Source organism: Lolium perenne, chromosome 3, assembly GCF_019359855.2.
Source record: "Lolium perenne isolate Kyuss_39 chromosome 3, Kyuss_2.0, whole genome shotgun sequence".
Taxonomy (NCBI): domain Eukaryota; kingdom Viridiplantae; phylum Streptophyta; class Magnoliopsida; order Poales; family Poaceae; genus Lolium; species Lolium perenne.
In genome coordinates, this window is record NC_067246.2 from 305,382,253 (window position 1) to 305,454,341 (window position 72,089).

General features: G+C 43.4%; 2 protein-coding genes across 2 annotated transcripts; both read left to right on the forward strand.

The window, feature by feature from the left end:
• The first annotated feature begins 13,479 nt into the window (after positions 1-13,479).
• LOC127345327 (F-box/FBD/LRR-repeat protein At1g13570-like) lies at positions 13,480-18,144 on the forward strand. Its single transcript, XM_051371790.2, has 3 exons — positions 13,480-14,558; positions 14,663-14,954; positions 17,795-18,144. Exons 1-3 carry the CDS (start codon positions 13,557-13,559, stop codon positions 17,854-17,856), a joined length of 1,356 nt encoding a protein of 451 aa, XP_051227750.1. The 5' UTR covers positions 13,480-13,556; the 3' UTR covers positions 17,857-18,144.
• Positions 18,145-26,894: 8,750 nt separating this feature from the next.
• Positions 26,895-28,018, forward strand: LOC127340232 (FBD-associated F-box protein At5g56370-like). Its single transcript, XM_051366005.2, has 2 exons — positions 26,895-27,722; positions 27,812-28,018. Exons 1-2 carry the CDS (start codon positions 26,895-26,897, stop codon positions 28,016-28,018), a joined length of 1,035 nt encoding a protein of 344 aa, XP_051221965.2.
• Positions 28,019-72,089: the final 44,071 nt, after the last annotated feature.

The window sequence follows — 72,089 nt, forward strand, 5'->3', positions numbered from 1 at the left end:
TCTTGTTTGTCTACATATCACACATGTACTAATGTTTCGGTTAATACAATTCTAGCATGATATATAAACATTTATCATAAACATAAGATATAAATAATAACCACTTTATTATTGCCTCTAGGGCTTATCTCCTTGATCTCCCACTTGCACTAGAGTCAATAATCTAGATTACATTGTAATATACCTAACACCCATGGCATTCTGGTGTTGGTCATGCTTTGCCCTAGGGAGAGCTTTAGTCAACGGATCTGCTACATTCAGATCAGTGTGTACTTTGCAAATCTTTACTTCTCCATCTTCGATGTACTCGCGAATCGAGTGGTAACGCAGCTTGATATGCTTCAGCCTCTTGTGTGACCTTGGCTCTTGTGCATTGGCGATGGCACCCATGTTATCACAGTAAATGATTAATGGGTCCAATGCACTAGGAACCACACCGAGCTCTACAATGAACCTCTTCATCCATACCGCTTCGATGAAGCCTCCGAAGCCGCTATGTACTCTGATTCTCGTTGAAGACTTCGCCGCCGTGCTTTGCTTCGAGTTTGCCCAGCTTATCGCAGCACCATTCAATATAAACACGTACCCGCATTGTGACTTAGAGTCATCGGGATCGGTGTTCCAACTTGCATCGGTGTAACTTGTTACAACGAGCTCTTGGTCACCTCCATAACAAAGAAACATATCCTTAGTTCTTTTCAAGTACTTCAGGGATATTCTTGACCGCTGTCCCGATGTTCCATTCCTGGATCACTTTGATATCTGCTAGTCAAACTAACAGCATGTGCTATATCCGGTCTTGTACATAGCATGGCATACATAATAGAGCCTCTTGCCGAAGCATAGGGGATGTTACACATCCTTTCTCTTTCTTCTGTAGTAGCCGGTCCTTGAGTTTTACTCAATACCTTGCACTGTAACATAGGTAAGAACCCTTTCTTACTTTCGTCCATTCTAAACTTCTTTAGAATCTTGTCCAGATATGTACTCTGTGATAGCCCTATTAGGCGTCTTGATCTATCTCTATAAATCTTGATGCCTAATATATACGATGCTTCACCAAGGTCTTTCATTGAAAAACTATTATTTAAATAACCCTTAACACTGCTTAATAGTTCTATATCATTTCCGATCAATAATATGTCATCTACATATAATATCAGGAATGCTACAGAGCTCCCACTCACTTTCTTGTAAATACAGGCCTCTCCATGACACTGTATAAACCCGAAGTCTTTGATCACCTTATCAAAGCGTCGGTTCCAACTTCTTGATGCTTGCTTCAGTCCATAGATTGAACGCTGAAGTTTGCATACTTTGTCAGCATTTTTAGGATCGACAAAACCTTTGGGTTGTACCATATACAACTCTTCCTCAATGTCTCCATTAAGGAACGCCGTTTTGACATCCATCTGCCAAATCTCATAATCGAAAAATGCAGCTATTGCTAACAAAATCCTCACAGATTTTAGCTTCGCTACAGGTGAGAAAGTCTCATCGTAGTCAACTCCTTGAATTTGTCGGAAACCCTTTGCGACAAGTCGAGCTTTATAGACAGTAATATTACCATCAGCATCTGTTTTTCTCTTGAAGATCCATTTATTCTCAACAGCCTTTCGGCTATCAGGTAAGTCTACCAAAGTCCATACTTTGTTATCATACATGGATCCCATTTCGGATTTCATGGCTTCTTGCCATTTGTTGGAATCTGGGCTCATCATCGCTTCTTCATACGTCGCAGGGTCCTCATCATTGTTATCTACAATCATGACATTTAGACAAGGATCATACCAATCAGGAGTGGCACGTTCCCTTGTCGATCTGCGAGGTTCAGTAGTTTCCTCGTTCGAAGTTTCATGATCATTATCATTAGCTTCCTCTGTTGCCGGTGTAGGCGGTACAGGTACAACTTCAGATCGCGCTACTCGATCAACGAGTATAGATTCATCAATCTCATCGAGTTCTACTTTTCTTCCAGTCACTTCTTTAGTGAGAAATTCTTTCTCAAGAAAGGTTCCGTTCTTAGCAACAAAGATTTTGCCTTCGGATCTGTGATAGAAAGTGTACCCTATAGTTTCCTTAGGGTATCCTATGAAGACGCATTTCTCCGCTTTGGGTTCTAGCTTGTCCGGTTGTAACTTCTTTACATAGGCTTCGCAACCCCAAACTTTCAGAACGACAGCTTAGGTTTCTTATTAAACCATAATTCATACGGTGTCGTTTCTACGGATTTTGATGGTGCTCTATTTAAAGTGAATGCGGCTGTCTCTAATGCATAACTCCAAAATGATAACGGCAAATCAGTAAGAGACATCATACTACGAACCATATCTAAGAGAGTTCGATTACGACGTTCGGACACACCGGTTCATTGAGGTGTTCCGGCGGTGTCAATTGTGAAAGTATTCCGCATTTCTTTAAATGCATGCCAAACTCATAACTCAGATATTCACCTCCACGATCAGATCGTAGAAATTTGATCTTCTTGTTACGTTGATTTTCTACTTCACTTTGAAATTCCTTAAACTTCTCGAAAGTTTCGGATTTATGTTTCATGAAATAGATATACCCATATCTACTCAGATCATCTCGTGAAGGTTAGAACATAACGATAACCACCGCGCGATGCTACGCTCATTGGTCCACATACATCTGTATGTATGATTTCCAATAAGTCAAGAGCTCGCTCCATCATACTGAGAAAATGGAGTCTTTGTCATTTTACCCATTAGACATGCTTCGCATCTATCAAGTGACTCAAAATCAAGTGATTCAAGTAATCCATCGGTATGGAGTTTCTTCATGCGTTTCACTAAGATGACCAAGACGACAGTGCCACATATAAGTAGAATTATCATTAAGTTTAATTCGCTTAGCATCAATGTTATGTATATGCGTATCACTACTATCGAGATCTAATAGAAATAAGCCATTCTTTTGTGGTGCTCGACCATAAAAGATATTATTCATAAAAATAGAACAACCATTATTCTCAGACTTGAATGAATAACCGTCTTGCATTAAACAAGATCCAGATATAATGTTCATGCTCAACGCAGGTACATAATAGCAATTATTTAGGCTTAAAACTAATCCCGAAGGTAGATGTAGAGGAAGTGTGCCGATTGCGATCACATTGACCTTGGATCCGTTTCCAACGCAGCATCGTTACTTCATCTTTCAGCGGTTGTTGTTTATTCTTTAGTTCCTGTTTCGAGTTACAAATATGAGCAACCGAACCGGTATCAAATACCCAGTACTAGAACGAGAACCAGTGAAATGAACATCTATAACATGTATATCAAATATACCTTCTTTCTTCTTCTTGACAAGGCCGCTCTTCAGATCAGCCGGATACTTGGAGCAATTACGCTTCCAGTGTCCCTTCTCCTTGCGATAATAGCACTCGGCATCAGGCTTAGGGCCGTTCGTAGGTCTCATAGGAGGCGTGGCAGCTTTCTTGCCACCCTTCTTGAATTTTCCCTTAGACTTGCCCTGTTTCTTGAAACTTGTGGTCTTGTTGACCATCAACACTTGGTGCTCTTTCTTGATCTCAATCTCAGCAGCTTTTAGCATGCCAAAAAGTTCAGGTAACTCCTTGTTCATGTTCTGCATATTGTAGTTCATCACAAAGTTCTTGTAACTTGGTGGCAGTGATTGAAGGACACGATTAATCCCCAGTCTGTTAGGAATCACTATTCCCAAGTCACTGAGTTTCTTCGCATGCCCGGTCATGGCGAGCATGTGCTCACTAACGGAGTTGCCTTCTTCCATCATACAGCTGAAGAAATGTTTCGATGCTTCATAGCATTCCACGGCCGCATGAGTCTCGAATATAGCTTTCAGCTCATTCATCAACTCATGAGGATCATGGTGCTCAAAACGTTTTTGAAGATCGGATTCGATCGCACAGGATGGCACACTGAACTTGAGAGTACCGAGTTTTCCGAGTAGCGTAAACAGCTTTTACTTCATCGGATTCATCTTCTGCAGGAGGGTCACCTAGCGGTGCATCAAGCACAAATTGCAGATTTCCGCCAGAGAGGAAGATCCTCACATGACGGAACCAGTCGGTGAAGTTGCTACCGTTGCTCTTAAGTTTCTCTTTCTCTAGGAACTGATTAAAATTGATTGGGGACGCCATCTCTACAACATATATTTGCAATAGTTTAGACTAAGTTTATGACAAATTGAGTTCAAATTTTAATTCAACATAATTAAAAACCTAAGTGAACTCCCACTCAAAACAATATCCCTCGCATTGTCTTAGTGATCACACGAACCAAATCCACCGCACCTAAACCCGATCATCACGAGAAAAGGTGTGATTTCAATGGCGAACACTCAAAGTGTTCATCATATCAACCATATGATTCATGCTCTACCTTTCGGTATCACGTGTTCCGAGACCATGTCTGTACATGCTAGGCTCGTCAAGGCCACCTTAGTATCCGCATGTGCAAAACTGTCTTGCACCCGTCATATGTACTTATTGAATCTATCACACCCGATCATCACGAGGTGCTTCGAAACGACAAGACTTGGCAACGGTGCTACTAAGGATGAACACTTTATTATCTTGAGATTTTAGTGAGGGATCATCTTATAATGCTACCGTCGCGATCTAAGCAAAATAAGATGCATAAAAAGGATTAACATCACATGCAGTTCATATGTGATATGATATGGCCCTTTTGTTCTTGCGCCTTTGATCTTCATCTCCAAAGCACGGATATGATCTCCATCATCTTCCGGCATGATCTCCATCATCGTCGGCGTAGCGTCAAGGTCAATGGCGCCGTCTTCATGATTGTCCTCCATGTAGCAACTATTACAACTACTTTGAAATACTACTCAACATGAAATTTAAAGACAACCATAAGGCTCCTGCCGGTTGCCACAATACAATAATGATCATCTCATACATATTCATCATCACATTATGGCCATATCACATCACCAAACCCTGCAAAAACAAGTTAGACGTCTCTAATTTGGTTTGCATATTTTACGTGGTTTAGGGTTTTCGAGAGAGATCTAATCTACCTACGAACATGAACCACAACGTTGATACTAATGTTTTCAATAGAAGAGTAAATTGAATCTTTACTATAGTAGGAGAGACAGACACCCGCAAAGCCTCTTATGCAATACAAGTTGCATGTCGAACGAGGAACAAGTCTCATGAACGCGGTCATGTAAAGTTAGTCCGAGCCGCTTCATCCCACTATGCCATAAAGATGCAAAGTACTCAAACTAAAGATAACAAGAGCATCAACGCCCACAAACCATTGTGTTCTACTCGTGCAACCATCTATGCATAGACACGGCTCGATACCACCGTAGGATAACGTTGCATAGAAAACAAAAATTTTCCTACCGCGAACACGCAATCCAAGCCAAGATGCAATCTAGAAGACGGTAGCAACGAGGGGGTATCGAGTCTCACCCTTGAAGAGATTCCAAAGCCTACAAGAGGAGGCTCTTGTTGCTGCGGTAGACGATCACTTGCCGCTTGCAAAAGCGCGTAGAAGATCTTGATCACGATCGGTTCCGGCGCCACGAACGGGCAGCACCTCCGTACTCGGTCACACGTTCGGTTGTTGATGAAGACGACGTCCACCTCCCCGTTCCAGCGGGCAGCGGAAGTAGTAGCTCCTCTTGAATCCGACAGCACGACGGCGTGGTGTCGGTGGCGGTGTAGAAGTCCGGCGGAGCTTCGCTAAGCTATGCGGGCAATATGTAGTGGAGGAGCAAAGCTAGGGTTTGGGAGGGGGTGGCCGGCCACTCAAGGGGGGCGGCCAGCTTATGGTCTTGGGGTGGCCGGCCCCCTCCCTTGGCCCCTCATTATATAGGTGGATCCCAAGTGTTGGTGTCCAAGTCTTCGAATAAGACCCGAAACCAAAACCTTCCATAGGAGGGGGAAACCTAGCCCAACTAGGACTCCCACCCAAAGGTGGGATTCCCACCTCCCATGTGGGGGGTGGCCGGCCCCCTATGGTGGAGTCCACTTGGGACTCCTCCTCCCTTAGGTTGGCCGGCCAAGGTGGGTGGAGTCCCTTTGGGACTCCACCTTCCTTGGTGGTTTCTTCCGGACTTTTCTAGAACCTTCTAGAACCTTCCATAGAACCTTCCGCGACATTTTATTTCACATAAAATGACATCCTATATATGAATCTTATTCTCCGGACCATTCCGGAACTCCTCGTGATGTCCGGGATCTCATCCGGGACTCCGAACAAATATTCGAACTCCATTCCATAATTCAAGTACTACCATTTCAACATCCAACTTTAAGTGTGTCACCCTACGGTTCGAGAACTATGTGGACATGGTTGAGTACTCACTCCGACCAATAACCAATAGCGGGATCTGGAGATCCATAATGGCTCCCACATATTCAACGATGACTTTAGTGATCGAATGAACCATACACATATATTACCAATTCCCTTTGTCTCGCGATATTTTACTTGTCCGAGGTTTGATCTTCGGTATCACTCTATACCTTGTTCAACCTCGTCTCCTGACAAGTACTCTTTACTCGTACCGTGGTATGTGGTCTCTTATGAACTCATTCATATGCTTGCAAGACATTAGACGACATTCCACCGAGAGGGCCCAGAGTATATCTATCCGTCATCGGGATGGACAAATCCCACTGTTGATCCATATGCCTCAACTCATACTTTCTGGATACTTAATCCCACCTTTATAGCCACCCATTTACGCAGTGGTGTTTGGTGTAATCAAAGTACCTTTCCGGTATAAGTGATTTACATGATCTCATGGTCATAAGGACTAGGTAACTATGTATCGAAAGCTTATAGCAAATAACTTAATGACGAGATCTTATGCTACGCTTAATTGGGTGTGTCCATTACATCATTCACACAATGACATAACCTTGTTATTAATAACATCCAATGTTCATGATTATGAAACTAATCATCTATTAATCAACAAGCTAGTTTAAGAGGCATACTAGGGACTTCTTGTTTGTCTACATATCACACATGTACTAATGTTTCGGTTAATACAATTCTAGCATGATATATAAACATTTATCATAAACATAAAGATATAAATAATAACCACTTTATTATTGCCTCTAGGGCATATCTCCTTCAGGATGAAGTCCAGCCCAGGAACGAGGAGCCGGATCCTAACCGACCTACGAAGGAGGCCGGATCCGTGAAGGCCCATGAAGTATCCGGATCCAGCGTGACCTAGAAGGAAGGCGGATCCTTGACGTACACGGCAAGGCTTTGTACCGTAGTTAGGCAACTTGTATTCCGGCTAGGACTCTCCGTGTAAACCCTAGATCCGTGCGCCTTTATAAGCCGGATCCCGGGAGCCCTAGAGGGAGGACCACAACTCATTGTAACAACGCGAAAGCGCCCAGATAATTCCAGACAAGCAGCAGTAGGCCCTGTCATCGTGCAGGTGTTCCGAAGCTGGGTAACTCGCGTACCACCGTCCCGAGAGCACTCCGCCCTATGGCCCCTACTTCTTCTCCCCCTCGTGAGGATCCCTCCTCCGGGGTACCGTCGATTAGGCAACGACACATGTGAACCGTAGTATTGAGGTGATCTTCTATTTTTACAATTAGATATTGCGCTTACTGTATCTGCTTCACAAATAACCGTTTCAGCTCTCGGAAAATAAAAAAATGTTTTTTCATTTGTAGAAAAGAAAAATTAATAAAGTCAACATTGTTTTCATTCCAAGGCCCACACATGTACATAATATGAACTCGTTACGATAAACAATGCCATGCTTAAGGTCATGATCTAGCTCACCCCTACGGGCATTCACTATGTTGTCCATAACAACGTTCACAAGAAAAAGTGTACCTTAAGGTGTTCTACATACATAGTGAAGGCTATGCACAAGCTATTCACAAGCTCAAAACCTTGTGGATAACCCACAAGATTGTGGATAACTATAAAGTATATAAATACTACTTTTAGAGCTACACTACTCACTATTGGTCATAAGCACTACAAGAGATTTGATATACTGTGATGAAAATCCTCATTACGGTGATCAGTAACATCACGGAATATCATAACGTGTGACATTTTGTGTCTGGCATCATAAATTCCCAAAATATGTGACGGCGGCACAATCAACGTCACACTTTAGCACATTTTGTAACGATCTTGGTAGCTTCCATGACGACCGTGGATAGGTCACAAAGAAATTACAATCGGCGATGCTCGTACTAGGTCACATAATAGTTTATGGGAGAACCGTGTATATATGAAACGCACATGATGGAAGAAATAAAGAAAATTTGATATTAAACTAGCAGGGACGTGGGATGGAACCAATTTACATCTGCTTCGTAGGCTGTCCACAACTCCTCATGTACTACACGCCGAAGAGGACATACAATTCATTTCCGATTGAAGGATTCTAAAAGAAAAAATAATTGCTTTCCTCCGGGGATCCACGCTTCGCAGCCTTCTGATCCGCCGCCGTTTGATGCGACGCATCCCATGGACGGGAAATAAATCCTATACGACCTGGGTCGTATGGCCCCTATGGCTGGACCAGCTCCACCGTGCGAGAGGTGGGTTCTGAATCTCAAAGCAGTCATTCCTGTTTATCTCTGTGCTTCTCCGCCATGACGGGGACGTTTGGTTCTCCTTACTGTTTGTCCCTGCTGCAGCTCTTCCCCGGCATCCACGGACATGTCCTCCATCTCCTGGTGAGGCAACTTCTTTGTTCGCTGCGTCGCTCCTGCAGGCCACCCACCTTGGCGCCGTTGCTCGCGGCACCACCGGTGCTCCAACCATAGCCACCTCCTGAACGTCGTCATTGTGTCGCCTTGCTACTCGATGGTCATCTCGCCGCAACATCACCGGGATATGGCCGCGCCGTCGCCGGAGCTCCGCCGCTACAAAGCCTCAATCTTCCGCGATTTGGAATCTGGATTTGGTGACCGCAAGAGACACGATTAGCGATTGGATAAATGCAATTTGCAAGTCGCCAGACCGCTTTAAGATTCAGAACTCCAGGTGTCGCGCGGTGGAGCTGGTCCAGCCATCGGGGCCATGCGACCCAGGTCATATAGGATTTATTTCCGCGTGGACGCACGGGTGTGGCCCCATGTATTTTTCTTCTTCTTCTTTCTTCTTCCTTCCAACCTTACCCTCTTGGACTTCACTTTTCCCCACGAGACTTCGTCCACACAGCTCCCGCGCGCTCCCTGCAGCAGGATCCTGATACGTCTCAAACGTATCTATAATTTCTGATGTTCCATGCTAGTTTTATGACAATACCTACATGTTTTGCTCACACTTTATAATGATTTTATGCATTTTTCGGAACTAACCTATTAACAAGATGCCGAAGTGTCAGTTCCTGTTTTCTGCTGTTTTTGGTTCCAGAAAGGCTGTTCGGGCAAAATATTCTCGGAATTCGACGAAACAAAAGCCAAACATCTTATTTCACCGAGACGGACCAGAACACCGAAGGGGAGACGGAGAGGAGGCCCAGGGCCCCCACACCACAGGGCGGCGCGGGTGGCCCCCTGGCCGCGCCAGCCTATGGGGTGGGCCTCCCAGGCACCTCCTCGCGCCGCCTCTTCGCCTATATTATCCCTCGTGACCTAAAAACACGATACCAATTGACGAAACTCCAGAAAGACTCCAGGGACGCCGCCGCCATCGCGAAACTCCGTTTCGGGGGACAGAAGTCTCTGTTCCGGCACGCCGCCGGGACGGGGAATTGCCCCCGGAGTCATCTCCATCGACACCACCACCATCTTCATCGCCGTTGCTGTCTCCCATGATGAGGAGGGAGTAGTTCTCCCCCGAGGCTGAGGGCTCTACCGGTAGCTATGTGGTTCATCTCTCTCTCCAATGGTGTGATCTTTATGTGATCATGAGCTTTGTATCACTATTAATCTATGTGTTACTCTAGTGATGTTATTAAAGTAGTCTATTCCTCCTCCATGATGTAATGTTGACAGTGTGTGCATCATGTAGTACTTGGCGTAGGTTATGATTGTAATCTCTTGTAGATTATGAAGTTAATTATTACTATGATAGTATTGATGCGATCTATTCCTCCTTTCATAGCTATTGTTGACAGTGTGTATGCTATGTTAGTACTCGGTCTAAATTGCAACGGTCTATTTTGCACTCTAGAGGTTACTTTAATATGAATTCCGGATGTTGTGGAGCTTGTTTACTCCGGCTTGAGGTGTGCTTTTATAGCCCTACGCAATGAATGGTGTTTGTTATCCAACAAGAGAGTGTAGAAAGTGGCATTTATTTATTCAGTTATGTGATCAATGTTGAGAGTGTCCACTAGTGAAAGTATGATCCCTAGGCCTTGTTTCTAAGCATTGAAACACCGTTTCCAACAAGTTCTGCTACATGTTTGCTTGCTACCATCTTTATTTCAGATTGCAATTACTACTTACAATCATCCATATTACTTGTATTTCACTATCTCTTCGGCGAACTAGTGCACCTATACATCTGACAAGTGTATTAGGTGTGTTGGGGACACACGAGACTTCTTGTATCGTAATTGCAAGGTTGCTTGAGAGGGATATCTTTGACCTCTACCTCCCTGAGTTCGATAAACCTTGGGTGATTCACTTAAGGGAAACTTGTTGCTGTTCTACAAACCTCTGCTTTTGGAGGCCCAAGACTGTCTACAGGAATAGAAGCGTGCGTAGACATCAGACCCCCCCGACCTCGTCGGCCGCCGGCGCTACCTTGACTCTACCGCCGGCGCTACCTCGACTCTACCCGCGAATCCCATGCTCCCGTCTTGGCGCCAAGGCTCCTCACCGCCATCTCGGCCGCCAGCCAGCGCGCCAGGGATCTCCGGGCATGCCCACTCGTCGCCACCGAGCGACGCCGCTGCTCCTCTGACCCACTTGCGCCGCCGTTGATCCTATTACCCACCGAGCCCCGCCGCCGGTCCTCTCCGCCGCCAAGCGCAGCCGCCACGACGCTGCCCGCATCCCGCATATCTCTACGAGCACATGCGAGCTCCCTTACTGCCTCCGTCCACGCCATCCACACCGCCATCCCTAGATCCCGTCAAGACATGCGTCTACCTCTGCAGCCTCCATCCCCAGCCTCACCTCGAGTTCCATCCTGCATCTCCTCACCTCTCCCCCTCACCTCTCCCAGTCAGCTGAGGTTGTGGCCGCGAGTGGCGCTGGCCGTTGAGGAGCGCAGGGGCACCAAGGCGGGGCTCCGCCAGCAAGCTACTGCTGCAAAGGGGTGCTATGTGGATGGGGATTCAGTGACTGGCTACCCGTAACTGGCCATCGCGTGCCATAGCATCCGCCGGACATTCTCCATCCAACGGTTTCAATCAAGTGATTCGAAAAATTTATTAAATTTATTTTTTTTGCTCCGTCCAAAATATAAAGTATTTTTGATTGAAATTTTTTCATACTTACAACATGATTCGTTGGCAATATGTATATTTTTTATTTTGAATTTTTTGATGATTTTCGAAAATTAAAAATCATCAAAAAATTAAAAATAAAAATATACATATTACCAACGAATCAAGTTGTAAGTATGAAAAAATTTCAATCAAAAATACTTTATATTTTGAACTTATCGAAAAAGACAAATTTGCAAAATTTTCAAATTACTTGATTGGAGGCCGTTGGATGTAGAATGTCCGACGGATGCCATGGCCAGTTACAGCGTGACTGGCCTAGATCCCCATCCGTGCTATCTTGGGCGGCATCTTGCGATGCTACCAACCGCAGTCAAGAGTGCTACCTCATAATATCATTGTTATCAGTGTTACACATTTTTTTTGTACAATATCATTTTTTTGCTATGCTTGTTTTACGAATTTACTACTAGCTTCCTCATAATTTTTTTGATATAACTTTTCTATGTTTTTGCTACAATTGTACCATATGTTTTCTTAGGGGCCTTCGGCGAGTTCTCCGTCGATGTCTCCGATGATATCTGTTTTTGCTACATTAGCATTTTTTTTGCTACGCGGTATCCCGCGAGGTCTCCGGGGAGACTCCGGCGAGCACATACTTTTTTTCTTTTATTTCATGGGAGAACCGTATTTTGCTACCTGCAGTTGCTGTCGTGGTGTTTATTTGCTGCCGAAGGTGTTCTTTTGCTACATGCAAATCTGACTATACATGATATCGATCCGACGACTGGAGACCCGGAAGATGTGGAATCAGATCCCGGGGGACGCCCATCACTGTCTTTCTAAAAGTGGAATTTTTGCCAAAAGAGACCACTTGCCCCAATTCATTGACAAAAATGACCACCTGCGACTGAAATTGGCAAAAAGGACCACCTGCTGGGTGGCGGCAAGGCCCCCAACCGACACGTGGCGCTTGCCGCCAGGGGCTGTGGCGGTAGGGCCCCGCCGCCGCACCAGGTGACGGCACGTTAGCCGCCCTAAGTCGCCGTCCGGCCGCCGTTTGTGCTGGCGGGCCATGCCGCCCCTGCGCCCGGCGGCAGCACGACGTGGAGGATGCCTCCACTCCATCCGGCGGCAGGGCTGCATGCATGGTTCAATGTAGCAATACATGCATATCGTCTAGTACTACTAGCTTCTGGTTGCACCATATTTTATTAACTAAGCATGTAAGACTTGCATATAATAAACAGCTAGATTAGCTACTACACATTTTATCTATCTTGATCGATGCGTTCTACTACTTGTATGCACAAACAAAACAGGTTTCAACTCCACTATTATTAACTACTTAATTTTCGTTGCATGCAAACATTAACATCTTATTTGAATACTAAAGATCTGCCAAAAATAAAATCATTAGCCAAATTATCTTTTAACTTATTTTAATTAATAACCAGAAAAATTCGGGCATGCAGCAGCGACAACTTTGGAGGCAGGCCTCGAGCGGGAATCCGGCCTGCCGACCAACCATGGTGCACTGATTTCGAAAACCTGCTGCACTGATTTTGAAGCGACGACGAGACGTAAAGATGTCGGAGATTCCCGCTCAATACAGGAAATTGATCACCGAAAGCGGCCTATATGTGTAGGAATTCTGTGCTGATACAACAATCCGAGCACCGACAGCCGATACCAATAACTGCGCCACATCTCCGATGCAGCAGGCATGATAGGCCAATCAGAGCAAGCGGCACTGACTGCAGGCCATAGCACCGGCCCATCGGAGCAGATGGTCGCCCAGTTTGCTGCCGAGCCAGGATACTGGTCCGCTTTCGTTGACATTAGCGAGCAAGGTGTGGAGGGACTTCCAGATTCCTGCAAGAAACATAACAAGAGCACTGTGATATATACATAAACCGAAAGAGAGAAAAATTAGAAGGAGAAAAAAATCGTGTACGGGTAAGACTTTTTGGAGGCCTTTCTAAACTATCAAGTGGACCATCGTATCAAAAATGACATTTGCCCTTGATATTTAATTTAATGGGCCGGAGCAAATATTAGAACGACTAGTTGTGGGCCGTATTTGTACTGCGATCGATTCATGCAGCCCTAAGCGGCGATCCTCAAAAAGCCAAACCCTGGAACCGCGTCACCGTCCTCGCAACAGAGAAATGCCGCCGCGGCGCCGTCGGAAGACCGAGCCCGCCGCCGCGGCGACGGACGCCCTGCTTTCCCTACCCACGGAAGTCCTCGACGACATCCTCGCCCGCGTCGGTCTCCGCGACGCCGTCCGCACGTCGGTGCTCTCCCGCGCCTGGACACGCCGATGGGAATTCATCCCTTCCATCGACATCTCCGCGGAGGACGGGGGCATGTGGAAGGCGCCGAGCGCGGTCGACGGCATCCTTCTGCGTTTCCCCGGCCGGGTCCGCCGTTTCCACGTCAGCCTCGAAAAGGCAACCTCCTGCCGCGTCAACGACTGGCTCCCCACGCTCTCCCGCCGCGGCGTCGAGTCCCTCTCCGTCAAACTGCGGTCGCACATACAGCGTGACTTTAGGCCGCCCAGGCTTCACGAATCCGTCTTCTACTGCAGCAGCCTCACCGTCCTCAGCCTCTCCACCTGCACAATGCCATCTTTCCCCATGGACTGGGGATTTCCGAACCTGAGGAGCCTAATCCTCTCTAACGTGCGGTTTCTAGAGGAGTATGGGCACGATCAGCTGCAGGAGATCATCGAGACATGCCCGTTGCTCGAGGACCTAAGACTTGTTAAGGTCGACTTATACGGAGACATAGAATTTGTGATGCAGGCTCCCAAACTCCGGTTCCTAACGCTTGGTTTCATCGAGGAATTCGGATGTATCCTTCAAGAACTTCCACGCCTGCATTCCGCTGCCCTGGATATGTGGAACTATGTTCCCAGCAATTTCGCCGAGTTACTGGCGGCGCTTGTTCAAGCTAGAAACCTACAGCTCCGCCTCTGCACAGAAGGTGGATGGGAAGATGGATGGGTACATGATCATTGGCGTCCGACGATACCTAGGAAACTTCCGTGCACATTTCACAACCTGAAGAGCCTCAAGTTGCATATGGACTTCTCTGAGCCAACACCGATTGAGTTAACCTTTCTCTTGCTCAAGAGTGCGCCGAACCTTCAAATTCTCAAATTAGTGGTAATGGTGAACGATCGCGTTGACTGGTTTTCATATTTTACAATGCCCTGAAGAAGGTCATCTTGGTTCTTCCTACTAATTATGTGTATTTTTTGTATGTGAAGCTCAGAAACATCATTAACATCATTATGAGTAATGGAGAGCGGGAATATGACGAAAATGATACAGTGTTCCTAAATGAACAATGGGAAGATGGCATGTGCGCTAACCTTCAGGTTGTGCACATGGATGGAGTTTATTGGCTGCCAGATGAAATGTCCTTTATGGAGCTGATTCTCTCTAAAGCAAGCCTTCTTCGCACATTATCTGTTAGTTATCTTGTTGAAAACGCAACATTAATGCGTGCATTACAAAGATCCAATAAAGCGTCACCTCAAGCTCAGGTCCTCTTTAAAGGTAAAGAAACAGAGTTTAAGTTTTATATTTTCGTTTTATGAATTCACTTGGATTTTCCTTTTCGTTCGTTTCCAAAAGTCACGTGTGCATTTTGCATATGGCATTACATTTTACTTTTATTTATTTTATTTACGAGTTAAATTTTTCTGTGGCATTTGTTGAAGAGCCGGATTTGCTACATATATAGCAAACTAAGCGGATACATACCCAGTCATATATTGATCGATATCTATTTAACTTGTATCATAGTCAACATGGAGCCCTACACTTGATTATTTTAGAAAACCTGAACCTTTTCTTTTCTCTGTATATCTCTCAATTTCTCTGTTTCATATTAATTATAGAATGACTACCAGGCTTGAGAATTGTGGTTACGTCTCCGGTTTACTAGTCCCCTAGTCAGTTAGTTTGCTCTCCTTGGTGGGTATTCAGGTGAATGGCCCTATTTTTCATATGGTTGACTAATAGAAAAATAATTATTAAGCGTTCACTTTATCAGTAAAGAAAATATAACTGTAGAATATGAAAACCAATCTAAGAGGGCGAGACTCCTACATAACCGAAAGGGTGAAACACTGCAAGCCCCTAAAACTATCAGATTCTGGATTTTCCTTTGCTAGAGAAAAAGCTAGTTTATTGATTTAAATGCTATTTGGAACTTCACTTAATTTATCTGGTAATTTTCCTATGACAAGTTGACAACTCATTATATTTTAATTTTATTTATTCAGTGAAAGATTTAGCTAATCGTAGGCATGTCCGCGCTCAGGTATCAGATATTCATGCAGTTTGTATCATACCCAAGACTAGGTGTATCATATCCTCTGACTGGAAGATTTCTAAAAACCTGAATCTTTTCTCTGTATATCCATCTCTCTGTTTCAACTAGGTGTAATTTTGTTTTTACTTTTCATATGAAATTAAAAATAACGCTCATTTTTATTAATAGAGAGAAAATAATAGTACCTGAGCGCGAACTTGTAGCAAACCTGTATATCCATCTACTCTGCTACTCTCCTTTTCACCCTGAGAGTTGGAAGCTTTTGTGTCTTCTTACTTTTGTTCCTTGTTGCTTGTAAAGAGCGAAACTTATAGCAAACCTGTAGTTTTTTTAACTCTCGGTGCCTGAGAGCGTTTTATGTTAGCTTTCGTTGATGATGTGAAAACTCTGGTTTCATTGATGAAATGGAAATGGGGCTCCCCTGTTGGGGCCCTTTTGCTCTAAATAAAATAAAATAACAGTACAATTATGAAGACCAATCTAAACCGAATAACAGGTACCTTAAACCACTATGTCCTGGACTTTTGTTTACTGAAACAAAACATGGGTATTTGAAATGCTAGCTTCCCACTTCACATAATGCATCTATCAATCTCCCTAGGATCTTGCAAACTTCTAGTTCTTAAAGATACTAGGAAATTTACGGCGTGGCGCACGCCGCGTCCGTGTTATCTATGGTGTGGCATTCTTTTTTGAAAACATCTTTTAGGTTTAAGAGTGCGGGATTCCTTTTCAAAAACAGCTGAAGAAACATTTAAAACTCAACCGTACCTTTGGTAGGCGGCGGATGGTGGAGTGTTTTTGTTTCTAGATCGTTGGTTAAAGTATTGTAGAAATAAAACAATATGTGGGTTGATGAGGTACCACGGAAGTGTCGCTGAAATAGGCGGCGGATGGGGGAGTGCTTTTGTTTTCAGTGTTGCTAGAAAAGGGAATGGTAGTATTTCTCCGACCGAAAGAAGCAACGGGTGATGGAGTAGAAGAAGGTCATCCAAGGTGAAAATGTAACAAATGATGGATTAAGTACATTTTTCGATGTTACAGTAGAAGAACACAACATTTTTCCCCGAGTAAAAGAGGGGGCGGATGTTGCATTTTGTTTTGAATCACCGTTGAAGAATTATGCACTACTAAAGAAATATCAGCGTGTCCAGAACCACGGTTGACATTGAAGGTTCGTGTAAAATTTATACCCTTGTGCGTCGTTGCAAAATGATCAACGGAAAAATATGCGGACTTAAATAATTAATAGTAGGTAGTTAACGATGTGTTTCATAGTTGACATCAGCAATATTCAAGATATCTACTAAGAAATTGCTTTCTATAAAAATATTGGTAGTTGCTACCTCAGAAAAAATTACTGCGGAAACTAAACTTGAGGTTGAAATTACCACGTTGTTGCACCGTTGAGAAATTATCTATCGTCGCTGGAATATGTGCCCTCGAATAATTACTGTTAGCTAGTTAACGACACATTTCATAGTTGACATCAGGTCACGCTTGTGCACTATTGAGAAATTACCATCGTAAGAATATGCCCCCTTGAATAAGTTGACATCGTCAAACTAGTTTTTGCCTCTAAGCTTTTTTACCGAGAAAATATAATTAAAAGAAAATAACTACTAAATAGTTATCGCGGTACGATAGTGTTAAAATATTTGTACCGATGAATTTCTGCGAATTTTTTTCCAGCTTTTATATATATTAAATTCATGGCCAAAAATTAAAGCATTTCATTAACAAAGTAGTGTTAATTTTTTTACCAAAGCTAGGAATTCAACATAAAAAATTGTCAACAAAATCCCTCAAAAAATTATGAGAAAAGAGAAAAAAGTGGACCCAAGTCACTGTTCATACACTGTCCACCTGTGCATGAACAGTAACTTGGATTGATGTGGTGCAAGCAAATGGGTTTAGCTTTTATATATAGTAAGTATTATAAGCTAGAGGGTGACCAGTTTAAATAGGTGCAGTAGTTTGCAATATATTTTTGTTGCATATAACTTTTCTGTCTATTGTGATGAGCTGCATAACCAGAATGCTTTTTGTCCTGATACAGTTACTGAAGTAGGAGAAGATTATAATAGGCAGCATCTTCCATGCATTGCCGAGGGAATGTGAAGTTACTTCACCTGGATCGTGACGGTGCTCTCTGTTATCTGATGCTGTCTCTTGGATTAGATATGCAGCATGCAAATAATGTAGCTTCTCAAGTGAACCGGTGACATATTTGTAATGTTCCTGTTCTGCGAGAAATCGACATGCAATGGGTGGCTTGGTGCAAATCTGTTGACAAACTAACTTCATTGCATTGCCTTGTTGCTTCTATCACTGCAGAGAAAGGGTGCCCTATGATACTTGTATTCTTGTAGCATCATTGTTTATTGGTATCCTATAACTGATGTTCACGTTTGCTAGTTATCTGGTTGCTTTTACGCCAGAATGCTATCATGTTGATATTGTAACATTGATTCTGAGATTAATCTATCTGAGCTATCCTTTCATCAATAATTACGGAAAAACTTTGTGGTTTGTCTCATCCATATACGTTTACGTCACAGATAGACACACCTTGTACGTATTAAAATTAAGAACATCTCCACCGGTAAGTCCAATAGCTCCCCCGAGGCCCCGATAGTTATTTGGGGATCGGCGGCAAAATTAGGCTCACACTGGCACGTGCAATAAAGTGCCGGCGCCGTTTTGATCCCAATAGAATCGGCAACCTCGTTCTAGCCCCTTTACTCGGGGTGCGAATTGGGGGCGCCGGCACCCTCTTCCACATTGGGAAACGCCCGCGGGTCCTTCTGCCAGCCAAACGTGCGTGTTTCCCCCACCTCTTATCCCTTCCCGGTCCGCCTTCCACCGTTCTGGATCGCTCCAGACATTTTTCGTGATATGCATGACATAATGGCTATGAGGCGTATCGAGAATTTTCTAGCACGACAAGTCCCAAAAAACAGACCTAGCTTTCCATACCTTGTGCAACGGCGTCAGCGCCTGCCACGCGTACAGCACGCGACCGTTGGGAACCCCAAGTGGAAGGTGTGATGCGTACAGCATTAAGTTTCCCTCAGTTAGAAACCAAGGTTTATCGAACCAGTAGGAGTCAAGAAGCACGTTGAAGGTTGATGGCGGCGAAGTGTAGTGCGGCGCAACACCAGAGATTCCGGCGCCAACGTGGAACCTGCACAACACAACCAAATTACTTTGCCCCAACGTGACAGTGAGGTTGTCAATCTCACCGGTCTTGCTGTAACAAATGATTAGATGTATAGTGTGGATGATGATTGTTTGCAGAAAGCAGTAAGAACAAGTATTGCAGTAGATTGTATTCGATGTAAAAGAATGGACCGGGGTCCACAGTTCACTAGAGGCGTCTCTCCGATAAGAATAAGCATGTTGGGTGAACAAATTACAGTTGGGCAATTGACAAATAAAGAGGGCATGACCATGCACATACATGATATGATAAGTATTGTGAGTTTTAATTGGGCATTACGACAAAGTACATAGACCGCTATCCAGCATGCATCTATACCTAAAAAGTCTACCTTCAGGTTATCATCCGAACCCCTTCCAGTATTAAGTTGCAAACAACAGACAATTGCATTAAGTATCGTGCGTAATGTAATCAACAACTACATCCTTAGACATAGCATCGATGTTTTATCCCTAGTGGCAACAGCACATCCACAACCTTAGAAGTTTCTGTCACTATTCCAGATTTAATGGAGGCATGAACCCACTGTCGAGCATAAATACTCCCTCTTGGAGTTACTAACAAAAACTTGGCCAGAGCCTCTACTAACAACGGAGAGCATGCAAGATCATAAACAACACATAGATAATAGATTGATAATCAACATAACATAGTATTCTCTATCCATCGGATCCCAACAAAGACAACATGTAGCATTACAGATAGATGATCTTGATCATGTTAGGCAGCTCACAAGACCCGACAATGATAGCACAATTAGGAGAAGACGACCATCTAGCTACTGCTATGGACCCATAGACAGGGGTGAACTACTCACACATCACTCCGGAGGCGACCATGGCGGTGAAGAGTCCTCCGGGAGATGATTCCCCTCTCCGGCAGGGTGCCGGAGGCGATCTCCTGAATCCCTCGAGATGGGATTGGTGGCGGCGGTGTCTTTGGAAGGTTTTCCGTATCGTGGCTCTCGGTACTGGGGGTTTCGCGACGAAGTTTAAATAGGTGAGAGGCGTCACGGGGGCCCCACACGCTAGGGCCGCGCGGGCCCCTTGTTGGCCGCGCCGCCCTAGTGTGGCGGCACCCCGTGGCCCATTTCGTCTCTCCCTCGGACTTCTGGAAGCTTCGTGTGAAAATAGGCCCCTGGGCGTTGATTTCGTCCAATTCCGAGAATATTTTCTTACTAGGATTTCTGAAACCAAAAACAGCAGAAACAAAGAATCGGCTCTTCGGCATCTCGTTAATAGGTTAGTGCCGGAAAATGCATAAATATGACATAAAGTATGCATAAAACATGTAGGTATCATCAATAAAGTGGCATGGAACATAAGAAATTATCGATACGTCGGAGACGTATCAGCGCCTTTCACTTTTTTCCGGGCACAGGGCACTCTTTCCAATTTTTAATAACATATCGACTTCTACGCCCCTCTTTCGATGGGATACTCCTCAGAGCTCATCTTTACCATTGAACATATGTCCATGCTTTCTCCAAGGGTCATTCTCGATGCCCTATGTACACGGTTTTCGAAGACCCAGGCTCTTTCCCTAACTGTTCATACATCGTCAGATCCATGCACCTGACACATCCACTGTTTCCATGGCACACCTGACCGGCGATATATTTGTAGCCAAGATATTTTTGCACCGTCGTAATTAACGCGACTCTCATAGGAAAATAACCTTCTACGATAGCGTCCCATGTATTTACCCCTTCGTCGGCCCATAACATGGCTAGCTCCTCCTTCAATAAATGCAGGTACAGATTGATATCGTTCACTGGTTGTATCGATCCTTGAATTAGCATACTCATGTGTATGTATTTTCTTTTCATGCACAACCACGACAGAAGGTTGTACATCAATATAGACACGGGACAGGTGTTGTGTGTGCTGCTCTGGTTTCCAAACGGATTGAATCCATCGTTGCTCTCAATCTGCCCCTCCTGTCCGAAAAGAAGCATATCCGAATAATGGTACCAAGGTAACCCTTAGAGTCAAATCATTTTGAGCTATTAAGGACTGACTTCAAAGGCTCAAAAAAAAAAGGAATCAGTTGGAGGAAACTAAGGACTAGGTTCACATTATCAGTGAGCGCGGATAAGAACAAGGTGTGTCAGCACGGTTTGGTTCCGCCCTTTAGCATCTTTAGCAGGTGCCTTCTTCCTTTTCGCGTGCCAACGCACATGAGCTTTGCTTCCTGACGATCCACAAAATACCGCTGCAGACGTGGAGTGAGCGGAAAGTACCACACCACTTTTCGAGAACCTTTCGTATGTTTCTTGTATCGATCGGCATTGCACTGTGCACATACTATTCGTCTGCAAGCTCGTTCCGATAAATGACGAAATCATTGATACATGCGTGGTATCTAACGTGAGGTGGGCAAACGACTTGTTTTGCTTCGTCTAGACTAGCAGGAATCTTGTTCCCTTTGGGAAGAAGGTTCACCAAGAATTTCAAATGTGTGTTGATGCTTGAGTCGCTCTATCCAAATTGTGATTTCTGCTGCAGAATTTGGAGTGTTACTTTCAAACGTGAGTCCTTGGGATAGCAACATGCATACACTGGAGTATTCAGTCTATATCTAGTTGCATACAGCACTGGTGGTACTAGTCTCCTTCTGAAGCAGTTGTTGAACATCATGGTCCTGCACGGCAGAACAAAACGATGTATGCGTGTCAACGTCGTCTTTTCCACTTGATATATCAAACTCTTCTTCTCCATGTTCAGGCAGCTCTTGATCTTCATCATGTTCAGAAGCTTCTTCGTTCCATCGTCCATCTTCTCGCTCGTCGTGATTAATAGTGTCTTTCCCATCCGCATTATCATGGTCGACGTCCTCGTCATCATCATCATCTTGACGAAACCCTAGCATGAATATGAGATGAATCAAAGATGATCTGTGGTTTTAATATATGAATGTGTGTTAGTTTTCTCTCTTGATATTATGTGAAGTTGTAATATTTGCCTTAATTGTGATAGTTAATATATGGTTTGCAGAAAGCTAGCCACGTTGGTTATTTAGAGATGCCATGTCCGATGGTTTTCTGGACGCATCTTGTTATGAAACTCTCTCCACACACAATATGATTAAAAACATAGTTTATCTTAATTAACATGAACACTAATGCTAGAGGTGGATCCAATAATCCCAGGGAAAACTTCGTCTTATTGAGTTTCATTCCATTTCTCACTACGCTTGTTACTTATTGCTTTACTTATTTTTTTGCAGCCAATTACAACAATCTTTAAAACACCTTTATTTGAGATTAAAGAACAATTTACAAGTAGCCCTTAATAGATAGTAGCAAGGGGCATAAATACCTTAACTAGTAGCTCCTCGTGGTTCGATACTCTTATTTTAAAACTAGCTACAACTGAACTGTGCACTTGCACTTATCAGCCCACCACCTTATGGAGCCATGCGAAGACAGACGAGACCCGAGAGAGACGTTGTTTCACGCGGGCATGTATTGGCAGACCAAGGTGTGGTGGCGCACCATTCGGGCTTTACAAGTTACGGCCGCCATCATCAGCTACATGCGGTAGTCTTCGGTGCTGTGAGGCTAGAGCATTACTAGTGCGAAGGAAGGAAGATATAGCTACATACGATGGTCGATGGTGCATCGAAGCGGGACTAAGAGCAGTTATTGCCCGTGCTATGAAGCTAGGGCACCAGTGTTGTGAGCCCTAATCGACGATGATACAACAAGCTTTGTTCTCGACGAGGAATGAGATTGAAGTGGGCATGAGAAAAGAATGCAGGAGACGAAACCATTAGAGGAGATTTTTTGTTTCTTTTTTGCCAATACTTGATGCATCACCAGGCAATTATATTTCACACGTTTTGTCTCTTTTTAAGGATTTTACATCATCTGCTTTTGCTGTCAAATGTCAGATAATGTATAGTACATCACCTTCTCCCAGAAAGTGTTCTAGCAGATGATATATTTTACATCACCTGGGCTATAAAACTTCAAATAAAAATTCAAAATTGAGCATATTTGAAATGAAATTTAAACTTTGACACATAATTGAACATCCATATCTCAACACAGATAATTTATACATCCCATGGATCGATACATGAACACTGCAGACACTAGTTCGACACTCACTCGCTCCCAATACACTGCCTTGTTTTCGAGTATTATTAAAAAAAAGAACGTGTCTAGGGAGCAATCAGAGGCCCATTTGTTCTAACTAGCCTTCACCCAAAAAATGGAAAGTACCTAGCCCACCTATCTGAAAAAGGAAAGAGCCTAATACAACCTGGAATCACCCGTAAAGCCCACACATGCAATTAATTTTTATACATGAACATTTCAAAAAGTCATAACTTTTAGAGTGTTTGCCGAAATTGTGTTCCGTTTTCACCGTTGGCCTTCTCGCGACGATATCTTCAAAAGTAAATCCCATTTGTGTATGTTTCAACAATTTTTTTTTGAAAACAACTTTAGTGTTGTGGCAAAACAACTTTGTATACTAAGTTGCTTACACTATATTTTTTGAATATTTTGTACCCAATTCAGTTTGATATTACTCACTTAGCAACAACTTCATAGTACTAAGAATCACAACTTTCCACTACTACTTTCTACCATAGTTTCTAATATAGTTGGTAAGTTATTTTCCGACGTAAAATCCCCACTCAGGTGAAAATAGATGAAAATAGATCTGATGTAGATTCCATGGAGCAGAAAGCATATTATTTAGAACAAACAGGAGGAAAATTCTCAGGTACAAGTTCAAGTAGAAACTCCGGGTACACAGTTCTAGTAGATAGTGCGAACAAAACTCTATGCAACTAGATCTTTGCTGAAACCACATTTGGTAACAAAGCTGGGGCACTACGAAAGGAACACACTTCTTTACATCCAGGAAGCATCTTAGTAGATTACATAGGTACAACTTAGTAACATACCTGTGGCAACATAAAAAATTGGAAGTGTATACTTACTTGAAAAAATCATGGATGGCAGAGGAGTACAAGTGCAAGAACTTTAACTATCAGGTGCAATATCATGACATAGTAGAACAAAACTTGAGCATGTTGTATCCATATATCAATGTGCACAAAATAGGAAAAATTAAGCAGGTGTGACACAAAATTGAGGCTCCCCGGAATCAAACATGCCAGTAATAGTTATTGGACATGTCTTTTGTGCGACAAAATATTAATATTGTACTGACATAAAAGATGAAGTTCAAGAACATGTTTTCAAGAAGAAGATAGCTTCGACTACTGTAATTTCTGAATACAAAGCATGTGTCTTATCTGACTTTGTACATGTGTTGTAGCATCGATGTAGGAATAACATTTTTCTTCATTGATCATGCAGTCATCAACACGAACTGCTGGTCTGGAAGAATGCAACCATATCAGTACAGTAGTGAGTTTTTTGTGGGTTGTTATACTGAAAAATGCATAAAAGTTACTTATCATTTATTTGTAGCTTGCATGAACAGGGGTTGTTAAAAAACTGAATAACCTAACTTAATTTACTTTCAGAAACCAACTTAGGCATAATTATCGAAACAATTCAGTTACTTTCACAAACCAAAACAACTTAATTGCTTTCATAAGCCAACTTAGGCATAATTATTGAAACAATTCAATTACTTTCACAAGCCAACTTAGACATAATTATCAAAACACAGCTAGAGATGTCGCTCTTAACCACCACAACAAGGAACATGGCACCATCAGAATTTGGAAGAGAAAGCAAAGAAAATATATGTGGTGGTACAATCCTTGGTGAGCTCATCCCGAGCGTGCCAACAGGGCACGTCATTGCAGGCCAACTCTGTACTAAGGGCACATGAGACAAGCAAAAGAGGCCGCCTCTTCCAAGCGAAGACTTTGAGGCAATGTTACGGGAGTTTGACAACAACTCCAGGGTTAACTTACTTGAAAAAATCAGCATGCAACTTATTAATTCTAGTAGACAACTTAATCGCAATATTGAACCAACTTTTATAGAACTTCAAAATAATGGAAAACTTTTGCATAATACATGGCATAAAAATCTCAAAAAAGGCTTACTGGAAAACAACAAAATAAATCTGGAAGACAACTAAATCATGGTGGTGAAACACTTCAAATTTCAGGCTCAAATTTATCTAGAGAGGAAAGTAAGTCATATCAGCATACAACTTAAATGCTATTTGTGTGCAACTTAACATGATGAAAATGACGTAATCGTGGTGCTGAAACACATTAAAAATTCTAACTCCAGTTTAGTTAAAATGGCAATTTAAATCATATTCAACATACAACTTAAGTAATATTTGTGCGCAACTTAACCTAGTTGACGAAACAACTACCTAAAATCTTGGAAACAACATAATCATGGTGCTGAAACACATCAAGAATACTGACTCAGATTTATTTGGAAAGGCAAGTTAATCATATTCAACATACAACTTAAGTTAGTTAATTTGGCTGGACAGAATCTTGTGCAAAACAACACTTAATTCATTTCAGTAGCCAACTTTGGCATGTTGAGAATACAATTTAATTTACCCAAAGTAAACTTATGCATGTTGCTCCAAATAAGAAAAATAAACCCAACTAGACTATAAAACACAACTTAAACATGCTGGTGGAATCAACTTAATTCATTTAAGTACCCAACTTAGACATATTGACAATACAACTTAATTAACCTTAGTAGCCAACTTGTGCATGTTGCTCCAAAAATGAAAAAGAAACTACCTAGACTATAAAACACAACTTAAGCATGTTAAAACCAACTTAATTCATTTTGCTAGCTAGCTTAGGAATGTCGCAATAAAACACCGTTGGTGGAACCAAACTTAATTCATTTAAGTACACAACTTAGGCATATTGACAATACAACTTAATTAACCCAAAGTAGCCAATTTATGCATGTTGCTCTAAAAAAGAAGAACAAATCCAACCGTGAAGCTATTATACATCACACTATGTCAGCAAGGAAGCAAAAAGGACGTGAAGCATGTACTGCCTCCATTCTACGGGCCAGAACAACTCTAAATATAGTCATATTGCCATGACAAGCATCATCCTTCAGTGTCTTTGCAGTAAGCCAAACTGAACAGCTCTAAAAGTGCCCACGGGCCCTTGTGGCCTTGTCAACCATCCCGCAATCACGATGTGTATTAGCCCGGAAGTGGGAAGCAATTGGCAACCGGTTTGATTCATGAACTGACTACGACACAGATCGAAGTGCGGCAGCCTCTGAATTTAGTCCGGGAAGGAGAAAGGGAGGCACGCACCGGAGCTCTTCGATAGAGAAGCGGTTTCTGGTGTGCCAGAACACCACACGGCTGCGAACCCGCAGCGCCCGGCAGCGTCGCCAGCGTGGGCGGCGAACTCGGAGGCGCACGAGGCAACGCCGATGCGCGTGGACCCCTTGCCCCGAGCGGCCGCGGTGGAACTCCGGCCGCATAAGGGGGAGCACATCGCATCCGCGGCGGCGGCGATCGCCGGTGGAACTCTGGCCGCATAAGGGGAGCACATCGCATCCGCGGCGGCGGCGATCACCGGCGGTAGTCAGGGGATCAGGGGCTTCTTACTTTCTTAGTTGCTCGTCACAAGGGAAGGGGAATGGAGAAAGTGGTTGTTGACCACTCGCTGTCGGAACGACGCTACCTTGATGGCCTTGATGGCACGCATCGGACGGTCAGAAACCGGAGGCTCAAACGTGTCTCGTGGCCTCCGTGCACTTTTTAGCGTTTGGGTAAAAAAATTGTTATTCTGGGTCGCTCTAAAGCGACCAATACGTGCTCCCGCTCTTGGAGGATGGCCCTTGAGATTCAATTTAATGGGCCGGAGCAAATATTGCCACGACTAGTTACATGGGCTGTCTTTGTACGGCGGTCGATTCATGATGCCCAAAGCAGCGATCCACAAAACTCAAACCCTGGAACCGCGCCCTCGTCCTCACAACAGAGAAATGCCGCCGCCACGCCGTCGGAAGACAGAAGCCGCCGCCGCGGCGGCGGACGTCCTGCTTTCCCTGCCCACGGACGTCCTCGACGACATCCTCGCCCGCGTCGGTCTCCGCGACGCCGTCCGCACGTCGGTGCTCTCCCGCGCCTGGACACGCCGATGGGAATTCATCCCTTCCATCGACATCTCCGCGGACGACGGGGGCATGTGGAAGGCGCCGAGCGCCGTCGACGGCATCCTTCTGCGCTTCCTCGGCCGGGTCCGGCGTATCCATTTCATCCTCGACAAGGACACCTCCCGCCGCGTCAACGACTGGCTCCCCACTCTCTCCCGCCGCGGCGTCGAGTCCCTCTCCCTCAAACTGCGGTCGCACATACAGTACTTTAGGCCGCCCAGGCTTCACGAATCCGTCTTCTACTGCAGCGGCCTCACCGTCCTCGACCTCTCCACCTGCACAATGCCATCATTCCCCATGGACTGGGGATTTCCGAACCTGAGGACCCTAATCCTCTCTAGGGTGCTGTTTCTAGAGCACTATCAGCTGCAGGAGATCATCGAGACATGCCCGTTGCTCGAGGACCTAAGACTTGTTAAGGTCTATTTCTACGGAGACAGAGAATTTGTGACGCAGGCTCCCAAACTCCGGTTCCTAACGCTTTGCCTCATCGGGGAATTTGGATGTATCCGTCAAGAACTTCCACTCCTGCATTCCGCCGCCATGGATATGTGGAACTATGTTCCCAGCAATTTCGCCGAGCTACTGGCGGCGCTTGTTCAAGCTAGAAACCTACAGCTCCGCCTCTGCACAGAAGATGGATGGGAAGATGGATGGGTACATGATCATTTTGTCATCTTCCGTTGTTAATCAATATCAAAAAGCTGATTAATGTACTCATTGTTCTCTTTTGCCCCAATTATCAGTATAATTGGCGTCCCGAGATACCTAGGAAACTTCCGTGCACATTTCACAACCTGAAGAGCCTCCAGTTGCATATGGACTTCTCTGAGCCAACACCGATTGAATTAACCTTTCTCTTGCTCAAGAGTGCACCGAACCTTCAAATTCTCAAATTAGTGGTAATGGTGAACGATCGCGATGACTGGTTTTCATATTTTACAATGCCCTGAAGAAGGTCATCTTGGTTCTTCCTACTAATTATGTGCATTGTTCATATGTGAAGCTCAGAAACATCATTATGAGTGATGGAGAGCGGGAATATGACGAAAATGATACAGTGTTCCTAAATGAACTATGGGAAGATGGCATGTGTGCTAACCTTCAGGTTGTGCACATGGATGGTGTTTATTGGCTGTCAGATGAAATGTCCTTTATGGAGCTGATTCTCTCAAAAGCAAGCCTTCTTCGCACATTATCTGTTAGTTATCTTGTGGAAAACCCAATGTTAATGAGTGCATTACAAAGTTCCAATAAAGCTTCGCCTCAAGCTCAGGTCCTATTTAATAAAGGTAAAGAAACAGAGTTTAAGTTTTATATTTTCATTTTATGAATTCCCTTGGATTTTCCTTTTCGTTCGTTTTCAAAAGTCACCTATGCATTTTGCATATGGCATTACATTTTACTTTTATTTATTTTATTTATGAGTTAAATATTTATGTGGCATTTGTTGAAGAGCCGGATCTGCTACATACCAAACTAGGCGTATACATATCCAGTCATTATGGATTGATATCTATTTATCTTGTATCATAGTCAAAGTCAACATGGAGCTCTGGACTTGATTATTTTCAAAAACCTGAACCTTTTCTTTTCTCTGTATATCTATCAATTTCTCTGTTTCATACTAGCTAGACAACATTTTTTTCGCTTTTATCGTATTAATTATAGAATGACTTCCAGGCTTGAGACTTGTGGTTAGCTCTCCGGGTTACTAGTCCCCTCTCAGTTAGTTTGCTCTCCTTGGTGGGTATACAGGTGAATGGCGCTATTTTTCATGTGGTTGACTCATAGAAAATAATAATAATTAAGCGTTCACTTTATCAGTAAAGAAAATATAACTGTAGAATATGAAAACCAATCTAAGAGGGCGAGACTCCTACATAACTGAAAGGGTGAAACACTGCAAGCCCCTAAAACTATCAGATTCTGGATTTTCCTTTGCTAGAGAAAAAGCTAGGTTCTTGATTTAAATGCTATTTTGGAACTTCACTTAATTTATCTGGTAATTTTCCTATAACAACTCATTATATTTTAGCTTTATTTATTCAGTGAAAGATTTTAGCTAATCGTAGGCATATCCGCGCTCAGGTATGAGATATTCCTGCAGCTTGTATCATACCCAAGACTAGGTGTATCATATCCTCTGACTGGAAGATTTATAAAAACCTGAATCTTTTCTCTGTATATCCATCTCTCTGTTTCAACAAGGTGTAATTGTTTTTAATTTTCATATAAAATTAAAAATAACGCTCATTTTATTAATAGAGAGGAAATAATAGTACCTGAGCGCGAACTTGTAGCAAACCTGTATATCCATTTTTGCTCTGCTACTCTCCTTTTCATCCTGAGAGTTGGAAGCTTTTGTGTCTTCTTACTTTTGTTCCTCGTTGCTTTTAAAGAGCGAAACTTGTAGCAAACCTGTAGTTTTTTTTTAACTCTCAGTGCCTGAGAGCGTTTTATGTTAGCTTTCGTTGATGATGTGAAAACTCTGGTTTCATTGATGAAATGGAAATGGGGCTCCAATGTTGGGGCCCTTTTGCTCTAAATAAAATAAAATAACAGTACAATTATGAAGACCAATCTAAACCGAATAACAGGTACCTTAAACCACTAGGTCCTGGATTTTTGTTTACTGAAACAAAACATTGGTATTTGAAATGCTAACTTCCCACTTCACATAATGCATCTATCAATCTCCCTAGGATCTTGCAAACTTCTTCTAGTTCTTAAAGATATAAGCTAGAGGGTGACCAGTTTAAATAGGTGCAGTAGTTTGCAATATATTTTTGTTACATATACATTTTCTGTGTATTGTGATGAGCTGCATAACCAGAGTGCTTTTTGTCCTGACACAATTATTGAAGTAGGAGAAGATTATAATAGGCGGCATCCTCCATGCATTGCCGAGGGAATCTGAAGTTACTTCACCTGGATCGAGACGGTGCTCTCTCTTATCTGATGTTGTCTCTTCGATTAGATATGCAGCATGCAAATAATGTAGCTTCTCAAGTGAACCGGTGACATATTTGTAATGTTCCTGTTCTGCGAGAAACCGACATGCGATGGGTGCCTTGATGCAAATCTATTAACGAACTAACTTCATTACCATGCCTTGTTGCTTCTATCACTGCAGAGAAAGGGTGCCATAGGATACTTATATTCTTGTAGCATCATTGTTTCTTGGTATCCTATAACTGCTGTTCACATTTGCTAGTTATCTGGTTGCTTTTACGACAGAAAGCTATCATGTTGCTATTGTAACATTGATTTTGAGATTAATCTATCTGCGCTATCCTTTCATCAATAGTTACGGGAAAAGTTAGTCGCTGTCTCATCCATATAAGTTTACGTCACAAATAGACACACCTTGTATTGGAACTAAAGGGGATCTGCCTTGTTCTTGATGATCTCAAGAAGAATTGGCGGTGGGGCGGACTTGTTATGAAAAACTCTGGGGTTGTGCTCTTTCCAAATCGTCCAACTAACAAGGATGGTGATGAACATCATGGCTTTTCGGCGGCCATGTAGGACGTTCTTGACCGTAAGTCCACAAAGATTTTAGGGAGGGGTTCAGTGTCCAATCATTTGTCTTAATGGAATGAAGCCCAAGCCACTCTTTAACCATTCCCCAAAGCCTCTTCCTATAGTGACAATGCAAGAAGAGGTGCACCACCGTTGCTTGACTTTGCTTGCAAAGCGGGCAAAGACCGTAATTATTTCATCCTTTTTTCTCAAGACGACCCGCTATTCAAAGCCTATTTCGCATAGCCAAAAGCTAAGAGTTTGATCTTAGGCCTCTCCCAGCCCTTCCAAACCATATTGTTCATACATGTAAGCGTGTCCCCGTGAAATTGCGTATTGTAAGCCGAGGTTGTAGAATTTTTTAAACTAGTCATGAGATTCCAAGTGATTGTGTCGTCGGTCTCCTCATGGAAGTGAATGTCTCTAAGAAGGGCCCAAAACTTAAGGTATTCCTAAATGTGAGTAACGGTAAAAAAACGCGCCCATTTTGATGTTGGAAATCTAAGCATTACTTTGCAAGGCTTGATTGACGCTCAATTTCTTTCCCGTAGACACTTTGAAGATATGGGGAGCAATATCCTTGGGCTTCATACAATTGAGCCACTGGAGATTGCCAATGAAGATATTGTAGTGGCGGCGTAAAAAAGATCCAAGTCAACCGAGTTGCAGCAGGTGCTTGTGACCACCCAAAGTTTGTTGGGGTCACTCCACTCAAATTAAGGCCATCTCAAGTGAAGAGCTCTCAAAAAATTTACAAGGTGGAGAATTCCCAAGCTACCGCACTTAGTTGGCCTCCACACCGCTTCCCAATTTAACTCACACTGCCCCCGATAACCTCCTTTGTGCATGCCCATAAGAAGGTGTGCTCAATTTTGTTCAAGCTATGAAGGCACCCTAGGGGGATGTTGAGGGGAGTTTGTTGGAAAATTTCTTGTGAAGTGAGGATGGATTTTTTTGGGAAAAGGAGGTAGACTTTTTTGACAGAGTTAAAAAGTCCTGGTCTATTCCTGTCATGGGAAAAGACTTGGTTGTTTTATTTTAAAATTAAAAAATGTGAAGAATATTCTTAAAGAATGGGGAACAAATGTAAAAAAGGCAATCAGTTGAAAAAAGAGATATTGTTATGATTACAAGATTTTGAGATCTTGGAGAAATTAATCCTTTATCACCTGATGACCTAGTGTATAGATCAAACTTGCAAAAAGAGTTTATGTGCATTTATGAAGATGTTGAGTTCTATTAATTTAGTAGATCGAATGAAAAAATGTTATTGTTGGGAGATAACAATACAAAAAAAATCATAGTTTGGCCAATAGCACAAAAGGAAAAAAAAGGTTTCAGTCACTAGAATAGAAGTAAGATATTGAGATTTCGAAACATCTAATAGCCTATTACAAGAACCTGCTTGGAAAGGTTGCCACTTCTTCTTTAAGTTTGGAACTTGACTTACAGTTGGAATGAGAAAACCTCAAAAAATTTGAAATCTTGGAAAAAAAAATTGAAGAAGAAGAAATTATAACTGCCATTTTTCATATTGAAAAACAAAGCAACAAGTCCTGATGGGAATTATTAAAAAGGATTTGGTCCTTTTGTTTGAGGAGTTCACTATGGTAGATTAGATCTTTCAAGAATAAACTTTGGAGTTATCAATCTGATTCCAAAAAATAAGGGAGCATACATAATGCACATGTTTAAACCTATTATTTATTTAATGTGTTTTAAAGATATTTCCTAAGGCACTTTCAATCCGCTTTGATCCTGCAACAGACAAAATTGTGCTATACTGTCAAAATGCATTTATTAAAGGTAGAAACATTATGGATGGAGTTATGTCTTTACATGATATTTTATATGAGTCTAGAATTAAAAAAAAAACAAGGGATGGTGTTTAAAATTGACTTTGAGAAACCTTATGATAAAATAAATTGGATTTTTTGTTTAAAAGTTTGGAATTCAGTGGTTTTAGTGCCACTTGGTGCGGATGGATGAAAAGAGTAGTGGTTGGAGTTACTTTATGTGTTAGAACCAATAATAATTTAGGGAGAAACTATGACACTTTTAAGGAGCGAGACACGAGGATCCAATTTCTCCCCTTCTTTTCAATGCGGCCCGAGATGTTCTTACTAGAATGTTTAGAAAGACAAAGAATAATAATTTGATTAAAGGGTTGGTCCTACACATTTTAGAAAATAGAATTTTTATTTTACAATATGCAGATTACATTGTAGTAATGTTTCAAGACAATTTTGACATGGCTTGAAATGTCAATATTATTTTATATCTGTTTGAAGATATGGCTGGGTTGAAAATTAACTTTGACAAGCGTGAATTTATTATGGTTATGGAGGGTAGTGCAAAACTGGAATAGTGTGCTGAGGTGCTAAATTTTAAATAAGGATGATGGCTCATGAAATATTTAGGTGCTCCTGTTAGTAGACCAAGAGTTAGGATCAGAGAGTTGAGTTTTGTTGAGGAAAGAAGTTTAAAGCTTCTAGATGGTTGGCAACGAGGTTCCATGTCTTTGGCTGGTAGAATTTTTTTAATTTATTCTTCCTTGAATTGGATTTATAATTATTGTATGTTGTCAACACCCGGATTTTTAAGTACAGATGCCTATTATGTCATTCATCGCAATCCCAGGATAATGTTGTTGCGAGGCATAATAGTCGAATATCACAGTCATTATTTATTACAAGCCATAATGTCTTACAATCTTGAATCACATGATTCATCTTACATAAATAGTTGATCTTTCAATCAACATACATACACAAGTTCATTCATAGCAGAAGCGTAATAGTAAAGGGACTCTCTAGTCCACAGGCCAACATTTTACGTCAGAAACCCCTAGTTGTCGTAGGCGTCCTGCTGGTTATCCTCGTGATAGTTCTGTTCATCATCGTACTCTGGCCATTTGAATAACCAGGGACAAAGCCGTAAGTACTTTAAGTACTTGCAAACTAATACTAGTGTAAAATGCCAACTAAAGGTATTTAAGCTCTAGTTTAACTTGCTTAAGCCAAATTTTAGTTCACAAGCTTGGATCATGTACTAACTAACTCAAGTGGGAACATTAGTGTCATTCCCACAACATTGGTATAATCCCAACAAGTCACCAATTCACCATTCACAATCACTAAGGTTTTCAAAAATCTGACACTGGAAACTGTATGGCCCTTCCAACCGTCCGTAATCGTGGACACGGCTATTCGAGTAGATTTACACTCTGCAGAGGTTGCACACTTGTGCCACAACATTTGATTTCATCCGTCGGAATAACTCCGAGTCACCGTAACACAGTACGCGGATCATCAACCATAACCTTTCATTTACACATCCTAGTATGAGCACATCTCCCCATGAGCTTGGCCTCCCAGTGAAAACCAACTGTTAACCTGGGAACTGCACAGGGCTTGGCCGTACAATTTCACCTCAATTCACATCATATCTTAACAACGGAGGCAGCCTCGGCATAACCCCTATGACGTGTGTTCAGAGGGAACTCATACAAAAATCTATAAACTTCCAGTTAAGCCCTACCCATAATCAGGTATTGTGGGGGTACTCAAAAATTGGAAAGGTATCGCATTCAAACCAATATCAGGGTTTTATCAAAAATCACTATCTTCTCTTGTTCACCATCAACTTCAAATCATTCAATGGAATGCTTCATCATTCCAAGGTTTCAAATTCAACCATTCACATGTTCCTATCTAGAGTAGTCAAGTTTTAGTATTTTAGCACTAACACTAATCATGAGGGGTGCTACATTGCTTTGCTATCTATAAGACTAACTTTGCTACTCTAGTAGTTTTACTCACCTATACCATTTGAAATCAATCTTTGAAAACACAACAAGTAAGACTTGTATGGTATAACTGTAGGATAGGATTGTATGAAGAAAGATAAGAATCATGGTGCCTTGCCCAAGGAGGGCTTTGCACTTTGCAAGAGTATTAGCTTGCCTTGGTAGTTCTCTAGGTTTTCTTCTTCCTCTTCTGGGTAGAATTCTCCTTCCTCTTGGAAATTTCCGGTGCTAGCGTCTAAATTTGAATACGAGGTATAATCACTAAACAAGCTCAAAGGCTATGCTAAGTATATCATTACTTCACACAAACTATGCTAAGCACACACATAAAATAATTAGGTGCATTGGTTTTCTTTATTAAAGAAAAGTGATTTCCTTTCATGGCATATGCAGTTAATAGATTTCCATTTAGTTCTTGAGAAAAATAATTTTCTCTCATTGAAATCTTCTTAAGATTTAACTTCTCAAATAATCATACATGAATTCATATTGACCTAAGTCAAACATTCATTATCATTATTTGAAAAAATGATTTAAATGAGGTAGATCACCTCATACTATTTTATAATTCCCAAATGATTTAAATCTCCAAATATTCATATAGGAGTGTTTGGACCAGGGGTGCAAACATCTCATGAATTTATTTGGGACAAGATTTAAATAAAGTAAAATACTTCATATGCTTTACATAATAGTTTTGGACAATATCACTTAACTAAACTAGCCATATAGTCCATTAATTAATCTAGGGCATGATCATGCAAAGTGACCACACCATTTTCCTGCAGAAACAATTAGTGTAAGTCAAATGTGAGCTATAGGGGTTGGAATTAATTCAATATCTATTTTGGTTGATTTTTAATAATTATTTGAATATGAAAAAGTCCCTGCCTTCTTCTTTTTATCATTTTATTTCTACAACAAATCTCGAGGTGAGACCAGTGGCATATTGTAGATATTTTTGCTAGCTTTCCAAATATATAAAGTTTGTTAAATTTGGCCAAGCCAAACAGATTCTATGAATTTTCAAAGTTGGGTTATGTATTGAATTTAAATTATATTGATTAAACGAAATTTGAATTAAATAGGCCGGCGGGAAAACTACTGGGCTCAAATGTTTAAAAACGGCCCAAGGCCAGCCCACCACGCATCTGTGCACGCGCGGGCCGCATGACAGTGGGCTCCACCCGTCAGCGACGCTTAACGCCGAAACGGTATGAATCAACAGGGGGCGTTGGATTAGAACGCGATCTAACGGCTCATGCGTGTCGTCGTCGACGGCGAGAGAGAAGCTCGCCGGCGGCGCAGGTAGGGGGTCGGAGGGCTTACGGTGGCTCCAGCTAGGGTTGGCAGTATGCTCGACGAGGTTGTAGACGACGGCGAGGCTCCTGGTAGCAGTGGCGTCGCTTGGGGAGGCCTGGATCGACGGCGATTGCTGCAGAGCTTCCGCGGCAGTGATGCGTCGATTGGCCCTGCTCCGGCGACGATTGAGGTGGCTACTGGTGCTGGGCGAGGCGGTGGTGAGTGGTGATCATGGTGGTGTGCTTGGATCGTCGAGGGGAGGCCTCTATTTATAGTCGCGCGTGGGTGATGAGGTGCTGCGGCAATGGCGACAAGGGCGCGGCGTTTCTGGTGGGCTAGCGAGCTAGGCGTTGGCGCCGTGGTGTTCACGACGTCACCGCGGTCCTTGGAGCGTCAACGGCGCGGTCAATGGTGGCGTACGGTGGTCGGGCGGGCGCGTGTACTGTCGCGGCCGTGGCGGGCGCGTTCGTCCTCTCCGGCGGCCGTGGTCGCCAAGGCATGATGTCGGCGTGTCCGGCGAGCTCCGCGTGGCGAGGTAAGTACCGTGGCTCGCGGATATGGTGGGGGTACGGCGAGATTTGGCGAGCGCCGCGTGGCCGGGTCGCGCGCGTCCGTGCGCCAGTGACGTCGCCCATGCCGCTCGCGGCGCACTGGCGTGCACGGCGCGCGTCGTCCGGGTCCTGTCGTCGTCCTCGCGGTCAAGGGCTTGTACTGGCGATCTTCTGGGATCCTTGGCTTCGTGTTTGGCAAGGTGGAGAGGAGTGGAGAGGCAGAGATGAGAGGGGAGGGTGTCGAGGTGGAACGGGGTCGGCATGGCCATGGCCAGCCATGTTCTGGTCGTGTCCATGTCGATCTATTGCATGGAATAGGTAGGGTTAGGTCAGGGGAGTAGGGCTAGGTCAAGTGGTGGTCAAGGTTTGGCCAGGTTTGATCACATTTTGAATTTTGTGAATCTTGCATATGTTTCAATGTTTCATCTTCTCTTGATCATAACTCTTGATCCATACTGAATTTGATATCATGATCTTTACAGAAGTTGTTCACCTTGTTGTGTACTTGGATGTCATGCAAAGAGTTGGATTTGTTTAGTTTAGAAATTTTGAAATAGAGAGGCTCAAAGTGGTGACCAGACTATAAAAGTCAGAAATGACCATTATCATATGTGATCATATTTTCAAATTTGAATTTGGTTTAAATGGTATATCTTTGATTCTCAAAGTTGTAATTACTCTTTAATATCATATTACAACTATTGGTGAAGATCAAATGGGTCTAGGGTCAAATTTACAAAAATAACCCATATGTTAGGGTTTTTAGGGTTTTTATAATATTTGATTTCTTTCTCTTTTTGATGGATTTGATTTATGATGATCACTTGATCACTCTAGGGTTTTAGAGTTCATCATACTCACAAAGTAACAATCATCATGGCATATCACTCAAAATGCACAAGTCCTATGCAGGGTACTATATGCAAAGTAAAAGTTTTTGTTGGTTCTGAAATTTGGATATTTGGAATTGTTCTTCTTCCTTTATTTGAAATTTGGGATGTTACAAACCCTTCCCCCTTACAAAAGATCTCGTCCCGAGATCTTAAAGAAAATTAGGTGCTAAAGAGATCTGGGTATTCCTTCCTCATATCTTCCTCTCGCTCCCAAGTGGCCTCATCTTCGGTATGATTACTCCACTGTATCTTCAGGAACTTGATGCTTCGGGTGCGGGTGGTTCTGTATGCTTCTTCCAAGATGCGAATCGGCACTTCGCGGTATGTCAGATCTTGGTTGATATCCACCGAACGGTGATCGATGTTCTTGAACACTTCAGTCTTCTCAGGAACTTCAAGGCATTTCCTAAGGAGTGAGATGTGAAACACGTCGTGCACAGCCGACATTTCTGCATGCAACTCCAGTTGATAGGATACTTCTCCTCGGCGACTCAGAACTTTGAAGGGTCCGACATATCGGGGTGCAAGCTTTCCTTTCAGCTGAAATCTCTGCATTCCTTTCAAGGGGGATACTTTGAGATAGACAAAATCTCCGATCTCAAAGGTCATCTCCCGGCGTCTCTTGTCGGCGTAACTCTTCTGCCTTGATTGTGCCGTCTTGAGGTATTCGCGAATCTTGTGCACTTTCTCCTCAGCTTCACGAAGAACATCAGGTCCAAAGATTTGACTCTCTCCAACTTCCGACCAATTCAGGGGAGTACGACACTTCCTTCCGTACAGAGCTTCGAAAGGGGCCATCTGTAGACTAGCTTGGTAACTGTTGTTTTACGAGAACTCAGCATACGGCAAACAGTCTTCCCACTTAGATCCATATTCCAGTACACATGCTCTCAGCATGTCTTCCAATATCTGGTTGACTCTCTCGGTCTGTCCATCGGTCTGCGGGTGATAGGCGGTGCTGAAATTTAGGCGGGTTCCTAGTCCTTCATGCACCTTCTGCCAAAATCTCGAGGTGAATTGGGATCCTCTATCTGACACTATTGACTTTGGGGTTCCGTGCAGAGTGACTATTCTAGAGATGTACAGCTCAGCTAACTTTGGGCCTTGGTATGTGGTCTTGACAGCGATGAAATGGGCTACCTTGGTCAATCTATCGACAACTACCCATATGGAGTCATTGCCTTTGCTGGATTTGGGCAAACCTGTGATAAAGTCCATTCCTACAGAGTCCCACTTCCATTCTGGAATCTGTAGGGGTTGCAGCAGTCCTGCGGGTCGCTGATGTTCTGCCTTGACTCGCTGACAGATATCACACTTGGCGATGTAGCTTCCGATCTCCCTCTTCATACCATGCCACCAAAATTGTTCCTTTAAGTCCTGATACATCTTGGTACCTCCAGGGTGAATAGAGTATAAGGTGTCATGGGCTTCTTTCAGAATAACTTGCTTCAACTTTGAGTCTGACGGTACACATAGGCGTCCGTTGTACCAAAGAACTCCTTCTTCATCTACGATGAATCCCGGTGCCTTTCCGGCGGCTATCTGGGTTTTGATTCCATCAATGCTGGCATTTCCCTTCTGAGCTTCCTTGATTTGACCAATCAAGGTGGGTTGTAGCTCCATGCTGGCTAGGAATCCTTCACTGACTAACTCCATTCTAAACTGCTCAAACTCCTGGTATAGGCTGGGTTGTTCTTCGGCTATCATTGAGTTTAACTGACACGGCAGTCTACTCAACGCATCCGCTACCACATTGGCCTTGCCGGGGTGGTAGTGGATCTCCATATCATAATCTTTGATCAGTTCCAACCATCTTCTTTGCCTCATGTTCAGCTCCTTCTAGGTAAAGATATACTTCAGGCTCTTGTGATCCGAATAGATCTCGCAGCGATTACCCATGAGGTAATGACGCCACACCTTCAGTGCTAAAACTACGGCTGCGAGTTCGAGGTCATGGGTTGGGTAGTTCTGTTCATGTTGCTTCAATTGCCGGGACAGATAAGATATCACTTTCCCTTCTTGCATAAGCACACATCCGAGACCAATCTTGGATGCATCGCAGTAAACGTCAAAGGGTTTGGTGATGTCCGGCATGATCAGAATTGGGGCTGAGGTCAGTCTAAGCTTGAGTTGTTGGAAACTCTCCTCACATTTGTCAGTCCATTTGAACTTCTTGTCCTTCTTCAGCAGTTGGGTCATTGGTCGAGCGATACTCGAAAAGCCTTCTACAAATCTGCGGTAATATCCGGCTTGTCCAAGAAAAGCGCGGACCTCGGTCTGGGTGGTTGGGGCTTTCCATTCTGCAACAGTCTTGATCTTGGCGGGGTCTATGGCAATTCCTCCTGCAGACAAGATATGTCCCAGGAATCCTACTTCCTTCAGCCAAAACTCACATTTGCTGAACTTAGCATACAACTTATGCTCTCTAAGGGTCTCCAAGACAGCTTCTAGGTGTTGCTCATGTTCTTCCTCAGACTTGGAGTAGATAAGGATGTCATCGATGAAAACGACAACAAACTTATCCAGAAAGTTCATGAAGATCTTATTCATTAGATTCATGAAATAAGCGGGGGCATTGGTCAATCCAAATGACATGACATTGTACTCGTACAATCCATATCTGGTGGTAAAGGCAGTTTTGGGAATGTCCGATGCACGAATCTTCAGCTGGTGGTATCCAGTCCTGAGATCAATCTTTGAGAAAACTACGGCACCGGTCAGCTGATCAAACAGGTCTTCTATCTTTGGCAAGGGGTATTTGTTCTTGATGGTGACATCGTTAAGCTTACGATAGTCCGTACATAAACGACTGGCACCATCCTTCTTGTCCACAAAAAAAACTGGGGATCTCCAAGGTGACGCACTTGGTCGAATCAGACCTTTGGCTAACAGTTCATCCAGTTGCTTCTTCAGCTCCACTAGCTCTGCTGGGTTCATGCTATAGGCTCTTTGGGCGATAGGTCTGGTTCCGGGGATTAACTCGATGATAAACTCGATATCCCGATCTGGGGGCATACCGGGTAAACCATCAGGAAACACATCAGGATATCGACAAACGACCCTGATTTGATCCAAGGTTGGCTTGGCTACACTTTGGTTGCAGGTAAATTTTCTGGGTAGCAGTTCAGAGATGTGTTCTACTATGATACCGGTGCTACTGGTCATGGTGATGGCTTTCTTGGCACAGTCAATCATTCCATGATGCTTTGCCATCCAATCCATACCCAGCACTATTTCCAAACCTTTGGTTCCCAGAATTATTAGATTGGCATAGAAATCTACTTCATGTATTCTGATGGGTACATTTTTACAAAATTTTCTAGCTTTAGTGGTTGACCCGGGGATTTGAACTATCATGACATGTTTCAAACTAAGAGGTTGAATTTTACTTGTGGATGCAAAGTCTTCGGTGACAAAAGAATGAGATGCTCCGGAATCAAACAACACTCTGGCAGGTACTGAGTTGACAGGAAACATACCCAGTACAACATCTGGTGCTTCCTGGGCTTCTTCGGCATTCATGTGGAAGAGACGGCCGTTGCGGTTATTGGGGTTGTTGGGGGCGAACTTCTTTCCGGTGGAAACGCGGCGTTGCTGCTGAACAGGTGCAGCAGTGTTGCCGGCGAGCTTGGCGAGTCTCTTGGGGCACTCATTGGAGTAATGTCCCACTACACCGCACTCATAGCAGGTGATGGTGGACTTGTCCTTGGTAGCGACAGGGATGGCGTTACTCCCAGTCCTTGGAGCGGTGTTGGTGTTGTTGTTGTTGGGGTTGGGGGCTCTCATTGGGGCACGGTTGAAGTTGTTGGTGTTGCTCTGGTAGCTGTGGTGGTGGTTGTTGTTGGAATGGCCTCCTGGCCTAGGGTTCCCTCCAATCCGGTTCTGGAAACCGGGGCGTGAAGTCTACATCTGGGGCTTGTTGTTTCTGGGGGCGAAACCTCCGCTTGAGCTGGGGCGATACTTTGGAGTATTGCTGGGCCCACTCTGGTGCATCATGCGGCGTTTGCGGTTCTCATTGGCTTGGTTCAACTTGCCCTCCATCTGGATGGCGGAATCAACAAGGGCTTCAAGGTCAGTAAAGGGGATGTTGACTAGGACAGTCTGCATCTCATCGTGCAGTCCGTTCAGGAATCTCTCTTGCCTCTTTTCAGTGGTGTCAGTCTCATCGGGGGCGTACCTTGACAGTGTAAGGAACCTGTCGCGGTATTCTACCACCGTCATCCGTCCTTGCTTCAGTTCGCGGAATTCATCCCGCATCTTCTTGATAAGACCCGGGGGTACATGGTACTTGCTGAACTTGAGCTTGAAATCTGCCCAAGTCATGACTTGACCTCCGTTCATGGCACGGGTGCTGGTCCACCAGGCTCGGGCTGGTCTGGCAAGGTAATGGGTTGCAAACAGGACCTTTTCATTGGCTTCAACTCCGGCGACCTCCAAATTGTTCTCCATAGTCTGGAGCCAGTCGTCGGCGTCGAGGGGTTCTTCAGTCTTGCTGAACACCGGAGGGTTGGTATTCTGGAAGTTCTTGAGTTTGGATCCGGGATGATCATGATTTCCATGGCCTTGGTTAGCAAGGTTTTGCAGGGCTGCGATATTGGCTTGACGTTCCGCCCTTTCAGTCTCCCTATCTTGAAGCAGGGTTTGCAGCAGTTGCATCATGGCATCGTTGTTGTTGCGATTGGGAGGGGCCATCTGAATATACAGGAGATTATAAGATAAGAGGGAAATTTTATGGTTTATTTTGAATCAGTTCAAAAACTTGTAAAAACTTGAATGCTTTGGATGACACACACAAACATTCATTCATTCATTCATGCCACATCACATATTACAAACTAGTAGTTCAACACTCCAATGGTTTTAAGAACCATTTCACATGCTATGATACAACCGACGGGATACAACTCATGCCTACATCAGTGCTCAGGTGTGGCTGCCCTCATCCTCAATGTCGATGGGAACGACATCATCAGGTCCTGGCTCCAGGAATGTGTAATCCTCCTCCTCAGTGAACTCGTCCTCCTCGAAGTCGTCATCGTCACTCAGGAAGACTCCTCCTCCCTGAATATCGATACCGGCTTCGTCCTCCTCCATCTCCTGCAGCTGCTCCTCCTGGGCCTTCACCGTGGTCTCAAGTGACGCTATCTGAGCGCGAAGGCGCGTGATAGTGACATCCTTCTTCGCACACCGCAGGCGAAGCTTGTTGCGGTCCCGAGACAGCATCTTGATAGCGTCGCCATGGGTGGCCAGGGCGAGGTGAGTCTGGTTCGCGTACATCCTGGCGTTATCCAGATCCTGCTGAGTATGATACATCATGAAGTCTAGATGCTCGGCGTGGTGCCTCAGCTCAGGGTGAGACTGCAGAGCCATGGGTACTCCTGCGGCATCACGCTTCACTAGGTGAGCGAAATGGGACGCAAGCAGGCGCACCGCGTTCTGTCCGCAGAGGCGTGCCAGTGCCTCCTCAGGCCGCGTGCAAGGCCATCGAGCCAGTTGCTCTCTCGAAAAGAGAACAGGATTCTCTCCGCGGTAGGAGACTCCATGTTCCCCCTCAGATCTGCAGTAATGATCCATTGCATCTCGCCGCCAGGCTGACACTACTAGGAAATGGCCTACCGCCGGCGTCCTGAAATGGCCTACCGCCGGCGTTCTTGCATTCGCCGGCGATCACCTCGCCGGTGGTAACGCCTCATCGCCGGCGCCTCCCAATTCGCCGGGGGTAAGTGCCGTTACCGCCGGCGTTTTACCAATTCGCCGGGGGTAAGTCTTGTTAATTCGCCGGGGGTTAGTCTTACCGCCGGCGTCTTACCGTTTCGCCAGGGGAATCAGGTCGTAGTGCTGGCGATTGCAAAACGCCAGGGATACATGTACATTTCGCCAGCGTTAACATTAGCAGGAGTAAAAAAATAAATCTCGAATTTGACAGTATATACACCAGAATTCAAGCATATACACAGAATATACAGGCAATTACCAGAATGACAGCAAAATAGACATCATTAGCAAGATACACATCATTGGCAATGATACACATCATTAGAAAGTCCCGAAATGTCTATCAATAACACAAGTGTCGACCATAGTTCAAACATCACGACTCGAAGTAGCACATGTTACAGAAATACATATAAGTCCAGTCGACGACCTAGCTAAACAACAATGACATAGTAAACTAGAGAGGCGGTGGCGGCAAGCATCATCACGATGAAAGGGGTCCTCCACATCTCCCTCCTCTGTCCCGCTCGAAAGTTGGCGTATCGAGTTTCCGCCTCCTCCAAAGTGGTGTACCCCTTGTAGCTGTTGCCGCTGAAACGGTGGACCTGCCTCCTACAGTCTTCCCAGTCCTCGTAGACTCCAGGAACCCTGCCGTGGTAGACGACATAGTACGTCATCTATGCAAACACACAACAAAGAAATGTAAGTTGTTAGTACATCCATAGAGAGAGATATAACATATAGGTGTGCAAAAGAACAAACATAAAAAATACTTATGTAATTTATGACTAACATTTGCAGGACACAAAAGTTTTTGACTAAAGTCTACTTCGGCGGGAAGGGACGGATGCCCTCGAGCGTGTTGAATGTTCTCTCGTCACGTCCATCTTCTAATCGGCCTTCTATCTCGGAATTAGAAAGTGCGGAGGCATAGTTGAACAAGCCACCATTCATGATGACATCCCTCCAGAGTATTGTGCAAATGGTCCGCTGGATGGCACGGAAGTCGCCTCTCACGTTTTCATCGGTGGTGTCCGCCATGTTCACGAACTTCCCTTGCAGAGCAGATGGCAACAAGAGATCATTCTGAGACCTTACAACCGCCCTCATCTGTAGGATGGCAAACCATGCCTCCATCCCATTGTCATCCACCGATTGCTTTAGGCAGGGGAACTTGGTTATGTGGTTGCACACATGGAAACCCTTAACTTTCTTCTCATGCCTGAGTTTGTTGACGCCAACCTCAGCTATGAAGCCGCTGAGGGCTTTATCAAGTGTAGACTTAAGGTCGGTGAAGTCTTTCTCCTTATCAAGCCCGGAGTCGAGATAAGTGACATGGGAATGATACGGGTGAAAGAGGAGGAGGGTGCAATACTTGAATCTACGCAAAATGGAAATAAACCATCATACTCAGCTATTAAGGAAATTCATGAAAGAATGTAATATAGGGTACTTTAGTAACCAAATACTTACTCGCGGAAATATGGTATGACAAAGCAATTCTTATCCTTGTTTAACACCAAGAAATTCTTGATATAGTTGGCGAGAAACGCTTGTTCGGTCTGGGCGATAGCTGGAGTCATGTAGTAGGGGTCCATGATAGCGATGTGCGTTGTGTTCTCCATGGTGATATCGTGCGTGCAGCCGCGCAAGGAGTTGGGCCTGCAGATGCTGCTTCTTCTTGGTTCGGAGTTTCGTCTCGTTGACGTCGACGACGTCCCGAAGGATTGCTCCCAGTTGGAGGCCGTACCCCTTCGCCACGTGCTTGGGCTCAGTAGGAAGACCGGTCTTGGCGTCCACCGCGGTGATTATGTCGCGAGTGGTGCCGACCCTGTTTGGGCGCCGCTGCTTCCGTTTCCTCTTGGCCTCGGTAGTAGTATCCGAGCTACCCCCGGCAACGCCACTGTCGGTGGTCTCGTCGGCAGCGGCCCTCTCATCCTCACCATCGTTGTCCATCTCATCATCCCCCTCCTCCGAGGACCCGTCATCGCTGCCTGGAAGTTCCTCCAGCTGATCCGAGACCATGAGCCTGTAGTGCTCATCCAACTTCCGCTGAGAAGACCCGTCAACGTCTTCGTTGGGGTCTGCAGAAGACGACATCGCTAGCTACGTGCTTCTGCCATGTATTTGGAACTACTATTAGTCAAAGAAAGAAAACAGGTAGTGTTTTAGGAACATGCTAACAAAGGTAGATGTGACAGCATTAGGCAGCATACACATGCAGATGAAGCAGTATCTTATTAAACTATACCAACAAAAAATTCGGCATGACCTTTGCTAAAAAATGGTCATGCCGGAGTGCCAGAAATTCGCCGGAACGGAAGTTAATCGACATTCCGGCGAAACATTGGCACTCAATGTACCTGCAGACACATTTCACACAACTTTTCCTTCCAGACATATGCTCAGGTCTAGCAAATATGTACTTTATCTGTGCAATTCACACCAAACACCACACTGCCCTCCTTCCAGACATATGCTCAGGTCTAGCAAATAAGCCACTGCACTCAAGGAAATGCCAACTCAGGTGCTAATAAACAATTCAGAACAAATGTATGAATGCAATGCAATACTGTTTCAGGAAGCAAGTCATGTAGCTGCAATTGGGGGTAAAATGTTCACTTCATGTATACAGAACAAATATATGTATGAAAATTCTGTGGACAAAATAGTGCATGCACCAGGAGATCAATACTCTTCAAAAATTCAGAACAAACATAGGGGGTTGTTTAAGATCATGGGTGTTCCTTGGAAGATGTTCAGCACGGTCAGTTATAGGTAATACACAAACTCTTGACAGAAGTAAATTTTGCATATACACGAGGGTAAGTAAAGTGAGCATGCATAGGTTTCTACAACAGCAGTATATAAATGCAAGAAAAGGAGAGAACAATATGTACATTTCATTACGAAGATATGAACTCGCTCCAAGAAAGTAAACATAGTTAAATATATACTGCATGGTAAACCTGTCTGTGATACATACAATCTAACACAGATGACATCTTGCACAATATAGAAATAAAATAGCAGCATGAATAGTATAGATACAGGTGAAACACAACTACTTAGAGAGAACCAATCTTAACCAAATGGTAAGAAGGGTGTTTGTGCCATACATCTATAAAATACAGCTCATCGACTTTTAAATTGCACAAACAATCCAAGAGGAAATCGTTTAATGCCATATTTCTGTTGAATTGAGGTGACAGTTTGTTGTGCAAGTGTGAAGCATCGAGACAGTAGCTTTGCCAGTTCTTGTAATACAATGGGAAGCATGATTGATGGCGTGCACGAGAGAAGGTAGGATTGCAAGCAAGATTCAAGTGGATTAATTTTCAGCTTTCAGAACAAAACCCACTAAATCTTACGTTCGTCTAAGCATGTCAGATATGATTAAAGAAACTAGAAATAACAAGCATCAAGAGTTTTGTTACTGGAAATAAAGTGACTATTCTAAATACCAAATTACTGCAATTCAATTTGACAGCATACACATCTCACACTCACAGAAAATGGCATATGAACAATTCACTGCAACACCAATGTGGATCAAAACTGAACTCAATGTATTCGACTGTACCCGTTCCCTATCTTTATTTTTGCAAGTAACTGATTCAACATATATGAATAATGACTGCATTACGGCAAGGAGGTTAGGGGGAGGGGGAGGGAGCGGAGACGAACCTGAGGATCGACGGCGGATCGACTGCGGGGCCTCGCTGACCTTGGCGAGGAAGCTCTTGAGGAGCAGGTCGTCGTCGGCCTCCGACGAGCCCTGGGGATCGACGGCGGATCGACTGCGGCAGGGGGCAGGGGGCAGCGACGGCGGCAGGGGCAACGACGGCGGCGGTGGGGGATTTGGGGGAGGCAGTCGCAGCCGCGGGGGAGGGAGGAGGAGGGGGCGGCGCGATTGAGGGCTCCGTCGGCGGGGGAAGTGAGCGGGGGAAGTGAGCGGCGCGATTTGGGATTTGGCCGAATGGCTAAGTCATGAAGGAGTTATCCCCGGCGATTTGCGCGAAACACCGGCGGTAAGGTTTCGGTCAATGACAGGTGGGACCCATGGGCTTACCGCGGGCGGAAATGATGTATTCACCGGGGGTAATGACATCTAGTATTTCTTTTAACAAACCCTGTCATTTAACAAACCTGACTACTACCAGAGTGGTTTCGTTCCTTCCCCCCACCCAGCACATCTGCAGTTCGAATCCCCACAGGTGCGAATAAACCACCCTTTTTTTTCTTTTCTTAAGACCTTTTTTTATTGTTTCTAGTTATTTAGATAAATTGTAAAGTCCTTTGGCAACATCCGATAAAATAAACCAATGAAGGATAAATTGCGAGACATAAATTGATGATTTTAATTCTTGAATGAATTCAAAGTACTTTCGGCGAGATCCGATAAAAAACCAAGACATAAATTTAGGGTACACTTGAGAAGGACAAATGGTTGTTCGAGAGATAATTATTATAAATACACAAATGACTTCAAAGTCTATTCCGCTTGGTCCTTGTGACCCCACCGGTATCGTCGCGACTCCTTGTGTACGGAGGAACACTTGACCTAGGTAGCGTTGTCCTTCTTCTTCTTAGTGTGTAGGTTCTATCGTCTTCATCGGGTTCTTCCATCATTGGGTCTCCGACGAGGCCGTCGAAGTCTTGCTCATCGGCAACTCCATCCATTCCGACGAGGGCCCTTTTTCCTCTCCTTATGACAACACGGCTGGGCCTTGACGGGTCAGTTATGAAGAAGCATTGCTCGACGTGCTTAGCCAATACCCAAGGCTCATTTTGCGCGGTGGGGTTCTTGGTCTTGGATTTGGGGGGCAGTTGCATGGTGGTGACATACGCATCTTCTTTTGTGACGTCCGTAGCCCATCTGACACGAAACATCGGTAGCTTCTCCCCGACGTAGTCGAGCTCCCATATTTCCTCGATCCTTCCGTAGTACCTTTTCTTCTCTTCACCCGTGTACGATTCCATCGTCACACCCGAGTTCTGATAGTCGCTTTTTTTGTCTCTCTCCTCTGTGGAGAATGTGTAACCATTGATGTCGTATTTCTGATAAGTCATGAGGTTGGGGGCGGGCCAATAAGACAAGGCCAATATCATTTTGTCTACGTCGCTTGCCATTGGTGGGGGATTGGCATCAATCTGGTCTTTGAACCAGTGATGGCGTGTATTTCACACGTTCGTTGGGCAACCCCAAGAGGAAGGTATGATGCGCACAGCAGCAAGTTTTCCCTCAGAAAGAAACCAAGGTTTATCGAACCAGGAGGAGCCAAGAAGCACGTTGAAGGTTGATGGCGGCGGGATGTAGTGCGGCGCAACACCAGGGATTCCGGCGCCAACGTGGAACCTGCACAACACAACCAAAGTACTTTGCCCCAACGAAACAGTGAGGTTGTCAATCTCACCGGCTTGCTGTAACAAAGAGTTAACCGTATTGTGTGGAAGATGATTGTTTGCAGAAAACAGTAGAACAAGTATTGCAGTAGATTGTATTTCAAGAAAGAGAATTGGACCGGGGTCCACAGTTCACTAGAGGTGTCTCTCCCATAAGACGAACAGCATGTTGGGTGAACAAATTACAGTTGGGCAATTGACAAATAAAGAGAGCATGACCATGCACATACATATCATGATGAGTATAGTGAGATTTAATTGGGCATTACGACAAAGTACATAGACCGTCATCCAACTGCATCTATGCCTAAAAAGTCCACCTTCAGGTTATCATCCGAACCCCCTCCAGTATTAAGTTGCAAACAACAGACAATTGCATTAAGTATGGTGCGTAATGTAACTAGTGACTACATCCTTGAACATAGCACTAATGTTTTATCCCTAGTGGCAACAGCACAACACAACCTTAGAACTTTCTGTCACATCGTCCTGGTGTCAATGCAGCATGAACCCACTATCGAGCATAAGTACTCCCTCTTGGAGTTACAAGCATCTACTTGGCCAGAGCATCTACTAGTAACGGAGAGCATGCAAGATCATAAACAACACATAAGTATAACTTTGATAATCAACATAACAAGTATTCTCTATTCATCGGATCCCAACAAAAGCAACATATAGAATTACAGATAGATGATCTTGATCATGTTAGGCAGCTCACAAGATCCGACAATGATAGCACAATGGGGAGAAGACAACCATCTAGCTACTGCTATGGACCCATAGTCCAGGGGTAGACTACTCACACATCACACCGGAGGCGACCATGGCGGCGTAGAGTCCTCCGGGAGATGATTCCCCTCTCCGGCAGGGTGCCGGAGGCGATCTCCTGGATCCCCCGAGATGGGATCGGCGGCGGCGGCGTCTCTCCGGGAAGGTTTTCCGTATCGTGGTTCTCGGTACTGGGGGTTTCGTCACGGAGACTTTTTATAGGCGGAAGGGCAGGTCAAGAGGCGGCACGGGGCCCCACACTACAGGCCGGCGCGGCCAAGGGGGGGGCCGCGCCGCCCTATGGTGTGGCCCCTCCGTGGCCCCTCTTCGTCTCTCCTTCGGACTTCTGGAAGCTTCGTGAGAAAATAGGCCCCTGGGCTTTGATTTCGTCCAATTCCGAGAATATTTCCTTACTAGGATTTCTGAAACCAAAAACAGCAGAAAACAAAGAATCGGCACTTCGGCATCTTGTTAATAGGTTAGTTCCAGAAAATGCACGAATATGGCATAAAGTGTGCATAAAACATGTAGATAACATCAATAATGTGGCATGGAACATAAGAAATTATCGATACGTCGGAGACGTATCAGCATCCCCAAGCTTAGTTCTGCTCGTCCCGAGCAGGTAAAACGATAACACAGATAATTTCGGAGTGACATGCCATCATAATCTTGATCATACTATTTGTAAAGCATATGTAGTGAATGCAGCGATCGAAACAATGTATATGACATGAGTAAACAAGTGAATCATATAGCAAAGACTTTTCATGAATAGCACTTCAAGACAAGCATCAATAAGTCTTGCATAAGAGTTAACTCATAAAGCAATAATTCAAAGTAAAGGCATTGAAGCAACACAAAAGAAGATTAAGTTTCAGCGGTTGCTTTCAACTTGTAACATGTATATCTCATGGATATTGTCAACATAGAGTAATATAATAAGTGCAATAAGCAAGTATGTAGGAATCAATGCACAGTTCACACAAGTGTTTGCTTCTTGAGGTGGAGAGAAATAGGTGAACTGACTCAACATTGAAAGTAAAAGAATGGTCCTCCATAGAGGAAAAGCATCGATTGCTATATTTGTGCTAGAGCTTTGATTTTGAAAACATGAAACAATTTTGTCAACGGTAGTAATAAAGCATATGCATCATGTAAATTATATCTTATAAGTTGCAAGCCTCATGCATAGTGTACTAATAGTGCCCGCACCTTGTCCTAATTAGCTTGGACTACCGGATCATCACAATGCATTGTTTTTACCAAGTGTCACAAAGGGGTACCTCTATGCCGCCTGTACAAAGGTCTAAGGAGAAAGCTCGCATTGGATTTCTCGCTATTGATTATTCTTCAACTTAGACATCCATACCGGGACAACATAGACAACAGATAATGGACTCCTCTTTTATGCATAAGCATATAACAACAATTAATAATTTTCTCATTTGAGATTTGAGGATTGTTGTCCAAAACTGAAACTTCCACCATGGAGCATGGCTTTAGTTAGCGGCCCGATGTTCTTCTCTAACATATGCATGCTTAACCATATGGTGGTAGATCTCTCTTACTTCAGACAAGACGAACATGCATAGCAACTCACATGAAATTCAACAACGAAAAGTTGATGGCGTCCCCAGTGAACATGGTTATCGCACAACAAGCAACTTAATAAGAGATAAAGTGCATAATTACATATTCAATACCACAATAGTTTTTAAGCTATTTGTCCCATGAGCTATATATTGCAGAGGTGAATGATGGAATTTTAAAGGTAGCACTCAAGCAATTTACTTTGGAATGGCGGAAAATACCATGTAGTATAGGTAGGTATGGTGGACACAAATGGCATAGTGGTTGGCTCAAGTATTTTGGATGCATGAGAAGTATTCCCTCTCGATACAAGGTTTAGGCTAGCAAGGCTTATTTGAAACAAACACAAGGATGAACCGGTGCAGCAAAACTCACATAAAAGACATATTGAAAACATTATAAGACTCTACACCGTCTTCCTTGTTGTTCAAACTCAAAACTAGAAATTATCTAGACCTTAGAGAAACCAAATATGCAAACCAAATTTTAGCATGCTCTATGTATTTCTTCATTAATGGGTGCAAAGCATATGATGCAAGAGCTTAATCATGAGCACAACAATTGCCAAGTATCACATTACCCAAGACATTTATAGCAATTACTACATGTATCATTTTCCAATTCCAACCATATAACAATTTAACGAAGGAGAAACTTCGCCATGAATACTATGAGTAGAAACCAAGGACATACTTGTCCATATGCTACAGCGGAGCATGTCTCTCTCCCATAAAGTGAATGCTAGGATCCATTTTATTCAAACAAAACAAAAACAAAAACAAACCGACGCTCCAAGAAAAAGCACATAAGATGTGATGGAATAAAAATATAGTTTCAGGGAGGAACCTGATAATGTTGTCGATGAAGAAGGGGATGCCTTGGGCATCCCCAAGCTTAGACGCTTGAGTCTTCTTGATATATGCAGGGGTGAACCACCGGGTGCATCCCCAAGCTTAGAGCTTTCACTCTCCTTGATCATGTTGCATCATACTCCTCTCTTGATCCTTGAAAACTTCCTCCACACCAAACTCGAAACAACTCATTAGAGGGTTAGTGCACAATATAAATTGACATATTCAGAGGTGACACAATCATTCTTAACACTTCTGGACATTGCATAATGCTACTGGACATTAATGGATCAAAGAAATTCATCCAACATAGCGAAAGAGGCAATGCGAAATAAAAGGCAGAATCTGTCAAAACAGAACAGTTCGTATTGACGAATTTTAAAATGGCACCAGACTTGCTCAAATGAAAATGCTCAAATTGAATGAAAGTTGCGTACATATCTGAGGATCATGCACGTAAATTGGCTTAATTTTCTGAGCTACCTACAGGGAGGTGGACCCAGATTCGTGACAGCAAAGAAATCTGGAACTGTGCAGTAATCCAAATCTAGTACTTACTTTTCTATCAACGGCTTAACTTGGCACAACAAAACACAAAACTAAGATAAGGAGAGGTTGCTACAGTAGTAAACAACTTCCAAGACACAAAATAAAAACAAAGTACTGTAGGTAAAAACATGGGTTGTCTCCCATAAGCGCTTTTCTTTAACGCCTTTCAGCTAGGCGCAGAAAGTGTGTATCAAGTATTATCAAGAGACGAAGTGTCAACATCATAATTTGTTCTCATAATAGAATCAAAAGGTACCTTCATTCTCTTTCTAGGGAAGTGTTCCATACCTTTCTTGAGAGGAAATTGATATTTTATATTACCTTCCTTCATATCAATAATAGCACCAACAGTTCGAAGAAAAGGTCTTCCCAATATAATGGGACAAGATGCATTGCATTCAATATCCAAGACAACAAAATCAATGGGAACAAGGTTATTGTTAACGGTAATGCGAACATTATCAACTTTACCCAAAGGTTTCTTTGTAGAATGATCAGCAAGATTAACATCCAAATAACAATTTTTCAGCGGTGGCAAGTCAAGCATATTATAAATTTTCTTAGGCATAACAGATTTACTTGCACCAAGATCACATAAAGCATTACAATCAAAATCTTTAACCTTCATCTTAATGATGGGCTCCCAACCATCCTCTAGCTTTTTAGGAATAGAGGCTTCGCGCTCTAGTTTCTCTTCTCTAGCTTTTATAAGAGCATTTGTAATATGATGTGTAAAAGCCAAATTTATAGCACTAGCATTAGGACTTTTAGCAAGTTTTTGCAAGAACTTTATAACTTCAGAGATGTGGCAATCATCAAAATTCAAACCATTATAATCTAAAGCAATGGGATCATCATCCCCAATGTTGGAAAAAATTTCAGCAGCTTTATCACAGGCAGTTTCAGCAGTTTTAGCAGTTTCAGGCAGTTTTTCGCGCTTTGCATTAGAAGTGGAAACATTGCTAACACCAATTCTTTTATTAGTATGAGTAGGAGGTGCAGCAACATGTGTAGCATTAGCATTACTAGTGGTGGTAATAGTCCAAACTTTAGCTATATTCTTTTCTTTAGCTAGTTTTTCATTTTCTTCTCTATCCCACCTAGCACGCAGTTCAGCCATTAATCTTATATTCTCATTAATTCTAACTTGAATGGCATTTGCTGTAGTAGTAATTTTATTATGATGATTCTCATTAGGCAAAACTTTTGATTTCAAAAGATCAACATCAGCAGTAAGGCTATCGACTTTAGAAGCAAGTATATCAATTTTCCCAAGCTTTTCTTCAACAGATTTGTTAAAAGCAGTTTGTGTACTAATAAATTCTTTAAGCATGGCTTCAAGTCCAGGGGGTGAACTCCTATTATTGTTGTAAGAATTCCCATAAGAATTACCATAGCCGTTGCCATTATTATAAGGATATGGTCTATAGTTGTTACTAGAATTGTTCCGGTAAGCATTGTTGTTGAAATTATTATTTTTAATGAAGTTTACATCAACATGTTCTTCTTGTGCAACCAATGAAGCTAATGGAACATTATTAGGATCAATATTAGTCCTATCATTCACAAGCATAGACATAATAGCATCAATCTTATCACTCAAGGAAGAGGTTTCTTCGACGGAATTTACCTTCTTACCTTGTGGAGCTCTTTCCGTGTGCCATTCAGAGTAGTTGATCATCATATTATCAAGAAGCTTTGTTGCTTCACCAAGAGTGATGGACATAAAGGTACCTCCAGCAGCTGAATCCAATAAATTCCGTGAAGAAAAATTTAGTCCTGCATAGAAGGTTTGGATGATCATCCAAGTAGTCAGTCCATGGGTTGGGCAATTTTTAACCAGAGATTTCATTCTTTCCCAAGCTTGAGCAACATGTTCAGTATCTAATTGTTTAAAATTCATTATGCTACTCCTCAAAGATATAATTTTAGCAGGGGGATAATATCTACCAATAAAAGCATCCTTGCATTTAGTCCATGAATCAATACTATTCTTAGGCAGAGATAGCAACCAATCTTTAGCTCTTCCTCTTAATGAGAAAGGGAACAATTTTAATTTAATAATATCACCATCTACATCTTTATATTTTTGCATTTCACATAGTTCAACAAAATTATTAAGATGGGCAGCAGCATCATCAGAACTAACACCAGAAAATTGCTCTCGCATAACAAGATTCAGTAAAGCAGGTTTAATTTCAAAGAATTCTGCTGTAGTAGCAGGTGGAGCAATAGGTGTGCATAAGAAATCATTATTATTTGTGGTTGTGAAGTCACACAACTTAGTGTTTTCAGCGTTGGCCATTTTAGCAACAGTAAATAAAACAAACTAGATAAAGTAAATGCAAGTAAACTAATTTTTTTGTGTTTTAGATATAGCAAACAAGATAGCAAATAAAGTAAAACTAGCAACTAATTTTTTTGTATTTTGATTTAGTGCAGCAAACAAAGTAGTAAATAAAACTAAGCAAGACAAAAACAAAGTAAAGAGATTGAGAAGTGGAGACTCCCCTTGCAGCGTGTCTTGATCTCCCCGGCAACGGCGCCAGAAAAAGTGCTTGATGGCGTGTATTTCACACGTTCGTTGGGCAACCCCAAGAGGAAGGTATGATGCGCACAGCAGCAAGTTTTCCCTCAGAAAGAAACCAAGGTTTATCGAACCAGGAGGAGCCAAGAAGCACGTTGAAGGTTGATGGCGGCGGGATGTAGTGCGGCGCAACACCAGGGATTCCGGCGCCAACGTGGAACCTGCACAACACAACCAAAGTACTTTGCCCCAACGAAACAGTGAGGTTGTCAATCTCACCGGCTTGCTGTAACAAAGAGTTAACCGTATTGTGTGGAAGATGATTGTTTGCAGAAAACAGTAGAACAAGTATTGCAGTAGATTGTATTTCAGTAAAGAGAATTGGACCGGGGTCCACAGTTCACTAGAGGTGTCTCTCCCATAAGACGAACAACATGTTGGGTGAACAAATTACAGTTGGGCAATTGACAAATAAAGAGAGCATGACCATGCACATACATATCATGATGAGTATAGTGAGATTTAATTGGGCATTACGACAAAGTACATAGACCGTCATCCAACTGCATCTATGCCTAAAAAGTCCACCTTCAGGTTATCATCCGAACCCCCTCCAGTATTAAGTTGCAAACAACAGACAATTGCATTAAGTATGGTGCGTAATGTAACTAGTGACTACATCCTTGAACATAGCACTAATGTTTTATCCCTAGTGGCAACAGCACAACACAACCTTAGAACTTTCACACTGTCCTGTGTCAATGCAGGCATGAACCCACTATCGAGCATAAGTACTCCCTCTTGGAGTTACAAGCATCTACTTGGCCAGAGCATCTACTAGTAACGGAGAGCATGCAAGATCATAAACAACACATAAGTATAACTTTGATAATCAACATAACAAGTATTCTCTATTCATCGGATCCCAACAAACGCAACATATAGAATTACAGATAGATGATCTTGATCATGTTAGGCAGCTCACAAGATCCGACAATGATAGCACAATGGGGAGAAGACAACTATCTAGCTACTGCTATGGACCCATAGTCCAGGGGTAGACTACTCACACATCACACCGGAGGCGACCATGGCGGCGTAGAGTCCTCCGGGAGATGATTCCCCTCTCCGGCAGGGTGCCGGAGGCGATCTCCTGGATCCCCCGAGATGGGATCGGCGGCGGCGGCGTCTCTGGAAGGTTTTCCGTATCGTGGTTCTCGGTACTGGGGGTTTCGTCACGGAGACTTTTTATAGGCGGAAGGGCAGGTCAAGAGGCGGCATGGGGGCCCCACACTACAGGCCAGCGCGGCCAAGGGGGGGGCCGCGCCGCCCTATGGTGTGGCCCCTCCGTGGCCCCTCTTCGTCTCTCCTTCGGACTTCTGGAAGCTTCGTGAGAAAATAGGCCCCTGGGCTTTGATTTCGTCCAATTCCGAGAATATTTCCTTACTAGGATTTCTGAAACCAAAAACAGCAGAAAACAGCAACTGGCACTTCGGCATCTTGTTAATAGGTTAGTTCCAGAAAATGCACGAATATGACATAAAGTGTGCATAAAACATGTAGATAACATCAATAATGTGGCATGGAACATAAGAAATTATCGATACGTCGGAGACGTATCAACCAGCTCGCGAAAGAGGAGTTGTGCGCTCTAAATACCTCTTGTTCCATCATCGGCTTGTCAGCCCTGCTCTTGATCATGTTTATGTGCTGATCCACCCAAGGCTCTACCTCGTTCATGTGCTGTAGTGCTACTAAGTGGGCCCTGTTAAAGTCTGTTCTCCTATCATCTTGATCGGCGTCGAGTTCCCTCCTGCGCCGTTGTGGCCTACTCCCTCGAATCTGCCGAGGTGCTTGTTGGCGGGCAATCCAACCGGACGTGGGTCATCCTCGTTTAAATAATTCTTGCAGAAAGAGATGCACTCCTCGGTGAGAAAGCCCTGGACGATGCTTCCATCCGGATGTGCCCTGTTACGAACGTATCCTTTGATGAAGCCGTTCATTCTTTCTAACGCCATCATGTTGTGAAGGAACGCGGGCCCGAGATCCTCGATATCGTCCACTATATGCACCAGCAGATGGACCATGATGTCAAAGAATGCGGGCGGGAAGTACATCTCCATCTCGCATAGGATGGTGACGATCTCTTCATGTAGCCTCCCGAGTTTCTTGACGGTTATCGACTTTCGAGTGATGACGTCCAAGACGTTACACAGGTCAGTCAGCGTCGCACGAACGTGCGGTTCCATTATCCCTCGGATAGCAACCGGAAGTATCTGCGTCATCATGACATGACAGTCATGAGACTTCATCCCGCTGAAGATTTTTTTCGTCGGGTCCAGCCATCTGCGTATCAGCCCCGCGTAGCCTAGGGGAAATTTGACTTCTAGTAGGCACTTGAAGAATTGTTCGAGCTCATCGGGATTTAGAGTGAAGCAGGAGGGGCGAGGAGTTTCACGCTGCTTGGCCACCCTTTTTCGTTTGCGACCATCCGTCTCCTCCTCCTCGGTTTCCTGGTCAACCTGGGCGAAATGAAGCTCTTTTCTGATATCAAGGGCCATCAGGCCGTGTCTTGCTTTCGACCCGTCTTTGGTCCTCTTCGGCATGTTGAGCACAGTGCCAAGCAAGCTCTCGCACACGTTCTTCGTGATATGCATGACATCAAGGCTATGAGGCGTACCGAGGATCTTCCAGTACGGCAAGTCCCAAAACACGGACCTCCTTTTCCATACCCCCAAGAGCGGCCCGGGTTCCTTTTTCTTTCTCTTGTCTCCTTTCTTCCGCTTCTGGATCTTTATCTTACCCGCCGGAGGGCAGTCTTTCCAGTTTTTCAACAGAGTATCTATCTCTTCGCCGCTTCGCCTAGGTGGAGGTCCCTCGACCTCATCCTTCCCATTGAACAGGTCTCCATGCTTCCTCCACGGGTCATTCTTGGGAAGCCACATTTGATGCCTCATGTAGACGGTTTTTGAAGACCCGGGATCCTTACCCAGCTGTAAAAATGGCGTCTTTTCCATGCACCTCACACATGCCTTGTGTCCGTGGCACACCTGGCACGCGATATATCCGTATCCAAGATAGTCCTGCACCGTCGTCAACAGTGCGGCTTTCATACGGAAAGTTTCTTGTCCGTAGGCGTCCCAAGTTTCTATCCCTTCCTCCCACAGAGTGACTAGCTCCTCCTTCAATAGCTCCAGATACAGGTTGATATCGCTCCCTGGCTGCGTCGGCCCTTGGATTAGCATACTCATATGTATGTACTTCTTCTTCAGGCATAGCCATGGAGGGACGTTTTACATCCATACAAACACGGGCCAGGTGCTGTGCTTGCTGCTTTGGTTCCCAAACGGATTGAGTTCGTCGGTGCTCGCACCCAACCTGATGTTCCTTGGTTCTTTCTCGAATTCTTCGTAATACTCATCGTCTAATGTTTTCCACTGGCTTGCATCCGAAGGGTGTGTTAGCACTGGGTTTTCAACCCGTTCTACATCACGCATCACCGCCTCCTTTCTTTCCGCGTGCCAGCGCATGAGCTTTGCTTCCTTGGGGTCCACGAAGTACCGCTGCAGACGGGGCGTGAGCGGGAAGTACCACACAACTTTTCGAGGAGATTTTCTTGTCCCTCTCTTGTATCGAGATTCGCCACACTGTGGGCATGTATCGAGATTGGCATGCTCGTTCCGATATATTACGCAGTCACTGATGCATGCGTGGTATTTCTGGTGCGGTAAATCGAGAGGGCACACGATTTTCTTGGCCTCCTGTAGGCTACCGGCACACGTGTTATCTTTAGGAAAGTGGATCTTCAAGTATCAGAAGAGTTCGTCCACGCTTGTGTCCGTCCATTTGTGCTTTGCCTTCATCTCCATAATATCGAGAGCGTATCTCAGACGGCTCTCCTCCGTCCCACGAGCTGCATCGTACAACGGAGTTCTCGAGTCTACCTCGAGTTGATCTAGCTTAGCCTTCCGTCTAACAGCGATTTTCGGGTCGGTCGATGTGTTGCTGAGAAGAAGTTCTTGAACATGACGGTCCTGCACGGCCGCGGTTAGCGGGGTATTTCTACTCATGTCCTCGTCGGCCGCATGTTCTTCCTGGCCTTCTTGATCACCATCAATGTGTGCGCCATCCTCTTCAACCTCGTCTCCATTGTCGTGTGGGGCATCCTCTCCATCACCTTCGTTATCATCATCTCCACCATCATCATCTCCATCACCATCGATATCATCATCTCCATCATCACTCATCCACTGAGCATGCCCCTCCATGAAACTATACCTGAGCAGGTGTTGATTCACTATGCCTGAGAAGGGGTCAAACAACGATCCTAGCTTGCATCTTCGACAAGGACACATTATATCCTTTCGCTTTTTTCGATACATGTCGGCCGTCGCGCGTTCCACGTATCTATCCATGACGCTTTCCCTCATCGCGATGACCATCGCCGCCTACAAGACAAGATAATTGATTACACCGCCGTCTCGGTTTTCACGGAAAAAATTCGGCATGACCTTTGCTAAATATTGTCATGCTGGAGTTCCAAAATTCGCCGGAACGGAAGTTAATCAACATTCCGGCAAAACATTGGCAACTCAATGTTCCTGCACGCGTAAACAAATGCAAAACAATGCATTTACATATATGGACCACCTTTTGCCACCACTAGTGATATAACCGCAAATTTTCGCCAACACATGAACATTCCACTCATTTAGTTATGTACCAATTAGTTGACGCGACGTCCAAAAGCACCGGAGAGACGCCACACGTCGACTTTAATGCTTGAGAGATCTAGAGATCTAAGAAATGGAGAGATCTAGCTAGATCTAGTGGAAAAGGTGGTGGGAGGAGATAGATCTAGATCTAGATTATGCAAATCATGCTAGAGGGGCTAGGTAGTGCATGATTTGCTCAAATACATCATATTTTAGTGGTTGAAATAGCTAAAATGGGTGGGGGAATGAGCTAACTAGTGCTTGGGTTGATTTGCCATCACATATGAGTGTGTGTGGGTGGTGGTAGGTGGCTGGTCGTCCTAAATGGACATGCCCAGGTTACCGCCGGTGCCTACAAACAAAATTGCCAGCGGTAGGGCCCGTTACCGCCGGCATCTGCGGGACGAAAACGCCGGCGGTAAGTTAAGGCCAGGTGGCCCACCCTGGCTCGGCGATACCCCCGGCATCTACTGCGCACGTTCACCGGCGGTACTGCCTAGTATTCCTGGCGCTTTGGGCCCAATTCGCCGGTGGTAAGGCTAGGCCCAAATGGGACCCCGCGGCCCATTGCACCCCCGGCGCCTCCGTTTCCATTTCGCCGGCGGTAATAGAGCCACCCCCGGCGGCGTCCTACCTATTTCGCCGGCGGTACTGTTAGGCCCCCTGGAAGGCCTTACCGCCGGCATCTTCAAATCGTACTCGCCGGCGGTAAGGAGTGCGGCTATAAGCCTTTTCCTAGTAGTGTGATCGTTCACTTGGATCCCATGGAACTCGGGCTGGAGGCGCCCCAGAAAGTTCGAGACCGCGGTGAGATCATGCTCGAAAATCAAGTTGCCTCCGTTACCAAGTTGGTAAAACTTGTTGTTGACGGGTGCGTTGGGCTCCATCTGAAAGTGAATTGGGAGAATAAGTTAGAGATTTGAACCAGTGTGGCAAAATTTTAAGTAGACAGCATAAGAAAGAGCATGTTTTATCAAATTTCGTAAAAGCCTCCAAGACAAGAGTATGAATAATTTTTTTGTAAATACTTTCTTCATTTTGATTTTAAAGTTAAGTTTTCATGAATGCCCATTCTAACTAAGGTTTTCTAAGGTCAAATAATGGCTCTGATACTAACTTATCAACACCCGGATTTTTAAGTCTAGATGCCTATTATGTCATTCATCGCAATCCCAGGATAATGTTGTTGCAAGGCATAATAGTCGAATATCACAGTCATTATTTATTACAAGCCATAATGTCTTACAATCTTGAATCACACGATTCATCTTACATAAATAGTTGATCTTTCAATCAACATACATACACAAGTTCATTCCATAGCGGAAGCGTAATAGTAAAGGGACTCTCTAGTCCACATGCCAACATTTTACGTCAGAAACCCCTAGTTGTCGTAGGCGTCCTGCTGGTCATCCTTGTGATAGTTCTGTTCATCATCGTACTCTGGCCATTTGAATAACCAGGGACAAAGCCGTAAGTACTTTAAGTACTTGCAAACTAATACTAGTGTAAAATGCCAACTAAAGGTATTTAAGCTCTAGTTTAACTTGCTTAAGCCAAATTTTAGTTCACAAGCTTGGATCATGTACTAACTAACTCAAGTGGGAACATTAGTGTCATTCCCACAACATTGGTATAATCCCAACAAGTCACCAATTCACCATTCACAATCACTAAGGTTTTCAAAAATCTGACACTGGAAACTGTATGGCCCTTCCAACCGTCCGTAACCGTGGACACGGCTATTCGAATAGATTTACACTCTGCAGAGGTTGCACACTTGTGCCACAACATTTGATTTCGTCCGTCGGAATAACTCCGAGTCACCGTAACACAGTACGCGGATCATCAACCATAACCTTTCACTTACACATCCTAGTATGAGCACCTCTCCCCATGAGCTTGGCCTCCCAGTGAAAACCAACTGTTAACCTGGGAACTGCACAGGGCTTGGCCGTACAATTTCACCTCAATTCACATCATATCTTAACAACGGAGGCAGCCTCGGCATAACCCCTATGACGTGTGTTCAGAGGGAACTCATACTAAAATCTATAAACTTCCAGTTAAGCCCTACCCATAATCAGGTATTGTGGGGGTACTCAAAAATTGGAAAGGTATCGCATTCAAACCAATATCAGGGTTTTATCAAAAATCACTATCTTCTCTTGTTCACCATCAACTTCAAATCATTCAATGGAATGCTTCATCATTCCAAGGTTTCAAATTCAACCATTCACATGTTCCCATCTAGAGTAGTCAAGTTTTAGTATTTTAGCACTAGCACTAATCATGAGGGGTGCTACATTGCTTTGCTATCTATAAGACTAACTTTGCTACTCTAGTAGTTTTACTCACCTATACCATTTGAAATCAATCTTTGAAAACACAACAAGTAAGACTTGTATGGTATAACTGTAGGATAGGATTGTATGAAGAAAGATAAGAATCATGGTGCCTTGCCCAAGGAGGGCTTTGCACTTTGCAAGAGTATTAGCTTGCCTTGGTAGTTCTCTAGGTTTTCTTCTTCCTCTTCTGGGTAGAATTCTCCTTCCTCTTGGAAATTTCCGGTGCTAGCGTCTAAATTTGAATACGAGGTATAATCACTAAACAAGCTCAAAGGCTATGCCAAGTATATCATTACTTCACACAAACTATGCTAAGCACATACATAAAATAATTAGGTGCATTGGTTTTCTTTATTAAAGAAAAGTGATTTCCTTTCATGGCATATGTAGTTAATAGATTTCCATTTAGTTCTTGAGAAAAATAATTTCCTCTCATTGAAATCTTCTTAAGATTTAACTTCTCAAATAATCATACATGAATTCATATTGACCTAAGTCAAACATTCATTATCATTATTTGAAAAAATGATTTAAATGAGGTAGATCACCTCATACTATTTTATAATTCCCAAATGATTTAAATCTCCAAATATTCATATAGGAGTGTTTGGACCAGGGGTGCAAACATCTCATGAATTTATTTGGGACAAGATTTAAATAAAGTAAATACTTCATATGCTTTACATAATAGTTTTGGACAATATCACTTAACTAAACTAGCCATATAGTCCATTAATTAATCTAGGGCATGATCATGCAAAGTGACCACACCATTTTCTTGCAGAAACAATTAGTGTAAGTCAAATGTGAGCTATAGGGGTTGGAATTAATTCAATATCTATTTTGGTTGATTTTTAATAATTATTTGAATATGAAAAAGTCCCTGCCTTCTTCTTTTTATCATTTTATTTCTACAACAAATCTCAAGGTGAGACCAGTGGCATATTGTAGATATTTTTGCTAGCTTTCCAAATATATAAAGTTTGTTAAATTTGGCGAAGCCAAACAGATTCTATGAATTTTCAAAGTTGGGTTCTGTATTGAATTTAAATTATATTGATTAAACGAAATTTGAATTAAATAGGCCGGAGGGAAAACTACTGGGCTCAAATGTTTAAAAATGGCCCAAGGCCAGCCCACCACGCATCTGTGCACGCGCGGGCCGCCTGACAGTGGGCTCCACCCGTCAGCGACGCTTAACGCCGAAACTGTATGAATCAACAGGGGGCGTTGGATTAGAATGCGATCTAACGGCTCATGCGTGTCGTCATCGACGGCGAGAGAGAAGCTCGCCGGCGGCGCAGGTAGGGGGTCGGAGGGCTTACGGTGGCTCCAGCTAGGGTTGGCAGTATGCTCGACGAGGTTGTAGACGACGGCGAGGCTCCTGGTAGCAGTGGCGTCGCTTGGGGAGGCCTGGATCGACGGCGATTGCTGCAGAGCTTCCGCGGCAGTGATGCGTCGATTGGCCCTGCTCCGGCGACGATTGAGGTGGCTACTGGTGCTGGGCGAGGCGGTGGTGAGTGGTGATCATGGTGGTGTGCTTGGATCGTCGAGGGGAGGCCTCTATTTATAGTCGCGCGTGGGTGCTGAGGTGCTGCGGCAATGGCGACAAGGGCACGGTGTTTCTGGTGGGCTAGCGAGCTAGGCGTTGGCGTCGTGGTGTTCACGACGTCACCGCGGTCCTTGGAGCGTCAACGGCGCGGTCAATGGTGGCGTACGGTGGTCGGGCGGGCGCGTGTACTGTCGCGGCCGTGGCGGGCGCGTTCGTCCTCTCCGGCGGCCGTGGTCGCCAAGGCATGACGTCGGCGTGTCCGGCGAGCTCCGCGTGGCGAGGTAAGTACCGTGGCTCGCGGATATGGTCGGGGTACGGCGAGATTTGGCGGGCGCCGCGTGGCCGGGTCGCGCGCGTCCGTGCGCCAGTGACGTCGCCCATGCCGCTCGCGGCGTGCACAGGCGTACCCGGCGCGCATCGTCCGGGTCCTGTCGTCGTCCTCGCGGTCAAGGGCTTGTACTGGCGATCTTCTGGGATCCTTGGCTTCGTGTTTGGCAAGGTGGAGAGGAGTGGAGAGGCAGAGATGAGAGGGGAGGGTGTCGAGGTGGAACGGGGTCGGCATGGCCATGGCCAGCCATGTTCTGGTCGTGTCCATGTCGATCTATTGCATGGACTAGGTAGGGTTAGGTCAGGGGAGTAGGGCTAGGTCAAGTGGTGGTCAAGGTTTGGCCAGGTTTGATCACATTTTGAATTTTGTGAATCTTGCATATGTTTCAATGTCTCATCTTCTCTTGATCATAACTCTTGATCCATATTGAATTTGATATCATGATCTTTACAAAAGTTGTTCACCTTGTTGTGTACTTGGATGTCATGCAAAGAGTTGGATTTGTTTAGTTTAGAAATTTTGAAATAGAGAGGCTCAAAGTGGTGACCAGACTATAAAAGTCAGAAATGACCATTATCATATGTGATCATATTTTCAAATTTGAATTTGGTTTAAATGGTATATCTTTGATTCTCAAAGTTGTAATTACTCTTTAATATCATATTACAACTATTGGTGAAGATCAAATGGGTCTAGGGTCAAATTTACAAAAATAACATAGACCATATGTTAGGGTTTTTAGGGTTTTTATAATATTTGATTTCTTTCTCTTTTTGATGGATTTGATTTATGATGATCACTTGATCACTCTAGGGTTTTAGAGTTCATCATACTCACAAAGTAACAATCATCATGGCATATCACTCAAAATGCACAAGTCCTATGCAGGGTACTATATGCAAAGTAAAAGTTTTTGTTGGTTCTGAAATTTGGATATTTGGAATTGTTCTTCTTCCTTTATTTGAAATTTGGGATGTTACATATGTCTATGTTTAATTTCCTTGTAACTTTTAGTGAAAATCTTGTAAAAATTCAGAGAAGGTTTTTCTGGCAGGGTAGAAATTCTGCTAGGAAATACCGCACGGTCAAATGGCAAATTCTTTGTAGACCAAAGGATAAAGGGGTGTTGGGTATTAAAAACATTGATAAAATGAACATCAATTTGTTATGTAAATTGTTGCGGAAGATAGAAAATGATGAGAGGTTTGACAAGAATTCATACAAAAAAGTATAATGAATAGGCATGTTGCTTTGGTGCATCATAGACATACTGACCTCTGCTTGTTGGTATTATCTCCTGAAAGTTAAAAAAAAAATTGTTTGGAAAATAGGCGCATGAGAATTGAGAATGGAGAGTCATCCAATTTTTGGGATGGTGCTTGGTGCACATATGATCCTTTAAAGAAGTTATACCTTAGTCTTTATGAATTTGCAATGAGCAAAATCTAGCAATTTCAGATGGAGACAACATTTAGAAGATGGTTAAATGAATAACAACAACAACATTTGATGCGGATATGAATAAAGTTCTAACTTGTCCTTTGGATGGAGACAAAGATAAACCAATCTAGAACCTAGTAAAATCGGGAAGGTTTATAGTTAAATCCTTGTGCAATAAATGGCATGAACATTGAGGAAAATAAATTTAAAATAACTTCGGAAGGCTAAAATCCCACCAAAAGTTAAAGTTTGGTTGTGGTTAATCTAGCATAATACAATTGCGACAAAAGGTAACATGAAAAGAAGAGGGTGGCAAGATGGTTTCAACCTTTTGTTTTTTGCCTGTTCGGCTGTGAAGTATATGTGAAGTGTGGTTAGCCAAACGATTGGAGCTTATAATAGACCTGGGAATTTCTCACAATATTTTGCTTCAATTTCTAAGGTGTATCCTAGGAAAACTAATTTACATGTGGTGGGTGTGGCAGCCTTGTGCTGGGTGATGACGCGTGAAGCACACATCCGTTGGGAATCCCAAGAGGAAGGTGTGATGCGTACAGCAGCAAGTTTTCCCTCAGTAAGAAACCAAGGTTATCGAACCAGTAGGAGATGAAGGCCACGTGAAGGTTGTTGGTGAAGGAGTGTAGTGCGGCGCAACACCAGGGATTCCGGCGCCAACGTGGAACCTGCACAACACAATCAAAATACTTTGCCCCAACTTAACAGTGAGGTTGTCAATCTCACCGGCTTGCTGTAAACAAAGGATTAAACGTATGGTGTGAAGAATGATGTTTGCTTGCAAAGAACAACAGAGAACAATGATTGCAGTAGATTGTATTTCAGATGTAAAAGAATGGACCGGAGTCCACAGTTCACTAGTGGTGTCTCTCCAATAAGATAAATAACATGTTGGGTGAACAAATTACAGTTGGGCAATTGACAAATAGAGAGGGCATAACAATGCACATACATATCATGATGACTACTATGAGATTTACTTAGGGCATTACGACAAAGAACATAGACCGCTATCCAGCATGCATCTATGCCTAAAAAGTCCACCTTCGGGTTAGCATCTGCACCCCTTCCAGTATTAAGTTGCAAACAACAGACAATTGCATTAAGTACTGTGCGTAATGTAAACAATACAAATATCCTTAGACAAAGCATTGATGTTTTATCCCTAGTGGCAACAGCACATCCACAACCTTAGAACTTTCCTCACCTTTGTCCCAGATTCAATGGAGGCATGAACCCACTATCGAGCATAAATACTCCCTCTTGGAGTCACAAGTATCAACTTGGCTAGAGCCTCTACTAGCAACGGAGAGCATGCAAGATCATAAACAACACATATATGATAGATCGATAATCAACTTGACATAGTATTCCATATTCATCGGATCCCAACAAACACAGCATGTAGCATTACAATTAGATGATCTTGATCATGATAGGCAGCTCACAAGATCTAAACATGATAGCACAAGAGGAGAAGACAACCATCTAGCTACTGCTATGGACCCATAGTCCATGGATGAACTACTCACGCATCAGTCCGGAGGTGGGCATGGTGATGTAGAGCCCTCCGGTGATGATTCCCCTCTCCAGTAGGGTGCCGGAGGCGATCTTCAGAACCCCCCCGAGATGGGGTTGACGGCGGCGGCGTCTCTGGAACTTTTCTCGTATCGTGGCTCTCGGTACTAGGGTTTTCCCGACGGAAGGATTATATAGGCGAAGGGGCAGAGTCGGGGGACGCCCGAGGGGCCCACCCCATAGGCCGGCGCGGCCAGGGGTGGGGCCGCGCCCCCGATAGTGTGGCCGCCTCGTGGTCCCTCTTCGTCTGCTCTTCGGTGTTCTGGAAGGCTCCGTGGAAAATAAGACCGTGGGCTTTTGTTTCGTCAAATTCCGAGAATATTTCCTGTGTAGGATTTCTGAAACCAAAAACAGCAGAAAACAGGAACTGGCTCTTCGGCATCTTGTTAATAGGTTAGTACCGGAAAATGCATCAAAATGATGTAAAGTGTATATAAAACATGTGAGTATTGTCATAAAACTAGCATGGAACATAAGAAATTATAGATACGTTTAAGACGTATCAAGCATCCCCAAGCTTAGTTCCTACTCGCCCTCGAGTAGGTAAACGATAACAAGGATAATTTCTGAAGTGACATGCTACTATCATAATCTTGATCAATACTATTGTAAAGCATATGAGATGAATGAAGTGATTCGAAGCAATGGTCTATAGTTTGTTAACAAATAGATAATGACTAAACAACTGAATCATATAGCAAAGACTTTTCATGAATAGTACTTTCAAGACAAGCATCAATAAGTCTTGCATAAGAGTTAACTCATAAAGCAATAGATTCAAAATAAAAGGCATTGAAGCAACACAAAGGATGATTAAGTTTCAGCAATTGCTTTCAACTTGTAACATGTATATCTCATGGATAGTTGTCAACATAAAGTAATATGATGAGTGCAAATAAGCAAGTATGTAAGAATCAATGCACACAGTTGACACAAGTGTTTGGTTCTAAGATAGAAAGAAGTAGGTAAACTGACTCAACATAAAGTAAAAGAAAGGCCCTTCGCAGAGGGAAGCAGGGATTACTCATGTGCTAGAGCTTTTTATTTTGAAAACATGGAAACAATTTTGTCAACGGTAGTAATAATTCATATGTGTTATGCATAAAACCTCCTATAAGTTGCAAGCCTCATGCATCGAATACTAATAGTGCCCGCACCTTGTCCTAATTAGCTCGGACTTCCATGGATTATCATTGCATTACATATGTTTCAACCAAGTGTCACAAAGGGGTACCTCTATGCCACCTGTACAAAGATCCAAGGAGATAGATCGCATTTGATTTCTCAATTTTGATAGATCTCAACTTGAGGACATCCATACCGGGACAATATAGAAAACAGATAATGGACTCCTCTTTTATGCTTTAAGCATTCAACAACAGATAATATTCTCATAAGAGATTTGAGGATTAATGTCCAAGCTGAAACTTCCACCATGATACATGGCTTTGGTTGGCGGCTCAATGTTCTTCTCTAACAATATGCATACTCAAACCATTTAACTCATGGCAAATCTCCCTTACTACAGACAAGACGAACATGCATAGAAACTCACATGATATTCAACAAAGGTGTAACAGGTTGATGGCATCCCCAGAAACATGGTTACCGCTCAACAAGCAACTTATAAGAACTAAGATACATAAGCGACATATTCATTACCACAATAGTTTTTAGGCTACTTTCCCATGAGCTATGTATTGTAAAGACAAGGAATGAATTTTTTTTAAAGGTAGCACGCAAGCAATTTACTTTGTAATGACAGAGAAATACCACATAGTAGGTAGTTACGTTGGACACAAATGGCATAAGTTTTGGTAAAAGGTTTTGGATGCACGAGAAGTGTTCCCTCTCAGTACAAGGCTTTGGCTAGCAAGGTTGTTTGAAGCAAACACAAGTATAAACGGGTACAGCAAAACTTACATAAGAAAATATTGCAAGCATTATAAGACTCTACACTGTCTTCCTTGTTGTTCGAACACTTTTACCAGAAAATATCTAGACTTTAGAGAGACCAATCATGCAAACCAAATTTCAACAAGCTCTACGGTAGTTTTCCACTAATAGGTTTAAACTACATGATGCAAAAGCTTAAACATGATCTACTTGAGAGCTCAAAACAATTGCCAAGTATCAAATTATTCAAGACAATATACCAATTACCACATGAAGCATTTTCTGTTTCCAACCAAATAGCAATAAATGAAGCGACTTTCAACTTTCGCCATGAACATTAAAAGTAAAACTAAAAACACCAGTGTTCAATATGAAAAAGCGAAGCGTGTCTTTCTCCCACACAATGAATGCTAGGATCCGATTTTATTCAAACATAAACAAAAATAAAAATAAACAGACGCTCCAAGTAAAGCACATAAGATGTGACGGAATAAAAATATAGTTTCACTAGAAGTGACCTGATAAGTTGTTGATGAAGAAGGGGATGCCTTGGGCATCCCCAAGCTTAGACGCTTGAGTCTTCTTGAAATATGCAGGGATGAACCACGGGGCATCCCCAAGCTTAGACTTTTCACTCTTCTTGATCATATCATATCATCCTTCTCTCTTGATCCTTGAAAACTTCCTTCACACCAAACTCAAAACAATCTCATTAGAGGGTTAGTGCATAATCAAAAATTCACATGTTCAGCAAGGACACAATCATTCCCAACACTTCTGGACATTACCCAAAGCTACTGAAAGTTAATGGAGCAAAGAAATCCACTCAACACAGTAAAAGAGGCAATGCAAAATAAAAGGCAGAATCTGTCAAAACAGAACAGTCCGTAAAGATGATTTTTTTCGAGACACTTAACAGGCTCAGATGGAAAAGCTCTAGTTGAACGAAATTGCGTACATATCTGAGGATCACACATGAATTTTTTCATCATTTTACGAGTTTCCTACAGAGAGATCAACTCAAATTCGTGACGGTTAAAAATCTGTTTCTGCGCAGAAATCCAAATCTAGTATCAACTTTTCTATCAAAGACTTTACTTGGCACAACAATGCAATAAAATAAAGATACAAAGGTATTGCTACAGTAGTAACAAGCACCTTGACTCAACAAAATAGTAGCAAAATAAAACATGGGTTATCTCCCAAGAAGTGCTTTCTTTATAGCCATTAAGATGGGCTCAGAAATTTTAATGATGCTCTCGCAAGAAATAAGAGTTGAAGCAAAAGAGAGCATCAAAAGCAAATAAGAAACACTTCTAAGTCTAACCCACTTCCTATGAAAAGGAATCTTGTAAATAAACAAGTCATGTAAGCATAATGCAATAAGCATAGGAAAACAAGACAAGCGCAACTTCAAGATTTTAAGCAAAAAGAGAGGTGTTTTAGTAACATGAAAATACCTACAACCATATTGTCCTCTCTCATAAAGATTTTCAGTAGCATCATGAACAAACTCAACAATATAACTATCACATGAAACATTCTTATCATGAGCTACATGCATAAAATTAGTACTCTCCACATAAGCATAGTCATTACTATTAATTGTAGTGGGAGCAAATTCAATAAGATAGCTATCATTATTATTCTCATCACCATAATCATCCTATATAGGAGGTAAAGTATCATCAAAGTAAACTTTCTCCTCCATGCTTGGGGGACTAAAAATATCATGCTCCTCAAAACCAGCTTCCCCAAGCTTAGAATTTTCCATAGCATTAGCAACAATGGTGTTCAAAGCATTCATACTAATAACATTGCCATTAGCATGCATATAAATTTCCATAGATTTTTTAATTTTCTCTTCAAACACATCATGTCCTAATTCAAGATAAAGTTTATAAAGATCTCAATTTTTTTGTTTTTGATATAAAGAAAACAAACAAGACAGGAAATAAAATAAAGCAAGACAATAAACAAAGTAAAGAGATTGGATGTGAGAGACTCCCCTTGCAGCGTGTCTTGATCTCCCCGGCAACGGCGCCAGAAAATATCCTTGATGACGCGTGAAGCACACGTCCGTTGGGAACCCCAAGAGGAAGGTGTGATGCATACAGCAGCAAGTTTTCCCTCAGTAAGAAACCAAGGTTATCGAACCAGTAGGAGATGAAGGCCACGTGAAGGTTGTTGGTGAAGGAGTGTAGTGCGGCGCAACACCAGGGATTCCGGCGCCAACGTGGAACCTGCACAACACAATCAAAATACTTTGCCCCAACTTAACAGTGAGGTTGTCAATCTCACCGGCTTGCTGTAAACAAAGGATTAAACGTATGGTGTGGAGAATGATGTTTGCTTGCAAAGAACAACAGAGAACAATGATTGCAGTAGATTGTATTTCAGATGTAAAAGAATGGACCGGGGTCCACAGTTCACTAGTGGTGTCTCTCCAATAAGATAAATAACATGTTGGGTGAACAAATTACAGTTGGGCAATTGACAAATAGAGAGGGCATAACAATGCACATACATATCATGATGACTACTATGAGATTTACTTAGGGCATTACGACAAAGAACATAGACAGCTATCCAGCATGCATCTATGCCTAAAAAGTCCACCTTCGGGTTAGCATCCGCACCCCTTCCAGTATTAAGTTGCAAACAACAGAAAATTGCATTAAGTACTGTGCGTAATGTAAACAATACAAATATCCTTAGACAAAGCATTGATGTTTTATCCCTAGTGGCAACATCACATCCACAACCTTAGAACTTTCTGTCACTGTCCCAGATTCAATGGAGGCATGAACCCACTATCGAGCATAAATAGTCCCTCTTGGAGTCACAAGTATCAACTTGGCTAGAGCCTCTACTAGCAACGGAGAGCATGCAAGATCATAAACAACACATATATGATAGATCGATAATCAACTTGACATAGTATTCCATATTCATCGGATCCCAACAAACACAACATGTAGCATTACAAATAGATGATCTTGATCATGATAGGCAGCTCACAAGATCTAAACATGATAGCACAAGAGGAGAAGACAACCATCTAGCTACTGCTATGGACCCATAGTCCAAGGATGAACTACTCACGCATCAGTCCGGAGGCGGGCATGGTGATGTAGAGCCCTCCGGTGATGATTCCCCTCTCCGACAGGGTGCCGGAGGCGATCTTCAGAACCCCCCGAGATGGGGTTGACGGCGGCGGCGTCTCTGGAACTTTTCTCGTATCGTGGCTCTCGGTACTAGGGTTTTTGCGACGGAAGGATTATATAGGCGAAGGGGCAGAGTCGGGGGACGCCCGAGGGGCCCACCCCATAGGCCGGCGTGGCCAGGGGTGGGGCCGCGCCCCTATGGTGTGGCCGCCTCGTGGTCCCTCTTCGTCTCCTCTTCGGTGTTCTGGAAGGCTCTGTGGAAAATAAGACCGTGCGCTTTTGTTTCGTCAAATTCCGAGAATATTTGCTGTGTAGGATTTCTGAAACCAAAAACAGCAGAAAACAGGAACTGGCGCTTCGGCATCTTGTTAATAGGTTAGTACCGGAAAATGCATCAAAATGATGTAAAGTGTATATAAAACATTAGAGTATTGTCATAAAACTAGCATGGAAAATAAGAAATTATAGATACGTTTGAGACGTATCACTGAGCA

What these genes read in the sequence shown, in the direction of transcription:
- LOC127345327 (XM_051371790.2), top strand. Translation starts at nt 13,557, where the DNA reads ATGCCGCCGCGGCGCCGTCGGAAGACCGAGCCCGCCGCCGCGGCGACG. An exon ending in TTCAAATTCTCAAATTAGTG is followed by an intron (nt 14,559 to 14,662) that starts GTAATGGTGAAC and finishes TTGTATGTGAAG; the next exon opens with CTCAGAAACATCATTAACAT. An exon ending in AGCTCAGGTCCTCTTTAAAG is followed by an intron (nt 14,955 to 17,794) that starts GTAAAGAAACAG and finishes GTCCTGATACAG; the next exon opens with TTACTGAAGTAGGAGAAGAT.
- LOC127340232 (XM_051366005.2), top strand. Translation starts at nt 26,895, where the DNA reads ATGCCGCCGCCACGCCGTCGGAAGACAGAAGCCGCCGCCGCGGCGGCG. An exon ending in ATGGATGGGAAGATGGATGG is followed by an intron (nt 27,723 to 27,811) that starts GTACATGATCAT and finishes CCCAATTATCAG; the next exon opens with TATAATTGGCGTCCCGAGAT.